The sequence below is a fragment of the Ziziphus jujuba genome, chromosome 2 (assembly GCF_031755915.1).
Source record: "Ziziphus jujuba cultivar Dongzao chromosome 2, ASM3175591v1".
Taxonomy (NCBI): Eukaryota; Viridiplantae; Streptophyta; class Magnoliopsida; order Rosales; family Rhamnaceae; genus Ziziphus; species Ziziphus jujuba.
This window is the reverse complement of record NC_083380.1, coordinates 6,726,399-6,798,487: the sequence shown is the minus strand read 5'-3', so window position 1 is coordinate 6,798,487 and position 72,089 is coordinate 6,726,399. Positions and strand designations below refer to the sequence as shown.

General features: G+C 35.0%; 2 protein-coding genes and 1 long non-coding RNA gene across 4 annotated transcripts; 2 read left to right on the top strand and 1 right to left on the bottom strand.

Annotated features, from left to right (window-relative positions):
• Window positions 1-3,560: 3,560 nt before the first annotated feature.
• LOC107405779 (uncharacterized) lies at window positions 3,561-6,748 on the bottom strand. 2 transcript variants are annotated; one of them, XR_009635762.1, is made up of 4 exons: window positions 6,552-6,743; window positions 5,471-5,536; window positions 5,116-5,261; window positions 3,561-4,233 (listed from the first exon to the last, which is right to left on the bottom strand). It is a non-coding gene; the product is annotated as an uncharacterized LOC107405779 (long non-coding RNA). The 2 variants fall into 2 exon arrangements; XR_009635763.1 differs by lacking the exon at window positions 3,561-4,233 and adding an exon at window positions 4,318-4,342 and having other exon boundaries at window positions 6,552-6,748.
• Window positions 6,749-33,864: 27,116 nt separating this feature from the next.
• Window positions 33,865-46,007, top strand: LOC107417478 (LRR receptor-like serine/threonine-protein kinase ERL1). The gene is made up of 8 exons (XM_060814909.1): window positions 33,865-34,157; window positions 34,326-34,433; window positions 34,540-35,416; window positions 35,525-35,639; window positions 35,749-35,820; window positions 36,120-36,569; window positions 45,584-45,707; window positions 45,791-46,007. Exons 1-8 carry the CDS (start codon window positions 33,865-33,867, stop codon window positions 46,005-46,007), a joined length of 2,256 nt encoding a protein of 751 aa, XP_060670892.1.
• LOC112491658 (putative receptor like protein 25) lies at window positions 46,004-49,619 on the top strand. The gene is made up of 2 exons (XM_025073757.3): window positions 46,004-46,176; window positions 48,683-49,619. The coding sequence occupies exons 1-2, from the start codon at window positions 46,004-46,006 to the stop codon at window positions 49,617-49,619; spliced, it is 1,110 nt and encodes a 369-aa protein (XP_024929525.3).
• Window positions 49,620-72,089: the final 22,470 nt, after the last annotated feature.

Here is a 72,089-nt window from a genome sequence, read left to right as displayed (position 1 = left end):
TAATAATTAAATACCCCAAATATAACTAAAATGTAATAAAATATAATAAATAATTTTTTGAACACTTTAAGGTTTGAAATTTCTATCTGAAAATTTATACTTGACGCACCACACCATATACCAGTAATGCCCTCCGATACCCAGCGTCCCAAGCACCGACTGGCGGGGAGGTTAAAGAGAGAAACTTGCATATGATAATTCGGCGTCCCGACAGCACCGCTGCTGAAACCGTCATCCCGGCCACGGAGGGGGGCGACCATGGCCAATATCAAACTTGCCTGCCCTCGGTCCAATGGCAACTCACGGGAGACATAATAACTTGTGCGCTAATCCACATATACAGCCAGAACACCAATAATGTATGAGTGCGTCTAAAACCAATTATTAAATTTTTTATTACCATACCGATTTTCCAAAAATCACCGTAGAAATTATACCAGTTTTCAAATTCACCATCCCATATTTTCCTTTAACATTTCCGGTACGAAAACATCGATAACAATACACCAATAATTTTTCTTGTAGCACAAAGTCCATGAAATAATATTCCACGGGCGTAATTATCAAATTTAAAACCACCAATTTAAACAAATATTTTCCTTAAAATATTTAAACCGATTACGCCCAAAAAATAATATAAAAATCCAGATACAATTAATTAATGAAAATACTTTGCTCATGTGTAATAAATACAATTAAATCACAATAATAAAAATCGGAGATTTCTTAATAACCCAAAATTTCATTTAGCACCAATAAACATATACGTACTTATAAAATAATATTTTTCCACAATTATAATTAAATTTCCACCACATGACCATAATTCCAGATATCAAATTAACATAACATAAATATAATTAATCACCCCAAAATAGTTTTAAAGATGGGTCACTCGCCTGGGGCACGTAATTAAACCACGATCCACCATAGGATCGATTCCACATTGCACACATGCTCCTAGACCAACAATATTACACAGTCAAATAAATTAATATTTTATTCGGGTAAATAATACCCGGTACTCGGGGGGTTAAATACAAACGTTAACTAAAATTGATGAGTAATATGTCTATGGAAAGCTTGTGAGAAAGATCACATTACCGACCTCCATTGAGCTCAATTCAACCGGCAGTGGCCGGAATTTGGCCTGAAAGCTTCGATCGAGTTTAAACTTGAGGGATTTCTCAAACGGTGGGGATTTTGGGCAATCTAACCCCGGAAATGGACTCATAGGGGTCGAAAATGGCGGGATACAAGTATGGATCGAGCTGGGTTGGCCGAAAACGGCGAGAATTGTCGGAAAAACTTAACCCTCTGCCGTCGACTTCACTGGCCCGATCTGGGCGCGTCCGGCGGCATCTGGCCGGGAAACTTGGAGGTCAGGGTCGCCGAGAACTGGGCTTCACCAATGGCTGGCGCGTGTGGCCGTCCGATGGCCGGAAATGAAGAAACGACGAGGGCCCGAGAGGAAGAAGGAAAGGAAAGGAAAAAGAAGGAGGAAGAAGAAGAAGGCTTCGGGTGGAGGGCCTGGGTGTTTTCCCACGTGGGGGAAAAGAAAAAAAGAAAAAAGAAAAGAAAAGGAAAGAAAAAGAAATAAAAAGAAAATAAATTAAAAATAATTAAATAATATTAAAAATAATATTATTATATAAAATAACAATAATAAAATAATATGGTATTAAGCATGGTTGACATGTGGCATCTCAACATGGTGACACCTGGTCATATTTATTAAGTCACACGTGGTACATTGTTACACGTTTAAAAATAATATTAAAATAATACAGTATTTGAAAAACTCTACAGGTCCATAACTTTCAAACCACATGTCCAAATCGGACGTACCGCTAGTCTATGAACTCGTATCGACGAGTACTTCACAACTATGCATGAGTCAAAGCTCAACTTTGCATGAATAAAAAGTCAACTCCGGCACCCCTTGGACAGTTTGGACCTTAGCTTGTTTTGCTCATAACTTTCAAACCGTAGCTCCGTTTTCAAAGTGCTACTAGTCTACGAACTCGTGCCAATGTGTACTTCGTAACGGTACCTCAGTCAACCTAGAATTCCATCCGAGTCAAAAAGTCAACTTTTGATCCCTTCGATCAACGATCAACGGTCAAAGTCAACGGTCAACCTCTGTCAAAGTTGTAAAATTTCCGTTGTACTTTGGGACGGGATGTTACAAGTGCTATCAAATTTAAGCTCATTACAAGTCTTGGACCTGGCAGAGAATCAGTTGAATTGTAGTATTCTTGCTAGCTTTGGAGATTTCAAAGCTATGTCACAAGTCCAAAACATTAACCACATTATCTATTTTACGGGGCATTTGACCATTATCTCTTGTATGGAAGGGCTGCTTCAAAGAAAACTTTACTGTGAATTTGAAAGGATAGCTTCGAACGTACACCAAGACCCTTTCCTTTCTAACCAGCCTAGACCTCTCAAGAAATAATTTGAGTGGAGATCTTCCTATTGAGATAACAAAATTGTTGGGCTTGGTGGTCTTGAACTTGTCCAGAAACCATATAAGTGGACACATTCCTGAGAGCATTTCAAAGTTGAAGCAATTGTTGTCGCCTGATCTCTCAAGCAACGAGTTTTCAGGTACTATTTTGTAAAGTTTGGGATTGCTCTCATTTTCGGGGTATATGAATTTGTCAGACAATAACTTATATGGAAGGATTCCTTATTTAGATCATCTGTCAACTTTTGATTCACCCTCTTTTACTAGAAACCTTGACTTTTGTGAGAGTCCACTTGCTGTAAAATGTCCAGGAGATGATGAAGAAGATTCAGATAAGGGTTGGACTACTCCCAAGGATGGTGACAGTTTGTTGATAAGTGGTTTTATTGGAGCATTGGATTGGGATTTGCAGTAGGAATTCTGGTTCCTTCTCTGATATTGGCTATGAGGAAATCCTGGAGCTATTTTGGTGCTGTGGATGAAATTCTAAAAAGAATACTATATTTATGGTTGAAACATAGAACCATGCAGAAGAGGAATAAAGGGCATCAACAGTGAAGATAGTTTTTTTCTTTTCTTTTTTTTTTTTCTTTTTTTTGTCGTTTTACTTGTCAAGATTGTGTTTCTTTTGATTGATCTTTTAGCTATATTTACTACTTGTTGAAATTGCATTGTAAAGGGATCTAAAAATGAATGAATAAGATGGAAATGCATGGATGCCTTTAATCCGTATGAACGAGTTTTTTACTTTTCTGCATCTTGTTTTTTCTTTGTCTTGTTCTTTTGACTTAATATTTTTGTATGAAATTGTAAAAAAATCTAGAGGAAAGAACAAAAAGGAAGTTCAAATATTAGTTACAATTTTAGTAACTTCAAACAGTGATGGCAAGCAATTAGAAAAGTTTTTATAGGTTTTCCTTTTCTCGGCCAAGAGATCATCATCTAGTTGGGCCAGCACAGAGTCTCCTACACTAAAGCAATCAAAACATGAAGAAAGGCCAGCACAGAATGTCCTAGACTAAAGCAATTAAAGCTGTGAAAAATTGCCACTTGTTTTCCATTAAACACAAGGCAAGGAAAGAATTGAAGAAAACAAGTTAAGCAAGGTTCTATTACAATTACTGAATGCAACCCGGGTAGTTCCATTATGTCCAGCATTTCAAATGGAAACCATAATAATTGTATTATGCCTAAGAAGCTTTTCATTAGGATTTTTTAAATAGTGTAAAACTTTGGACAAATCACCTTCTAAACTCACAAAGCTTAAGTTAAGTCTCTATTTAGACCATCTTTTTAGTTGCTCAAAAGCTTTATTAACGGTCAAAACTCACTTGAAACCGGTTATGAGCTAGCATACTGCTACATTTTAGAAGGTACATAATTTTAGATATCATATGTACACAGCAAACTTGTTATGTTATCTTTTCTGAAGTTCTATGTCTTCTTTTCTATCAATTTTATGCGTAACACATCTCACATGCTGTAAAACCCAATTTCTTTAGTACAATGGATAATATTACTATGCAAAGACTAATATGACTATCATAGCTCATGTGGTTCAACAAAAATAAAAAATTCAGATAGTTAATGTTATAGTACATAGATTTTCAGCAACTACATAATCATGACTTTCTCTGTAGCTTCCTTCACTGACTTACAAAAAGGAGTCACTTGCTTACCTCAAAAGCCACATTTTCTTATTTAAACATCCATGAAATGTCTTCTGGTGTGTAGAAAGGGAAGCCAAAGACCAACTGTAATAACTGCAGAAATAAAATAAAATAAAATAAAACAAGAATGACCACCTTTAATAACTGCAAAAAAAAAAAAAAAAAAAAAAAAAAAAGGGATGCCAAAGACCAACTGTAATAACTGCAGAAATAATAAAAAAAGATTATCATGCAAAAACATGTACATGTGCAGGTAATAAGCAAGCCTATCATGCAAATATATAAGTTCTAAGAAAAAAATCCAAACATAAGAAGCAAAAATATAAAATTGAAGAACGATGAGGATAACTTGTAGAGTCATGGCAGTATGACCTTATGATTGAACCCCACAATCTCCTATTGCATTCAATTTTTATGCACATATGAGAAGGCTATTGGAATTCACATAATGTCAATTTATATGAAGTCTTGTGAAGAATGTCAATTTATATGCAGTTTCTCTGTCCTTGCTCACAAATTTTGCTCCACCTCGTCTAATACATGATGTACATAGATGGGACAGGTTATATTTGAACACGGACTATATCTTCAAATAGAACTACTTTTGAATAAATAAAATATACATATATAAATAGTCCAAAATGATAACTAATATGATTCGGGAAAGAGAATGATACTGATAACAATGTAAATGGCATGCAGATAAGCATTATATACTATCAATATTGAAACAGATTTAACACTGGAAAACGATATGTAACTAGTTAACTGTGCTACATGCTATAGGGAAGTAACAAAGTAATTCATGCTGTATTCTTCTAGCCCATTTGCAAAATCAATGCAAATGTTACATAGGCTACAACCAACAGTTTTTGAAGCTGAATGTACCACTAACAAATAAAAGAATCTTATTTTTCGAGAGGACAAAGATATTGATCAATTGAGAATAAAGTACAAAACCACAAGCAAAATTACCTATTCCTTTGCAAAGTGAGCACACATTAGGCATGCATGAAGGTAACTTGCTCTCCTTGCCAACCAAAATTCAGACACTTTCTCTGGAGTTCAACAATCCGAAGTCTTTTCAGATGCCTTTCTGATCTTCACATTAGTTTCCCCATCTATATTTAAAGGCAACAACTAAGAATTAAAGAAGACTAGGTGGATTGAACCATGGTGTACATTACATTAACAAGACTAGTTTCCCCCATCTATATTTAAAGGCAACAACTAAGAATTAAAGAAGAATAGGTGGATTGAACCATGATATACTTTACATTAACAAGAAATAGCTCTTCAAAATATAAAAAGAGAAAAAGGATGGAGAAACCTAAATGAGCAGACACCATCTGGGGGGTTTAGCTAGTAATAAGAGAAAGCAAATCAGCAGGGACACCTGCAACCAGTGGCAAGTATAATATTCTTGTATGAGAATATGAATAACAACAGCAGCAGCACAATTCTAAGAGTTAAAATTCCAAAAGAAAAAAAGAAGAAAAAAAAAGGTTTCTAGCTTAAGCAGAAAAGGAAAAGCAAAATCAAGAAGGATATAGTCAAAAGTCACCATAAAATAAATATTCTTGACATCTAAGCAATTGCATCCTATATTCGTGCACATCTTCCAGGTAATAATATATCTAACATTGTGCATAATAGCTATTCTGCAGCGGCATCGTAAAACCTCCATAAATTGTTTTCCACAAGCTGGTATCACATAGAAGAAAAGAACTCACTTGACAACCAATTTAAACTAACAAGAGGTATGAACTAACAACATTGCAGGCACAACAAACATAGTTTGCAAGGCAGAAATCTTAAGTGCACAATTTGTGCTTGAAACTCTCCTTCTTTCGTTTCTTTTTGTCCTAACTTCAATTGAGTTTCATTTGTTGTTATGATGTTTATAAAATGTTTTTTATACTTGGCTATGCGGGTATTTTAGAAGCATCACTCAAAGAGGAAACAACCAGATATACAAGGAGACTTGGGTATGCTTCTAATGGAGATGGATATCACTCATTATTACAGATTTGGGTACAACCAAATCTAATCACGTTCACTTCTCTAAGTTACATGCAAAAAAAAGTTATCTAAAGAATTAACTCGGCCAAAATCACCATATAATTACAGATCACATAACATATTCCAGTAACAAAAGCACCAAAAAAAAAAAAAAAAAGATTTCAAAATTCACAGGTCAAAACTAATAGCAATATTACTCAGCTGTTTGTGTTATATAGCAAGGATGATTGATATTTTTCTAACAAAAAGTCAATTAAGCAAATTACGCACCTTTGCTCACCAAAGGCAAAGAAAAAAGTAAGATCCACCAAGAATAATAGTAAACCCTAAAAAAAGTGAGACGAACGCCCTATATAGCAATCAGAGAGTGAGAAGAGTCCCTGTCTTACCCAATTTCTTTTGGGATCGGTGATGGAGTTGCAGACACCGGCCAATCCCATCGTCTCGTCTTCTTCAACAATCTCTCTTCTTCCCACAGCTTTTCCTCTTTTTCTTTTTTTATTTTATTTTTATATTTTCGATCGAGAGAGAGAAAGACAATGATTTGAGGTTCGCAATGTACATGTAATAATTAATTATAATAATATTAACAGCTAAAAACCAAGAAAAACAAATATTACCGTTCCTGAATTTAAATTTTCTTACCGTTGGTTTTTCAAAACCCCGAATTTTCAATTTTTTTTAATTGACCGTTGGTTTTTCAAAATTCAAATTATGATTATCATTATTACGCATACTCTCTCTCTCCCCCCTCAACTTCTGGCTTTTTTGACTGGATTGAGCCTTCAGCTAAGTAGCCTATCAGGGTCAGCCAAATATTGGGCTTTAGATTTAAGCTTATATATGCCAGAATTTCAGCCCAACCTATTAAAAATTATACATTTCTAATAAATTTAAAGTAAAGAGGAAGATCCCTAAGCCTAAACTTTATAATCTGTATATTATGCTTTTTCACCCAAAAAAAAAAAAAAAAAAAAAATCTGCGTACCATGCTCAACACAAATCAATATAAATAAATAAATATATATGTATATATGTTATCAATTTCAATTTTAATCTTTTTAGGATATATTTTTCTCTGATCTTATGCCATTTTTTTTCCTTTTGCAGATAAATGTTGATGATAGCAATTTTAATTTTTTTTTTTCAAACATCTCAAAAGGATGTTCATAATTATTTTTTTATATAATAAAATTACATTTTTATACAAATAATTTTTATTTGTTTATTTTTTCTTAGCAAATATTTAATAAAAAAAAATAGCACAAATACCTTTTTCAACATAATAGCAATAGTACTGTATTTAATGATGACACACTTCATTCTTCATTCTTCACTACTAAGTTCCATTTTCTGTTATATAGACCAAGAGAAATTTTTAATTTTTAATTTTTTCTCAGTAAAATTATTTTTCTATTTTGATTTGGCTCATTTGGCTACTTAAAATTTTTAACACTTGTCAAATTTTGAATAGAGGGACTTTCTAGAGGAAGGTGGGCCTAGGGACCATCTGATTTTTCTCCCTTTTTACTAAATAAAAAAAAAGTAAAAAAATAAATAACATTAACTATCCGAAAATATTTATTTTTTACCAAAAATATATATATTTTTTGTTTTTAGCTATCAAAATATATTTAAACAAACACAAAATAATAATATCTTATTACAAACCAAACATTGGGAAATTAGAAACTTTTTTTTTTTTTTTTGAGGAAAAGGAAAATTAGAAAATAAAATTGTTTAAAACACTATAACTATAATTAATAAAATTAGGTCTATTTTTTATTTTTAATAAAATTACTAAAATGCCCTTTTTCACTAGCGAAATGGTTATTCGCGGGTTTCACCCGTTAAGACGTGGTAACACTATAGCTGTAAATGAATTGACCTATTATCAACACAATGCCATGTTAGTTAAACCCGAACATTGAATTATTCATACAGTTTCATGTTGTGTTAATGGATTGCATGAGATTTTGTTGGATCTATATTGATGGTGTTGGATTTGGAATCTCAGTGCAAGATCCTTATTCATGTTAGCAATGAGGAGATCTTTGAATGAAAGCAACTTTAGTTTTTAGTTGAATTGAAATACATGTGAGCCACACAAAATAACAATTAATTCTTAGATTTACATGCTTTGGCATTACTTATAAAATCACAATTTTAAAGGCTATCAAGTTTGTTTTTCCCCTTGAAAATGCATTCTTGGTTGGGTATCTAATTTATCTAATTTAACAAATATTCAATGATTTAAATAGTCCGTTTAGTTTTGTCTTTATTTCCACATTAATTAAAGAGATAGTATTTTACAGCTAATATTCAAGAAGACAAATAGCTTTTATGATCTTACTCTACCAAAATTTTGATCAGTTAAAAGTGTTGAAATTAAGTAGTAATTAATTAGCATGGATATATATATATATATATATATAGCTATTAGTCACTTATCTTTAAAAAATTGAAGAGATGTTGGATGGTAGCAGACTATAATTGAAAGGTGGTGAAAAAGAAGCATTTTTATATGTTAAGCTAGATGATTATTTTAAGGTCCAAGTCCTTAAGACACGCTTCAAATCTTATGCTATAAACTATATAATACTTTTTAAATCAAATGCTGTGCCTGTTTTCTCCCCCAAAATTCACTCTGTGGAACTTTCCTAATCTCTTCTATATGATATAGATCTGGTTACCAAAGCTAACAGAAATGAAATTTCTATGGTAGAAGATGTGGTGTTTGATTTCTTTATCCATACTTTTTCTTTATTTTCTAATTTGTACTGTAAAGATAACTACTGTGTCAAGTATTATTCGTGTTAAAAAATAAAAGAAAAAAGATGAAATAAGGTACAGAACACAAAATTTGCAGAAAATCAAAAGAGAGCAAACTTTAAAATTAATTTGTAGAGAGAGAGAAAAAAAAAAAAAAAAAAAGAGAGAAAGCTGGTTTGAATTGTAGAGTCAAAAGGTAAGGATGCAACGAATTCAAACTATTATTTCAAATGTCACTATTAAAGTAAGCCTTTTGTGGAATAAATTTCAACAAACTTGGAAAAAATGACCACCATTATCTATTAAACAAGTAACATGACTTGCTTTATAGCTATTTTTGTTATAGTTTATTCTTGTCTGCCACAAAAAGAGCTAAGAAAAAATAAATTTGCATATCAAAATCAGGCAGAGAAAATGCTTTATCACCGACATGGTAAAGTGATATACCTGCATTGAGATTCAATCTCTATTTGATCATATGTTTAATATAATATATACGCTTTTCATCAAATACTAAACAATGAATACTTTTTATATAATTTTACAATACTAGATATCCATAGACTTTTTATCATGCACGGTTGAAATATAGAAGAGAAATACCAGAGAACTTGCAGAGATTACCATTACCAGTGAAGAATTTTCAGCTTCGTTGCCTAGCTGTAGATTGTATCATGAAGAAATCTATTATGTGAACATATAATGTAGAAAGGCATGCATAACTTATACTTCATACCTAAATATTTTTTTCCCATATTTTTGAACAATTTTTAACTATATTTTACTATGAGACTATGGAAAATCTGAAAAGGAAAAACAACGAAAAAGGAAGCACTAACGAGAGTAACTATATTTTAATACCAATAAACAGTTATGGGAAGGACTAACTAGCTCTACATGATCATAACTTTCCTTGTGGCTTCTTCAAAAGTGAATCATCTGTTGGTTTGTTACTGAATTCAACTTTTCCATATTTTCATCTTTTTGTTGGTTGAAAGTCTGTTCTTATAAAACCCTATATTCCTTTTCACCAAAACACAGTTTACATTTCAATTTTATGGTTTCTGCCATAAAGTTTGTACCTCTGATGGAAACAATTACAGGGCTTCCGTTAGTGTTATTAAATCTTTGCTTCATAATTATCGGAGAATTTCTTGCCAACACTGATGCTGAGGTGATAAATTACTTCAAGTCAGACCGAGAAGCTCTTTATGACTTTAAGATGAAACTTTAGCAAAAGTTATTACTTTAAAGTGCTTTATATAATAAAAAAATAATTTTTTCATAAAGTTTGTTCGCTGGAATTAATGTAGATATGAATACATTTTGTAGTTTCAGCTAAAAATAAAAAGAATTGTAAAGACTATGAGTCTTGTAGGATGCAAACCAAGATGGGGCAAAATCAATGAACAATCCCACATAACTCCGGAAGGAAATTGTGAAGTGCCATATATGTGTTGAAGTTTCTCTACTAGTACAAGGCTTTTTGGGCAAGCTAGTGGCACTTCCAAAAACAAAACACCAGTGGATTTGGGTCGAGAATCGATCCCCTTAACCAGTTTTCGATTTTATAATATGTTTCAAAAATTTGATAGTAAATGGGAGAGCATTGCTCAAATCCGCTTAATAATTGCAGATGGATGAAACTTGTTAAAACCATTAGAAAGTATCTCTACTTTGTCAAATTTCTATTCTGCAATGGGAGACTCTTATTTTGTTTGCTTTGTGGGATTGAAAAAAACAATTAGATAACAATGGAAAAGAATGTAAATGAGAAATATACAAGTAAAGTTTGATAGGAAAGACCCCTCAATTGAATGCAAAAGAATTTGAGATTAACTAAAAAAAGGTGCTTAAGTTAGTGTATTTTTTTATCTGTGGGTTTCAGACACCTTACAAGGTGAAATTTCTTTATAAGATGGACCACAAAACTATGTGGGGATATCCCTAATCTCTTCTATTTGATATGGATTGTCTACTAGTGTAACAGAAGTGGTATTTCTATGGTAGAAGATCTGTTGTTTAATTTTTTATCAATTATGAAGTATGAAGTATGATTGACGTTAAACCAAGTTTGCAGAAAATTAAACTTGGAAAAAAGAAAAAGAACAAGAAAAGGGAGGGGCGGAGAGAGAGAAAGAGAGAGAGAGAGAGAATGAGTAGAACAAACGTTTGCAGAAAATCAAAAGAGAGCACAATTTAAAATTTGCAGAGCAAGAAAAGAGAGAAAGCAGGTTTGAAGAGTCAAAAGGTAAGGATGCAACAAATTCAAACTATATTTCAAATATCAATATTAAAGAAAGCTTTTTGTGGAATAAATTTCTACAATTTTGGGAAAAAAAAAATCAAGTTGATGATCACTATTATATATATTAAACAAGTGATATGCACTTGCTTCATAGCCATTTTAGTTAAAGTTTAATATCGTCTGCCATAAAGAAAGCTAAGAAGAAGGAAATTTGTATATCAATATTAGGTAGAGAAAATTGCTTTATCTCTAACTTGGTATAGAGACTTACTTGCCTTGAGGGTCACTCTCTATTTGACTATATATGTACTATAATAAATGCACTTTCTAACAAATAATGGAGAATGATCACTTTTCATCAAGTTTGCAGTACGAGATTCCCATTGACTTTCATCATGCATGATTGAAATATCAAAGGGAAACATGTCTCCTTTTTATATTGAAGCTGTAGAGAAAATATCATGACCAGTTGGTTGAACCATAGAGTATCAATCTCACAGAGAACTTGCAGAGATCGTTATTTACAAGTGAAGTATATAGACTTAAAAAAAAAAAAAAAAACTTTTTCTCCTACTTGTAGAAATAATATGATGAAGAAATCTGTTATATGAATAGATAAAGTGGAAAGCCATGATAATTTCCATACTTTTAAACAGTTTCTAACTATATTTTATTTTGAGACTGAAAAATTCGAGAGGAAACACTACGCGAAAATAGCGATTTATCGACAGTAATATGGCGACCTAATACAAAGATATGCGATAACACGTCGCTGAATAATAATAATAGCGATGAACCTCACTCGTAGTCGCTACATACAACACAATTGAGATGTAGCGACACCCATATTGCGACGTAATAAAGAATGCGAGATAACGTGTCGCTCAATAATAATAGCGACATACCTCACATAACGTTGCTATATTCCAAAAAATTGCAATCTAGCGACAAACAACTAGCGACAGTACGAAACAAAAACTCAATTAGTGTCGCTACAAACAATACTAAGCGACGTTGCTTTTCAGTGTCGTTCAATATGACTCAAAACTTATTAGGTAGTTTAGTTGATATTAGTTATTTGAGTGTGTTTCAATATTTGTTTAGTTGATATTACAATTCAAAATCCAAATAAATTACTCGTTTCTCTTCATTTTGCATTTTTGTTTATAAAAAAAGGAAAAATGTATCCGGCGACCCACGTTAATTACATAAGTTGCCCACTAAGATAGGGAAAAGGGCAAAAAATATGATGATTTTTATATGAAATTTGCATTTCAATCAACCTCCAAATTAATATAGTGTTTGCAATATCATTGGACATTTAGGGGAAAAAAAATTATCATGTACATAAAAAAAAAACAAAAAATTTGATATGGGGCGATGTGGATTTAGTCGTCTGCGTCGCCCCATATGAAGTTTTTTATATCAAATTCACATTTCAATTAACTTGCAAATTTATTTACTGTTTGCAATATCATTGGACATGTAGGGAAAAAACATGATCATGTATCTAAACAAAAAAAAAAAATTGATATGGGGCGACGTGGGTTTGGTCCTCTGCATCGCCCCATATGAAGTTTTTTTTTATGAAAATCACATGTCAATTAACTTGCAAAGTTATTTGTGTTTTCAATATTAATTGACATTTAGGGAAAAAAATGATCATGAATATAAAAAAAAAAATAAATAAATAATTTGACATGGAGCGACATGTAACACCCTGACCCAAACCACATCGGAATTCGTGCACGTTGACCGAGGTTGACCGTTGATCGAGTGGGTCAAAAGTTGACTTTTTGTTCCAGTTGAAATTTTTAGTTGACCATGGTACCGTGGCGAAGTGCATGATGCCCCGAGTTTGTAGACTAGTAGCACGTCGAAAACGGAGCTACGGTTTGAAAGTTATGGGCAAAACAAGTCGAGGTGGAAACTGTCCAAAAGGTACCGGGAGTTGACTTTTTATTGCTGTGTAATTTTGTTTTGACTTTTGTATGGTTGTAAAGTACTTGTTGATACGAGTTCATAGACTAGCGACACGCTTAAATTGGACGTCTGGTCAAAAAGTTATGGATGTATGAAGTTCGCCGGATACCGTAATATTTTATTATATCTGGCTTAAGTGCACAGTAACGCCATGTGTCGTCACCTGATTGGTCCACGTGGGTGAACAATGTCACCCACGGTGGCTTTTATTTGGCAAAAACGTCAGGGAGGACAGATAGAGAGACAGAGAGAGAGAGAAACGACCGGCCGCCGGACTTGACAAATTTTTCGGACGATCCTTGCTACACGCGCCGGCCAGACGGGAGTGCCTTCCCATTTCTGGCCGAACCCCGAAATTTCACGACCACCGGTGGCCGGACGCGCCCAGACCGAGCCGGCGAAGCTCGGCGGTGAATTTTCCCCTCCACCGCCTGCTACCGCTGTTGACCCGTTTCTGGCTACTTTCAAGCCACACACGCCTGACCGGTCTCTCACCTGTGGCAATTCTGGCCTACCCACCAAATTTCACGGCCACCGGACCTCCGACACGCCTGGATCGGAGCCAAAAACCTTCAAACCCCGATCTCTTCACCGTCCGGCCTCCGTTTGCCTCACCATCGGTCGCGTTGGAATCCTCTCCCCTCGATCTACAAAACCCTCAAAACTCTCAGCCATCAGCCACCGCACGCGCCGCCGCTGGCGACAGTTGCCGATGGTCACTGTTCCGGCAAGTACCCAGTTGCACCGCCGATCCCTGTCCGCTAATTCCGACCTCCTGAATCCAAATCCGGCATCCTTTTCCTCTAATTCGCGATGGTTTGGGAGAATTGAGGAGTTAAATCCCAAAAGCTTTCTGGCAAGATTCCAGCCACCTCAGGTCCGATCTCCGGGAAGTAAGACCGAATCCTTGATCCTCATCACTCAAGCTTCGATTCGGTATATTACTCGTAATTTTTAGTTGTCGTTTGTGTTCACTCCCCGGGTACCCATTTGGGAGTTACCCGATTAAAATATTAATATATTTGGTTGGTGTAATGTGGATGTTTTATGTGCGTGTGTGAGTAGTGGAGTTGATCCTGCGGAGGATCTTAGCTAATATACGCGCTTAAGGTGAGTGACCCACCTTTAAACCTATTTTGGGGTAATTAATTATATTTAATTGGTGTTTAATTGATATTTGAAATTATGCTCATGTGGTGCAATTTAATTTTATTTATTATGCATGAGCAAGGTATTTTTAGTAATAAATCGTATGTGGTTTTAATATTATTTTTGGGCATAATTGGTTTAAATATTTTGTGAAAATATTTGTTTAAATTGGTGATTTAATCTTTATAATTATGCCCGTGGTATATTATTTGTTGAACCTTGTGTTACGAAAAAAAGTATTGTTTTATTGTTATCGATGTTTTCGTACCGGGTTTGTTAAAGGAAAATATGTAGGATGGTAAATGTGAAAATTGGTATATTTCCCACGGTGATTTTGGAAAAACGGTACGGTTATAATTAATTTAATAATTATTTTAGACGCACTCATACAGTATTGGTGTTCCGGTGTATATGTGGTTAGCACGCAAGTATTATGTCTCCCGTGAGTTGCCATTGGACCGTGGGCAGGCAAGTTTGATATTGGCTACAGCCGCCCCCCTCCTTGGCCGGGATGATGGTTTCAACAGCGGTACTGTCGGGACGCCGAAGTGCCGTTTGCAAGTTTCTCTCTTTAAGCCCCTGCCAGTCGGTGCTCGGGACGCTGGGTATCGGAGGGCATCACCGGTATATGGTGTGGTGCGTCAAGTATAAGTTTTCAGATAAAATTTCAAACCCCAAAGTGTTCAAAAATTATTTATTATATTTATTTACATTTTAATTACATTTGAGGTATTTATTTATTTATTGTTTATTAAGTTGTTTGATCCCTTGGTTTTCGGAAAATACGAATATCGGGTTTTGTGAAAATGTTTTAAAAAGGGAACATTTCCAACGGAGTGAATAGTGGAGTTTTGAGAGAAACTATTATTTTCAACTGTTATTATTTATTTACCTATTTAATTGCTGGTATTAATTAAATTCCCTTATTCGTTATAGTATTATTATTAAAAGTGTTCAGTAGCTAGGGTCGCTCACTGAGATGATTAGCATCTCACTTTTTTAAGTTCTGTTCCCTTAGGTGCAAGGGGTGATAGGCATTCTTCCGGAACGAACCAAATCTCTGCTGCTATCGTAGTTCGAGAAGTACCTTTGTACTTGTTCAATTCAGTTGTAATATTTCTTTCATCTTTGTTGTATTTTCTATTAAGTAGCACTTCATGAAGCTCTGTATACTATTCTGGACACTTATGTTTTATTTATGCACTTTATTACTATTATTCCTGTGAAGTGCTGTAAAATTGTGGAATCAATTTGTAGTATTGTGGGAGGAATAAAGGGATGAATATAGAAGTGTATTTTCAGTGCAAGTAATTTGTGGTAAGTCAAATCCTTAGGGGAGGTTCTGCCGGATTTTCCATTGGAGGGTCCGGTAGGGTTTCCCTGGGATTAGGGCTTGTCTAGGGTTCCGGTGAGGAATTTTGGACGGGTCTTGGCACGACATGGATTTAGTCCTCTGCGTCACCCCATATGAAGATTTTTATATGAAATTCACATTTCAATTAACTTGCAAATTTATTAATGTTTGCAATATCATTGGACATTTAGGAGAAAAAAAAGTATCATGTACATAAAAAGAAAAAAAAAATTTTGATATGGGGCAACATGGCTTTAGTGTTCTGCGTCGTCCCATATGAAGGTTTTTGTATCAAATTCACATTTCAATTAACTTGCAAATTTATTTAGTGTTTGCAATATCATTGGACATTTATAAAAGAAAACATGATCATGTATCTATATCTAAAAAAAAAAAAAAAAAAAAAGTTGATATGGGGCGACGTGGGTTTGGTCCTCTGCGTCGCCCTATATGAAGGTTTTTTTTATGAAATTCACATTTCAATTAACGTACAAATTTATTTGTGTTTTCAATATTAACTGACATTTAGGGAAAAAAAATTGATCATGAATATAAAAAAAATAATAATAAATAAATAAATTGTGTCATTAATAATTATTTTTAAGAAATTTTTTCTCAATATTGTCATTAAAGGTTTGAAAAATTATTTAAAAATCTTTTTTATGTTTAAAAGGTAATGAAAAATTATTTTAAAAACTTTTTTATATTTAAAAAAGCATTTAGCGACGCATTTTTAAAAACAGTCGCCTATTATCACATTTAGCGACGAATCTGGAAACTACTCTCACAGAAATGCGTCGCTGTTTAGTGAATTTAGCGACGCATTTTTAAAAACAGTCTCATATTATTACTTTTAGCGACGCATCTGGAAATAGTCTCACAGAAATGCGTCGCCTATTCCAGCTTTAGTGACGTTTTCTTTTTTTTTTTCCCTCCAATTTGAAAGTTGCTTTTTGGTTTTATCAAATTAAGATTATTTGATAGATAAATTCATACAATACAATTGATAGAAAATAAATTTCAAATAAATATAGGCATAGGAAACTAATATTTCAAATAAATAAAATATTAACTTATATAATAATTTTATTATTTTAAAATTAATAATTTAATAAATAGTTAATACATATTTAATAGATAGGAAATAAAAATATTGTGAAAAATTTAATTATTTTGAAAATTTTAATAAAGAGTTAATAAAAATATCAATAAAATATTAATTAAATATGTTAATTATTTATTTAGTTTTTTGTTTTTTAAGTACAAATTATTTTCTTATTAAATTTCAATTATTTGAAATAGTATTTTTGTTATTTAAAAGGGAATAGGCAATGCAATGTTTTAATAGTGCATCGCCTATTACATTTTTTTTTTATTCGTTCCCTTTTTTTAAAAAAAACAAAAATATAGTTTACATACTTGCAAATTGAAATAGAAAATAATTTTTTCTTAAGAAACAAAATAAAAGGAGAACAACAATAAATATAAATATTATAGGAAACAGACGATGCAATTAGCAGTAATGGCGTTGCCTGTTCAATTTTTTTTTTTAATTTGTTCAATTTTTTTGTAAAAAAAAAAACAATTTACATACTTGGAAGTTTAAATACAAAATAAAATGTGTTTGAGAAATAAAATAATTACAGAACGATAATAAAAATAACCACTGAATTCAACAGGCGATGCAATCGGGCGACATTGCGTCGCCTTTTCCTTTTCTTTATTTTTTTCTATTTTTTTAAAAAGCCAAAATACAATTTAAAGACTTGCATATTTGTAGGAATGTATCTTGTAAAATCAGATAAACTATCATTGAAGCATAAACACATAACTGAAAGTATAGCTCATTTAATATACTTATTTAGATAAATTGATCAATAAGTCCTTGTTGTATTAGTACTCTATATTTGGTATACCCTATCTTAGATCTTTAGATATTTGTGTTTCGTATATACACATATATGTGAATAATGAAATAACAAAATAACAGATATTTGCTTCATACTTTTTAGAATTATTTTTAGTATTTATTTGCTGATGAAAAAAGAAAAAAAAGGAAATAACAAAATAAAAGGAAAAAATGGAACAGGCGACGCAGTCGTAGCAAATTGCTTCGCCTATTATTTTTTGTTTTATTTTGTTCCATTTTTTGAAAAAACAAATCTACAATTTAAAATTTTACAATTTTAAACAGAAAATAAACTATGTTTAAGAAACAAAATAATTAGAGAACAACAATAACAAGCGACGTAATCAGAGGGTTATTAAGTCTCTTGTTCCCTCATTTAAAAAATAATAATAATTTAAAAGACTTGCAAATTTGTACGCGGGCTTTTGAATCTTGGCGCATTTTGAAATTTACGCCTTTTTTGCCATTTTTTTGAAAATTTTGGCGCGTTTTGAAATTTGTACGCGGGCTTTTGAATCTCTTTTATTTTCAAAACTACATCAAGTACTCTATCTAATAAATATTAGATTTGGAAACAACCTAAGAGGGACTTGAAGAGTGAGATATTTCAGATTTCATTTGTCATTTGCCTACATTGCCGTCAGAAAGCCGAGTTTCTCTGTGTCACCCTCGTTGTGAGTTGGGTTTTTTCTTTTTTTGTCTTCATCATGTAGATGAGTTTCTTTTTTCTTTGTTGTTGGCAGTTGCATGTGGTGGGTTGAGTTTTTTATTTTTTTTATTTTTTTTCATATTAACCATAGATTAGTTTTGTTAAATTTTCTTAATCTTGCTTTTGTAGATATTTTGTTTGTGATATTGCTTAACATTGTTTTGATTTGAGATGGTCTGTTGTTTTAACTCCACACAATATCATACTTTTGTTGAAGAAGAATTGGTTGAAGAAGATGTTCTTGGCGATACTACGACGGCTCACAATCCATCTCAATGAGTATGCAATTCATGGAGATCTCCATGGTAAGTAAAACTACCTTCTAAATAAATTGGTAAGTAAATTTATTAACTTATGGTCAAAGTAATATTTATGACATTTAATTAATTTTTTTATTTGCTTTCCTAAGAAACAACGGTAATATTCTCTATATTATCTACTAAATTACTTTTTAATAATTAATATTTTTTATTTTGCATAAGTGTTTATAATTTTATTAATTTTCTCATGCAGTACTATGAGGGTGTAATATATTCAACAAGAGGATGTCAACTTCCATCTCAACGAGTATGCATTCATGGAGATTTAATTAATATTGCTTTTGCTTTCGCATATACAATAGTTCAATAGTTACCAATTCAAAAACTAGTTCATGAAATAATATTTAATTTATTTGATAATTATTTTGTTATGAAAATATTTTTTATGCAATTTTTGTATTCCAATTACTTTCGATCAAGATAATTTTAGTTATTTTGGTATTTTTATTATTTTAATTTTTTGGTATTGATAATTTCTAATCAATTTTCACACAATTATAAAAAATAAATATAATAAAATAAAATAAACTAAACCCTAACAAATTAAAAAATAAAAAAATAGAAAAAATATAAAAAAAGCAAAAAGGGCAACGCATGAAACATTTAGTGACGCATAACATAAATGTCGCCAATTCAACTTTTAGCGACGATAATATTTAGTGACACGAAATAAAGGTCACTAAAGGTTAAACATCAATATATATAGGGACATATTAATTTCCTCAACAGCGACGTACAATTAAACTTGTCGCTAAAAGTCTAACATTTAGCGACGCGTATATTTGCCAAGACAGAGACATAGTATTTTAAATGTCGCTAAAAATCCTAACATTTAGTGACGTATATATAGTGTCACTGTTTCATCTATATTTAGCGACATAGGTTTTACGGCGTCGCTGTTTCTCCATTTTTAGCGACCTTTTCTCATACGTCGCTGTTTATCTAATATTTTTAGCGACAGAGCATTAAGCGATGTGGTATAATGCGTCTCTGTATATTTCGTTTTACTTTTTTTTTTTTTTGCGTCGCTAAATCGCTATTTTCGCGTAGTGAAAAATGACTGAATAGCTTTACATTATCATGGCTTTAACTGTGACTTTCCGAATCTCTTCAATTTGATATGGATCCTGTTACCAAAAGTAAGAGAAATGGTATCTCCATTGATAGAAGATTTGGTGTTTGATTTCTTTATTTATTTTTTCTTTATTTTCTGATTTGTACTACAAAGAAAACTACATAAATATGATTGACGTTTAAAGCAAGCGAAAGAGGTTGGAAAAAAACAATTTAAAATTAAAAAAGGGAGAGAGAGAGAGAGCGTAAAGAACACACAAAGTTTGCAGAAAATCAAAAGAGAGCAAATTTTAAAATTAGCAGAGAAATCAGGTTTGAATAATCAAAAGCTAAAGATGCAACATAGTCAAAACTATTATTCCACATGTCATTGTAAAACAAAGCCCTTTGTGGAATATATTTCAACACATCTAGAAAAAATGAACCTGATGATCACTCTATCTATGATAAACAACTAACATGACTTGCTTTGTAGCCATTTTTGTTATTATGTTATAGTATTGTTCTTCTTTATCACAAAGGAAGCTGAGAGGAAAGAAATTTGCTTTTTTTTTTTTTAATAAATAAGGAAGAAATTTGTTTATCAATATCATGAAGAGAAAACTGCCTTCTAACCGACTTAATAAAGAGACGTACTTGCCTTTAGGGTCATTCCCTATTTGTTACAAAAAAATATAAATGAAATGAAAATCCATCTTCCATCAGCTTAAACTTTTGGGATCAGTGGTATTTCAACTTGGTATCAGAGCTAGAGATCCATGAGGTTCTGAGTTCAAAATTCAACAACTCCATCCAAAATTTAAAAAAAAAAAAAAAAAAGCAAATGTAAAGACCCAGAGAAGTCCAAATGAGGTAGGCTTACATTTGAGGGGGAGTGTTAGAAAAAAAATATAAATGAAATGAAAGCCCATCTTCCATCAGCTTAAGCTTTTGGGATCAGTGGTATTTCAACTCTATTAAAATACACTTTAATACTAGAAAGTGATTACTTTTTATATAATTTTATAATACTAGATTCCCATAGACTTTTGAACATGCATGCATGGTAAATATAGAAGAGAAATATGCCTCTTTTTGATACTCAAGCTGCAGAGAGACATGACTGGTTGAAACATAGAAATTCCAATAAAAAGGACAACTTTCCTAGATTACCATGTCAGGACCCGTCCAAAATTTCTCACCAGAACCCTAGACAAGCCCTGATCCCAGGGAAACCCTACTGGATCCTCCAATGGAAAATTCGGCAGAACCTCCCCTAAGGGTTGGACTTACCACAAATTTCCTGCACTGAAAACACACTTCTATATTCATCTCCTTATTCCTCCCACAATACTACAAGTTGATTCCACAAATTTACAGCACTCCAAATGAATAACAGTAATCCAGTGCATAATTAATACATAAATGTCTGAGACAGTATACAGAGCTTCATGAAGTACTATTAAGCATAGAATACAACAAGGATGAAAGAAATATTACAGTTGCAATAAATGAAGACAAAGGTACTTCTCGAACTAAGACAGCGATGAAGATCAAGTCCGCTCTGAATGAATACCGACAAAACCTGGTACCTAGAGGAATGGAATTTAAAAATATGAGATGCTAATCATCTCAGTGAGTGACCCTATCTACTGTACAATTATAATACCATGATATTTAAGTAGATGAATAATAATTAATTGGAAATAAATTTTCTCTCAAAACCCTTATGATTCTCTCGGTTGGAAAAGTTCCCCTTTTAAAACCTTTTCACAAAACCCGTTATTCATATTTCCCGAAAACCAAGGAGTCAATTATTCAACTAAATATCAAATAAAATGTAATAATTCAAGCATTCAGAATTTATAATGAAATAAATCAATTCTTGAAGAATTAAGTAAAGGGAAAAATTAAGTCAATTTAAAACCTCCATTGAAATAAACAATAAAACCAACATTAAATATGTTCTTAATTTGAATACAATTTCAAAGTATTTATTTTTGAAATCCAAGTTCTGAAAATCACTTGATGCACCCACTATATACCAGTGGCGCCAACAGTACCCAGCGTCCCGAGATACCGCCAGACAGGAGGTTATAGAGAGAAACCGGCATACGGTCGCGTGGCGTCCCACCGCGCCACTGCAAACAGGTGTCCCGGCCATAGAGGGGTGGTCTACCCTCATCCGATGGCAAACACAGGACAACCCCATAAATCACTTGCGCGCTACTCACACCCACCTGCATGCTAATCACATCCATGTGCGCACTAATCACATCCATATATACAGAACACCAGTACGTGTATGGTGCATCTAAAAATCATAAATCAACACATCTCAAAATTTCAAATTTTCCATAAATATGCCGGGTTTATTCCATCAAATTAAACCCATAAATTTTCCACAATTCCTTTATAATCATCATCATAAATTCATCGCATAATTACCATAATTTTCAAATCCACCAGCTCTCAATTCCACCAATTTAAATATTCAAATTTTCCAATGGCATAAATATTTCTGAAATATAATAAATTAAATCGCATAATGTTTCATGGGCATAATTATAAAAATTGAAACCACCAACTTAAACAAATATTTTCCTTGAAATATTTAAAAATCAAATCATGCCCAAAAATAATATTAAAACCACAAGAATTTCATATATAATTGAATTCCACAATCCTCAATACCATAAATTAATTTCCACATTGCATAAATTTATATAATGCATATTTTCTTTAATCAAAATAAATCCACCAATAATTTCCACAATAAATCAATTAATATCAAAATCACAATGCCTTTATATATCAAATTTCCATAAAATCCAAATTTCCATAATTTGTCAAAAATGAAAATATGATTTAATTTATTCAAATATGGGCATCAAAATTTCCACATATAAATCCACTAAATATTTGACACATAGAATATAAATTTCAAATATTCAATTCACACAAAATATTCATAAATTTAATTCCCGAAATTTATTTGAAGGTGGGTCACTCACCTGTAGCACGCAAATGAACCAAGATCCTCCATGGTATCAATTCCACGATGTATCCGTGCTTCTAAAACAACAATATTAGACAACTTAAATAAATTAATATATTATTCGGGTAAATAATACCCAGTACCCGGGGGGTTAAACACAAACGTTAACCAAACTTGACGAATAATATACCAAATCAAAGCTTGAGTGACGAGGATCACGAATCCGGTCTTACTTCCCGGAGATTGGACCCGAGGTGGCCGGAATCTCGCCGGAATGCTTTCGGCCTTTAGAGCCCCAACTCTCCCAAATAATCGTGAATTGGAGGAAAAGGACAGCGGATTTGGATTCAGGGGGTCGAAATTAGTGGAGAAGGACCGGCGGTGCAATTGGGTACTCGCTGGAACAGTGATTTCTGGCGAGTCGTAGCGGTCACCGGCAACCTTTGCCGCCGGCGGCGCGTCCGGTGGCCGATGGCTGAGATTTTTAAGAGTTTTGTAGATTAAGGGGAGAGGGTTCCAATGGGACCGGCGGTGAGGCAAACGGATGCCAGACGGCGAAGAGATCTGGGTTTGAAGATTTTCGGCCCCTAGCCGGAAAATACTCCGATCCAGGCGCGTCGGAGGTCCGGTGGCCGTGAAATTTGGTGGACTCGCCGGAAGTGAGGAGGTGATGAGGGGTGGCTGATGCGTGTGGCTTGAAAATGGCCAGAAATGGGTCAAACGGTGGTGGCCGGTGGTGGAGGGGAAAAATCACCATCGCCGGAAAACGCTTCGATCCGGGCGCATCGCCGGTCGGTTGGCCTTGAGATTTGGGTGGCCGGTCGGAAATGGAGAGGTGCTCCAGCCTGGCAGGTGCGTGTGGCCCTCCGGTGGCTAGACGGTGGCCAACCGGTGGTGGCCAGTTGTTTCTCTCTCTAGCTCTCTCTCTCCTCTCTCTCCTTCTCTCTCCTTTCCCGACCGTTTTGCCAAAATAAAAGCCACAGTGGGTGATACTATTCACCCACGTGGACATCTCAGACGTCGACACGTGGCGTTTCACTGTTTACCGATTCAAAAATATTAAAATATTACGGTAGTCGGAAAACTTCACACGTCCATAACTTTTTAAGCAGATGTCCAATTTAAGCATGTCGCTAGTCTATGAACTCGATTTGTTTTGCCTATAAATTTCAAACCGTAGCTCCGTTTTCGACGTGCTACTAGTTTACAAACTCGTGCCAACATGCACTTCGTAACGGTACCTCAGTCAACCTAGAATTCCATCCGAGTAAAAAAGTCAACTTTTAACCCCTTCGGTCAACGGTCAACGGTCAACGATCAACGGACAACGGTCAATGGACAACCTCAGCCAAAGTTGGAAAATTTCTGTTGTACTTTGGGATGGGGTGTTACAACCATTTACAAGTGAAGATGGTATATAGTATTATAAAAGAATATTTTCAGCTTCATTTCCGACCTATAGAAATTATATCATGAAGAAATATATTATGTGAAGAAATTATAAGGTGCAAAAGAATGCATAGCCTTATTTTATGCCTATAAATAATTTTTCCATACTTTTTAACAATATTAACTATATTTTTACCAAGAGACTACTGAAAATCAGAAAGGAAAAAGGACTAATTAGCTTTACATGATCATGGATTTTTCCGTGGCTTCCTCAAAAGTTGTTCATAATTTGGTTTCTCATTCAATTCAAGTTATCAATATTTTCATATTATTGTTGGTTAATTGGAAGTTTGTTCTTATATAGGATACTTCTTCCTTCTTCAGCAAGATACAATTTTTTTTTTTTTTGTCAATTTCATTTCTGGTTTCTGGCATAAAGCTAGTGTGTAACTTTGATGGTGGCAATTACAGGGCTTCCATTAAAGTGCATTGTAATATTTTATATCGGCTAATATACATAAAGATAAACAACTTTTATTATCTTATTTTATGAAATTTTTGACAAGTGGAAAGTAGAAATTCAATAATTATTACCCATGTCTATAGCAGTGAATAGCTTAGTTTAAAAAATTGCAGATGTGCTGATTGTGGTCGATTATAAATGAAGGGGGTGGGTCATGAAAATGAAAATTCTTTTTATGTCAAGCTTCATTCATTGATCTTTCAAATAACCGCTTAACAGGAAGTATTCCATCATGCATTGGGAATAGTTCTAAGCTCAAGGCATTAGATCTCAGTAAGAACAATTTATCTAGGAATATTCCTGGATCCTTAGGTCAACTAAGTATGCTTCAAACATTGCACCTAAATGACAACAGTTCTCAGGAGAGATCCCAACATCTTTCCAAAACTTATCAAGTTTGGTAACTCTGGATCTTGGAAACAACAGATTAATGGGTAGAATTCCACCCTAGATTGGGGAAGGTTTACTTTGGAGATGATCATTCAAACAAAAAACACTTGGTTTTGGGTGACAACTCTGCAATTTTGCTTTTGCAATTTAAAATTTTGCATCAACATCATGGAAAACAAAATCAATATCTCATAAAAGCAGAGGAGGACAAAATTGTATGATTAGTATATCTATATATTGGTTGTCCCAAAAATAAATTGGAGTATATGTACACAAGCCTGACTAGAATTTTGTAGTCCAACGAATTTTCTATCTCTGTTAGGACTTTAGAGATAACTGGCCTTAGAAACACTATATTAGATGGGCCACGAAGTGAGTCCAAGTAAATAAATATAATTTGCCAGTTTAAGCATTCAATAGTATGTTATGATCATTCCCTTAACAATAATAGTATATATTAGGCGTTTACATACTTTGCGTTACTTATAAAACCACAAGTTTAAGGATAACTAGTTTCTTTTCCTTAATAATGTATTCTTACTTGGATTTACTATGTACTTTCATAGGCTCTATTAATTGATCAACCATTCTCAATGCTAATTTTATTCAATTATTTAAATTATAATCTGCTTAGCTCTAATTTTTATTTCCAAAATAAATTTATACGGATGATGTCATTATACCAAGTGAAAGTAGAAGTATATACGTGTTGAAGCGGTTGATGTGCAGATTTCATACGTAATTGCACACGATTGGACAGTGATCCCCCATCAAAAAGGTTGTGGTAAATATATCTTAGCTTAAAAATAGAACTAAGAGTTAAAAATTGTAAAATCTTAGAAACATGTAAGGCCAAGACTAGGTGTTTAGACAAATGTAATAAATCTTGGCTTTTTGGTTTGCCCTCCAGGTAGAAGCCATGGGGTCTATACGTATGTAACACCCTGTCCCAAAGTACAACGGAAATTTTCCAACTTTGACCGAGGCTGACCGTTGACCGTTGACTATTGACCGAAGGGGTCAAAAGTTGACTTTTTGATTGGGATGGAATTCTAGGTTGACTGAGGTACCGTTAAGAAGTACACGTTGGCACGAGTTCGTAGACTAGTAGCACGTCGAAAACGAAGCTACGGTTTGAAAGTTATGAGCAAAACAAATTGAGGTTCAAACTGTCCAAGGGTGCCCGAGTTGACTTTTTATTTATGGGGAAATGAGCTTTGACTAGCGGCACGTCCGATTTGGACATGTGGTTTGAAAGTTATGACTCTGTAGAGTTTTTCAAATACCGTATTATTTTAATATTATTTTTTAAATGTGTAACAATGTGCCACGTGTGACTTAATAAATGTGACCATGTGTCACCATGTTGAGATGCCACATGTCAACCATGTTTAATGTCATATTATTTTATATAATAATATTATTTTTAATATTATTTAATTATTTCTTTTATTTTATTTTTATTTCTTTTCTTTTTTCTTTTTTTTCTTTTCCCCACATGGGAAAAAAAGGCACGAGCCCCTTCCTCTTCTTCTTCTTCTTCTTCTTCTTCTTCTTCTTCTTCTTCTTTCTTTCCTTCTTTCTTCCTTCCCACCGGCCATCACTCTCTCTCTCTCCCGTGTTCATCTTTCTCCGGCCACCACAAGCCACACGCACCGGCCACCATCAAAGACCACACGCCGGCGAGCTCACCAGCCAAATTTGGCGGCCGGCCGGCCGGTGACGCGCCTAGATCGGGCTGTTGAAGCCGATGGTGGTGCTCCTCCCTTTTTCGACAATTCCGCCGTATTCCGGCAAACCCAGTCCAAATTAAACCTCCTCTCCCCCTATTTTGGGTCTTCTGATCCCAAATATGGCCTCCAATTTCCAAAATTCGAAGCGGTTTGCGAGATACGAGGAGTTGAATTTCGGCCGGCGCTTCACGGGTAAATTCCGACCACCGCAGGTCAAAATGGGTCCGACAAAGGTTGGTTTCACGTTCCTCATCTCGTAAGCTTTCCATAGACATATAATTTGCTTATTTTGGATAACGTTTGTGTTAGGCCCCCGGGTACCGGCCATTATTTACCCGAATAAAATATTAATTTATTTGAGATGTGTAATGTTGTTGTTCTAGGAGCACGGGTGAGTCGCGCAATTGATCCCATGGAGGATCTTGGATTAATTGTGTGCTCCAGATGAGTGACCCACCTTTAAAAATATTTTGGGGGAATTAATTATATTTATTTGGTGTTTAATTGATATTTGAAATTATGCTCTTGTGGTGCAATTTAATTATAATTGTGGAAAATTATTATTTTATAAGTACGTATATGTTGTTGGTGCTAAACGGAATTTTGGATTATTACGAAATTCCCAACTATTATTATTATTGTGATTTAATTGTATTTATTACACATGAGCAAGTTATTTTCATAAATTAATTTGTGTCTGGATTTTTATATTATTTTGTGGGCATAATTGGTTTATATATTTTAAGAAAAATATTTGTTTAAATTGATGGTTTAAATTTTATAATTATGCCCCTAGAATATTATTTGTTGAACCTCGTGTTACGAGAAAAATTATTTTTATATTGTTATCGATGGTTTCGTACCAGGTATGTTAAAGGAAAATGTGGGATGGTAAATTTGAAAACTGATATATTTTCCACGGTAATTTTTGGAAAATCGGTACGGTAATAATTAATTTAGTAATTATTTTAGACGCACTCATACAGTATTGGTGTTCCGGTTTATATGTGGTTAACGTGCAAGTATTATGTCTCCCGTGAGTTGCCATTGGTCCGAGGGCAGGCAAGTCTTATATATTGCGCCTCAGCCGCCCCCCTCCTTGGCCGGGATGATGGTTTCAGCAGCGGTATTGTCGGGACGCCAAAGTACCGTATGCAAGTTTCTCTCTTAATCTCCCGCCAGTTGGTGCTCGGAATGCTGGGTATCAGAGGGCATCACTGGTATATAGTGTGGTGAGTCAAGTATAAATTTTCGGATAAAGAAATTTCAAACCCCAAAGTATTCAAAATTTATTTATTATATCTTATTACATTTTATTTGTATTTGGGGTATTTATTTATTGTTTATTAAATTGATTGATCCCTTGGTTTTCGGGAAATACAAATTTCGGGTTTTGTTAAAATGTTTTAAAAGCGGAACATTTCCAACAGAGTGAATAGTGAGGGTTTTGAGAGAAAATATTACTTCAATTATTATTATTTATTTAATTATTCGGTATTGATTAATTAAATCCCTTTATTTGTTATATTATTAAAATTAAAAGTGTTCAGTAGATAGGGTCACTCACTGAGATGATTAGCATCTAACATCTTTAAATTCCCGTCTTAAAGCGTTCTTTCCCTTTGTCTCGAAGCAAATTCGTTGCCCGAGTTGAAATAACTCTAATCTTCGAGGGTGTCAATTAGAATCATCTATCTTAACAGGGAATTCCTATGGCCTAGTCGATGCTCGAGGATTGCCTTTTCTTTTTGAAGGTCAAGTAATGGGGCAGATCCAATTCTGTGAATCTTTTTGGGATTCGAAGTGGTCCTAGATATGGATTGAGTAGTTCTTATGTTTATGGACTGCTAGCATAAAGGAGTAAAGTTAAAGTGATTCAGCTTACCCGAAGTGGTGCTTCGTGGAGGAGTTAGGAGGCCTTTGCTGTGGTTAATTTATGTCCTTGTCTCCAAGGAGCTATCAGAGAATGGTTGTTAAGGGTCTATGGCCCAGGTGGTTGATGCCAAAGAAGATGGTGAGCGTTGGAACCGCTAATAGTGGGAAGCAATTCGAAAGCATTTTCCCAGCAAGTTACTTGGATTACGACCGCAAAAAGGATATCGAATCATTATTGAATTGGCTTTGGACATCGATCTATTTCAGTACCGCGATGCCATGCAACTCCATTAAAGTTAAAGGACTTAAAGGCTTAACTGCAAGATTTGGTGAATAAAGGTTTCACTAGATCAGGTTTATCATCGTGAATGACATCTGTTCCGTTCATGGAAAAGAAGGATGATTGCCTAAGGGTGTGTATCGGCTATCAACGATTTAGCAAAGTCACCACCCATAATTGATACTTGTTGTCGAGTATGGATGTGTGTCGATCAACCTCAAGGTGTCAAAATATTTTTTTTTTCCGATCGATTATTAAAAATTAAATACTTTTCAAAGTGATATTTGAAATTAAAGGTATTTTATTCAAGTATTTTTTTTGTTTATGTTCGTACATGTAATTGTACGTTATATTGTTTGATATTATATTGCTTATACTGCACCATATGGAGGCGGCTAACCAATGTGATCCATGTAGAGCTAGCCCCATAATCATGTTGCCTACTAGTCCAGGGGATCGGACGGCCAATATAGGCAACCACCCTGGTTTGTATTGGTAGCAGAGTACCATCAACAGCTAGAATCATGGATCACGTAGCATGTTAGAAGGTATCGTACGTACCTCCATTACGAGCGTGCATATTTCATTTTATGCTGTGGATTTTAAGATATGATTTTATGCATTTATTCATGTTTTTATTATTGTTCCAATGTGGAGTTTTAACAATTGTCTATGCAAGTTAAGGTGTTTTAAACTAATTAAAATAATTTTCTTATTATTTATTATTTCATTAATTTAATTAGTAAATTTAATAAAGTATATTTTAATTTTTGAAGAAGTTTGGAAATTTAATTTGGGTTGATAAATTGTGTATATTTTATGTTGGTGATATATTTGAAAAATATATTTTATTATTTGTTTTATGTTATGGTTTTTCCAAGAGTGATTGAAGGATGCATGCTTCAGAAGCACTTTATGGTTAGCGTTCGACTGTGACCAAGATTTGTAGATCGTGTTCTCGTGGTCTAGTTTGAATATCCTTAATTAGTGGGCATGAAGAGGAAAGTTAAAGTCACTATTAGGCGTGATGGTAGTGTAGTGATAGTGGATGAGGTCTCTATTATACTTGCTAAGTTAAGCTGCTCAGGTTCGGAAGAAGAGCTATACAGTTGTGTGTATACAGATACACTTGGAGTGAAACTTAACGACTGCATCGCCTTTCACCATAGGCCAATGGACAAGCAAAGTGCAGAATTCACACTTGGAAGTTATGTTGAGACCGCGCATTATGCAATGTCGAAAGAAGCTGGATAGAGCAATTGGCATCGATAGAATTCGTTACGATATTATCTACCAAGCGAGCATCGAGGTGTCTTCGTATGAGATTCTATATGGAAGACAGTGTCAAACCCCACTATATTGGAGTGAAGTAGGTAAGGAGAAGCACCGCACGATGACCAACGTGAATTGGATGCAAACACCTACGGATGACTATGAATAAGGTGAAGGTCATCTAAGAGAGTTTGAAGACCGCTCAGAAATCGACAAATGAGTTAAGCTGACGTGCGTGGAAACGATATTGAATTCGAAGTCCGAGATTAAGTTTTACAAATTATCTCCTTAGAAGAAAGTCGTACGCTTTGGCTAACAAGAAAGCCAAGTTCTTATTACATTGGTTCTGCAGCGTTATTGGAAGAATTGGTTTTGTGGTATGCAAGTTAGTATTTTTGGGAAAGCAGACATGGGTATGCAGCGTAATTCACGTATTGTTGCTATGAAAAGACGTCGAAGACCTATCATGTAAGGAGCGACTAGTGCAGATTTTAAATCATGAAGAATGCTTGTGGATCAGTAAGACTATTTTCTCAAGTCAAGGTCTCGTGGTGAATTAATCTAGTTGAGAAAGTGACGTGGAAGCTCGAGGCACAAATCCGCAATCAATATTTTTATATGTTTCAGCGACGTAAGAAATTTTGAGGACGAAATTTTTGTAAGGGGGGAAGATTGTAACACCCCATCCCAAACTACAACGAAAATTTTCCAACTTTGATCAAGGCTGACCTTTGACCGTTGACCATTGACCGAAGGGGTCAAAAGTTGACTTTTTGATTGGGATGGAATTCTAGGTTGACTGAGGTACCGTTATGAATTATACATTGGCACGAGTTCGTAGACTAGTAGCACGTCTAAAACGGAGCTACGGTTTTGAAGTTATGAGCAAAACAAATTGAGGTCCAAACTGTCCAAGGGTGCCGGAGTTGACTTTTTATTTATGGGAAAATGAGCTTTGACTCATACATGGTTGTAAAGTGCTCGTCGATACGAGTCCGTAGACTAGTGGCACGTCCGATTTGGACATGTGGTTTGAAAGTTATGGACCTGTAGAGTTTTTCAAGTACTGTATTATTTTAATATTATTTTTTAAACGTGTAACAATGTGCCACGTGTGACTTAATAAATGTGACCATGTGTCACCATGTTGAGATGCCACATGTCAACCATGTTTAATATCATATTATTTTATTATTATTTTATATAATAATATTATTTTTAATATTATTTAATTATTTATTTTATTTTATTTTATTTTATTTTTATTTCTTTTCTTTTTTCTTTTTTTTCTTTTCCCCACGTGGGAAAAAAAGGCATGGGCCCCTTCCCCTTCTTCTTCTTCTTCTTCTTCTTCTTCTTTCTTTCCTTCTTTCTTCCTTCCCACCAGCCATCTCTCTCTCTCTCCCATGTTCATCTTTCTCCGGCCACCACAAGCCACACGCACCGGCCACCATCCAAGACCACATGCTGGCGAGCTCACCAGCCAAATTGGTGGTGCTCCTCCCTTTTCTGGTGATTCCGCCGTATTCCGGCCAATCCAGTCCAAATTAAACCTCCTCTCCCCCTATTTTGGGTCTTCTGATCCAAATATGGCCTCCAATTTCCAAAATTCGAAGCGGTTTGCGAGATACGAGGAGTTAAATTTCGGCCGGCGCTTCACGGGTAAATTCTGACCACCGCGGGTCAAAATGGGTCCGACGAAGGTTGGTTTCACGTTCCTTATCTCGTAAGCTTTCCATAGACATATAATTTGCGTATTTTGGATAACGTTTGTGTTAGGCCCCCGGGTACCGGGTATTATTTATCCGAATAAAATATTAATTTATTTGAGATGTGTAATGTTGTTGTTCTAGGAGCACGGGTGAGTCGCGGAATAGATCCCATGGAGGATCTTGGATTAATTGCGTGCTCCAGGTGAGTGACCCACCTTTAAAAGTATTTTGGGGTAATTAACTATATTTATTTGGTGTTTAATTGATATTTGAAATTATGCTCATGTGGTGCAATTTAATTATAATTGTGGAAAATTATTATTTTATAAGTACGTATATGTTGTTGGTGCTAAACAGAATTTTGGGTTATTAAGAAATTCCCGACTATTATTATTATTGTGATTTAATTGTATTTATTACACATGAGCAAGGTATTTTCATAAATTAATTTGTGTCTGGATTTTTATATTATTTTGTGGGCATAATTGGTTTAAATATTTTAAGGAAAATATTTGTTTAAATTGGTGGTTTAAATTTTATAATTATGCCCCTAGAATATTATTTGTTGAACCTCGTGTTACGAGAAAAATTATTTTTATATTGTTATCGATGGTTTCGTACCGGGTATGTTAAAGAAAAATGTGGGATGGTAAATTTGAAAACTGGTATATTTCCCACGGTAATGTTTGGAAAATCGGTACGGTAATAATTAATTTAGTAATTATTTTAGATGCACTTATACAGTATTGGTGTTCCGGTGTATATGTGGTTAGCGCGCAAGTATTATGTCTCCCGTGAGTTGCCATTAGACCGAGGGCAGGCAAGTCTTATATATTGCACATCAGCCGCCCCCCTCCTTGGCTGGGATGACGGTTTCAGCAGCGGTACTGTCGGGACGTCGAAGTGCCGTATGCAAGTTTCTCTCTTAGTCTCCTGCCATTCGGTGCTCGGGATGCTGGGTATCGGAGGGCATCACTGGTATATGGTGTGGTGTGTCAAGTATAAATTTTCGGATAAAGAAATTTCAAACCCCAAAGTATTCAAAATTTATTTATTATATCTTATTACATTTTATTTGTATTTGGGGTATTTATTTATTGTTTATTAAATTGATTGATCCCTTGGTTTTCGAGAAATACAAATTTCGGGTTTTGTTAAAACGTTGATTGTCCGGGGCGAGCCCGACGTCTCAGTTCATTGCCGAAAGTCCAAGAAGCATTCCTTCCCTTTTTCCTCTCCATCTTGTATTACTTCTTTATCTGTCATTGATTAATTTCATATTTATTTGTTTAATGCTCTGTATACTGTATTGGACATTTAGTTGTTAATTATGCACTGGTTTACTGTTATTTATTTTGGAGTGCTGCAAATTTGTGGAAACAAATTGTAGTAATGTGGGAGGAATAAGGGGATGAATATAGAAGTGTATTTTCAGTGCAGGAAATTTTTGGTTAGTCCTACCCTTAGGGGAGGTGCTGCCGAATTTTCCATTGGAAGGTTCGGTGGTATTTCCCTGGGATCAGGGCTTGTCTAGGGTTCCGGGGAGGAATCGTGGACTGGTCGTGACAACGTAACCATCAGAATGTGAAATAGAGGAAAATAGAAGAAAAGCTTTTCACCTCTGTTTTTCTTCGTTGCCACACATACAAAGGAAACGAAAAAAGAATTATATATACTTTTTAATTTCCAAAAAACCCTAAAATTTTTTTTTATTGTTTTTTTAATTTTTATTTATTTATTTATTTGTTTTGTATTAAGCTTATACGCGTCTAAGTCCTTTCACAATGATCCCTCACATCTTTCCAATGTTTGAAACATGGCTAGGTTAGAAAATGAAAGAATCGCCTCGATGACGTATATATAGATATATATATATACCTGCAAACATTGTTGTTGATTCACTACACACAGATCTTCTTCTTTATATTTCATTGATGTATCTTTTTCTTTGCTTTTGATTTCAACAACTATTCCTCTTGATCTTCCTCTTCACACCAAATCGCAATTTTCTGGCAAACAAGTTTGTAACTCTAATGGAAGCAATTACATGGCTTCCATTAATGTTTCTGATTCTATGCTCTGTGAGAGGAGAACTTCTCCCCAACATTGGTGCTCACCTGATGAATTGCATGGAGTCGGACCGAGAAGCTCTCATTGACTTCAAGAATGGCCTTCATGATCCTGCAAACAGGCTTTCTTCATGGAAGGGAAGCAACTGTTGTCATTGGCGGGGAATAAGTTGTGAAAACACTACTGGAGCTGTTATTGCAGTTGATCTCCGGAATCCACATCCAACTTATAATTACAATGATGAATCTCTCGACAGGTATGGATTCTAGAACCTCAGTGGGGAAATTAAACCTTCATTGATGAAACTCAAGTCCTTGAGGCATTTGGACTTGAGTTTTAACACGTTCAACGACAACCCAATTCCTAATTCTTTTGGATCTTTTAAAAACTTGCAATATCTGAACCTCTCTCATGCTGGGTTTAGTGGTGCGATTCCGTTAAATTTAGCAAACCTTTCAAGCTTGCAGTATCTTGATGTTTCTTGTGATGATATTTGGGAAGAGTCTAGTTTATTTGTTGATAATCTTAAAGGGTTAACAAGTCTTATTTCTCTAAAGCATCTTGTGATGAATGAAGTTAATCTTTAAATGGTAGGATCAGACTAGATTAGGCAACTGAATAAACTCCCATTCTTGTAGCTCATCTGGTTCCATTCCACCTCCTACCTTTTTAAATTTAACTTCACTTGTTGTCCTAGATCTTAGTGATAACCAATTCCTTCCAAAAGTCCTCGATTTTCTTGTCAATGTTAGCAGCCTTGTTACTTTGGATATGAGCAATAATTCGTTGGATGGAAGAATTCCACTTGATTTTAGTGAACTACCAAATTTGCAGTTTTTATATCTGGGAGCCAATGGTCTTTCAGAAAGTTGTCATCAAATGTTGGGGGGACGATGGGAGAAGATACAAGACCTTGACTTCGGCAGGAATGATCTCCATAGGAAACTTCCTTCTTCCATTGGAAACCTGACATTTCTCAGTCACTTAGATCTTTCTGGCAATAGTGTTGACGGTGGGATTCCAAGCTCAATCAGAAAACTTTGCAATTTGATTTTGTTAGATGTGTCTGATAATTACATCAATGAAACTTTACCAAAATTCCTTGAAGGAATAGAAATTTGCCTTTCTAGGAAGCCATTTCCTATTCTACAATCTTTCGACTTGTCATATAATTACCTGGTTGGTAATTTACCAGAATGGTTGGGTCACATTGAGAATCTTGTTGAGCTTGATTTGTCCTTGAACTATCTAAATGGTCAAATCCCAGCTTTTTTCGGATCACTCCAAAATCTTTCTAGGGGGCCACTGCCTAGTCTACAATATTTGGACTTGTCAGATAATTACTTGGTTGGCAATTTACCAGAATGGTTGTGTCAACTTGAGAATCTTGTAAACCTTAATTTATGGTGTAACTCTCTAAATGGCTCTATCGCAGCTTCTTTCGGATCACTCCAAAATCTTTCCAGGAGGCCACTACCAAATCTGCAATCCTTGGACCTGTCAGACAATCATTTGGTTGGTAAATTACCAAAGTGGCTGGCTCAGCTCGAGAATCTTATTGAGCTTGATTTGTCCAATAACTCTCTATATGGTCCCATCCCAACTTCTTTTGGAATATTATAGCAAAATCTTACTATTATGCTTCTAGGAGGGAATGAGCTAAATGGGACCCTCCTAGAAAGTTTGGGACAGCTTTCTGGGTTGCGTAAATTTAATGTTTCATCCAATCAATTGACAGGTATAATTACTGAAGGCATTTTTGGAAGCTAAAAAAGCTATCGGATTTAGATTTGTCTTCAAACTCTTTCACCTTCGATGTCAAATCCAATTGGGTTCCTCCATTCCAGGTCTCTTCTCTTGCAATGAGTTCCTGCCATTTGGGTCCTTCGTTTCCGACTTGGCTCAAGTCACAAAAGCAGGTTGACTTTATCACATTTGAATCTTTCTTTTAATCAACTAGCAGGTCAACTACCACATCCATTACAGTTTGGTTCAAAACCCCAGCTATCGGTATACCTATCAGGTGTAGTTGTGGATTTCAGCTGAAATAACTTCAATGGTTCTGTTCCTATTCCAAGTGGCAGCTTTTACTTACTCGATCTATCCAAAAATAAATTTTTTGGTAATATTCCAAATAAATGGAATATTACCGGTGGTTCCTTTGTTTTCCTTTCTATTGCTAACAATCAGTTAAATGGAGAAATTCCTGCTTGGATAGGCAACATTGTTCCTGGACTTGAAGTCTTTGATCTTTCCAATAACAACTTAAGAGGAAGTATTCCATCAAGCATTGGAAATTGTTCTGATCTCTCTGCACTAGACATCAGTAATAACCATTTGTCTGGAACCATTCGTACCTTCTTGGGTCAATTAAGAGGGCTTAAAACATTGCACCTAAATGACAACAGGGTCTATGGACAGCTCCCATCATCTTTCCAAAACTTATCGAGTTTGGCGACCCTAAATCTTGGAAACAACAGATTAAACGGCAGAATTCCACCATGGATTGGGAAAGTATTTGAAAGTCTAAGAATTCTTGGCTTGAGGGCTAATTCCTTTTCAAGAGAACTTCCGGCTCTGTTATCAAATTTAAGTTCACTACATATCCTGGACGTAGCAGAAAATCAGTTCACAGGCAATATTCCAGCTAGCTTTGGACATTTTAAAGGTATGTTACATGCCCAAATCATTAACCGTCATCTATTGTATGGGGCTGCCCCTATTTACCAAAATGCTGTAACTATGAAACATCCTGATAGCTACGTAGGCTGTCAGGACCCGTCCAGAATTCCCCCCTGGAACCCTAGACAAGCCCTGATCCCAGGGAAATACCACCGAACCTTCCAACGGAAAATCCAGCAGCACCTCCCCTAAGGGTAGGACTAACCAGAAATTACCTGCACTGAAAACACACTTCTAAAAACATCCCCTTATTCCTCCCACGTTACTACAATTTGTTTCCACAAATTTACAGCACTTCAGAGAAATAACAGCAACTCAGCGCATAAATAATAACTACACATCCAATACAGTATACAGAGCATTATACAGATAAATGTGGAATTTATAAAATGACAGATAAGAAGCAATACAAGATAGAGAGGAAAAAGGAAAGAAATACTTCTTAAACTTTCGGCAACGAACTGAGACGTTGGGCTCGCCCCGGACAATCAACGTCTCCCAACCTGGACCTAGGGGAACGAAATTTAAAAACGTGAGATGCTAATTATCTCAGTGAGTGACCCTATCTACTGAACACCTTTAATATTTATAATATACCAAATAAAAGGGATTTAATTAATCAATACCGAACAATTAAATAAATAAATAAATAAACAATTGAAGTAATAATTTCTCTCAAAACCCTCACTATTCACTCCGTTGGAAATGTTCCCCTTTTAAAACATTTTCACAAAACCCGATACTCGTACTTCCCGAAAACTAAGGGATCAAATAATTTAATAAACAATAAATAAATAATTAAATACCCCAAATATAAATAAAGTGTAATAAATTATAATAAATAATTTTTGTACTCTTTGGGGTTTGAAAATTCTATCCAAAAAATTACACTTGATGTACCACACCATATACCAGTGATGCCCTCCGATACCCAGCGTCCCGAGCACCGACTGGCGGGGAGATTAAAGAGAGAAATTTGCAAACGGCACTTCGGCGTCCCGACAGTACCGCTGTTGAAACCGTCATCCCGGCCAAGGGAGGGGCGGCTGTGGCCAATATCAAACTTGCCTGCCCACGGTCCAATGGCAACCACGGGAGACATAATACTTGCTTGCTAAACCACATAATACTTGCGCGCTAAACCACGTGTACATACACCAGAACACCAATACTGTATGAGTGCATCTAAAATAATTGTTAAACCAACCATACCGTTTTCCAAAATTTACCGTGGGAAATATATTAAATTTTCACACTTACCATCTCACATATTTTTATTTAACAAACCGGTACGAAAACATCGATAACAAATAAACCATAATTTTCTCATAATACGAGGTTCAACAGATAAAATACCGTGGGCATAATTATAAAATTTAACCACCAATTTAACAAATATTTTCATAAAATATTTAAACCAATTATGCCCAAAATAATACTTAAAACCACGTACGACTATTACCGAAATATACTTTGCTCATGCATAATAAATAAATTAAATCACAATAAAACCATAATTAAATTGTACCACATGAGCATAATTTAAATACCAATTAAACATAATTAATTGCCCAAAATATTTTTAAAGGTGGGTCACTCACCTGGAGCACGCAATTAAACCATGATCCACCATGGGATCAATTCCACGAATCACCGGTGCTCCTAGAACACAATTCGCACACAGTCAAATAAATTAATATTTTATTCCAGTAAATAATACCCGGTACCCGTGTGGTTAAACACAAACGTTAACCAAAATGGTCGAATAATATACCGAATCGAATTTGGCCGGAAAGCTTCGGTCGGTTTTCAATTCCTCGTATCTCGCAAACCGCTTCGAATTTTTGAGATTGGAGGCCATATTTGAACTCAGAGGACCCAAAATAAGGGGAGAGGGGTGGCAATTTGGACTAGGCTGGCCGGAATACATAAGAAAAGAGGAGAGAGAAAATTTTCCAGCCGTGAAAATTGGCGGTTGAGCTTGCCTCCTCCCTCCGCTCATCGTTGGCCGGCGCGTGTAGCTTATGGGTGGCCGGAATTTGAAAAATACGGTGAGGCCGAGAGGGAGAAAGGAAGGGAAAGGAAGAAGAAAAGAGGAAGAAGAAGAGAAGGAAGAAGAACAAGCCCCCGTGGCCTTTTTTCCCACGTGGGGAGAAGAAAAGAAAAAGAAATAAAAAGAAATAATTTAAAATTAATTAAATAATATTAAAAATAATATTATTACATAAAACAACAATAATAAAATAATTTGATATTAAACATGGTTGACATGTGGCTTCTCAACATGGTGACATATGGTCACCTTCATTAAGTCACACGTGGCACATCGTTACACGTTTAAAAAGTAATATTAAAATAATACTGTATTTGAAAAACTCTACAGGTCCATAACTTCCAAACCACATGTCCAAATCGGACGTGCCGCTAGTCTACGGACTCCTATCAACTAGTACTTCACAACCATGCATGAGTCAAAGCTCAACTTTGCATGAATAAAAAGTCAACTCCGGCACCCCTTAGACAGTTTGGACCTCAACTTGTTTTGCTCATAACTTTCAAACCGTAGCTCCGTTTTCAACGTGATACTAGTCTACGAACTCATGCCAACGTGTACTTCGTAACGGTACCTTAGTCAACCTAGAATTCCAACTGCAACAAAAAGTCAACTTTTGACCCCTTCGATCAATGGTCAAAGTCAACGATCAACAGTCAACCTCGGTCAACGTGCAAAAATTCCGACATGGTTCGGGACAGGGTGTTACAACCTTCCCCTCTTACAAAAATTTCATCCTCGAAATTTCTTACATCGCTGAAACGTATAAGAATATTGATTGCTGATTTGTGCCTCGAGCTTCCATGTCGTTTTCTCGACTAGATTAATTTACCACAAGACTTTTGATCTGAGAAAATAGTCCTATTGACCCATATGCATTCTTCATGACTTAAAAATCTGTACTGGTCGCTCCTTACATGACAGGTCTCTGATGTCCTTTCGTAGCAACAACACGTGAGTTACGCTGCATACCCATGTCTGCTTCCCCGAAAATGCTAACTTGCATGCCACAGAACCAATTCTTCCAATAACCCTGTAGAACCAATGTAACAAGAACTTGACCTTCTCTATCAACCAAAGCATACGACCCTCTTCTATGGAGATAATTTCAAAACTTAATCTCGGACTTTGAGCTTAACATCTTTTCCAGGCACATCGGCTGAACTCATTTGTCAATTCCTGAGCGGTCTCCAGAACTCTCTCGGATGACCTTCGCCTTATTCGTAGTCATTCGTAGGTGTTCGCATCCAATTCATGTTGGTCGTCGTATGGTGCTTCTCCTTACCTACTTCACTCCAGTATAGTAGGGTTTGAAACTGCCTTCCATGTAAAATCTCATACGAAGACATCTCGATGCTCACTTGGTGGCTAATATCGTAACGAACCCTATTGATGGAAATTGCTCAATCCAGCTTCTTTCGACATTGCATAATATACGGTCTCAACATAACTCCCAAGTGTGAATCCTGCACTTTACTTGTCCAATGACCTGTGGTGGAAGGCGATGCAGTCGTTAAGTCTCGCTCCAAGTGTATCTATTAACCTTTATCATAGTCTTCAAGTAAAGCTCGAATCTCAATAGTCATGATGGCGATTGATACTCTGTGTAGTCTCATGATACACTTTACAAACAGCTTGGCCAACTTGTCTCCGTGAACACCATTCTCATGCCAGTAAAAAGTGCGCTAACATTTCCACTTCCCGCTTCCACTTGTTGGCAGCTTAACTTAGCAAGTATAATAGAGACCTCTTCCACCATCACTACACTACCATCATGCCTAATCGTGACTTTAACTTTCCTCTTGTGTAACTTTCCTCCTCATGCCCACTAATTAAGGATATCCAAACTAGGCCACGAGAACACAATCTATAAGTCTTGGTCATAGTCGAACGCCAACCATAAAGTGCTTCTAAAGCATGCATCCTTAAACCAACAACCAACTCTCGTAACTCGATCAGCAATTCAAAGGTAAGATTAGAACTTAAGTCTAATTTCCTCAATTACTGGTATCACCAAGTTAAGGTTGAGATTAATTCACTTGTCTTCGATTACCCTCCTAGTACTTACAATTATAAAACCCTGGCTCCTCAGTGATTAACCAATAGTCTTAACCTCGACAAACATCAATCTTTCTTTTAACTAAATTCATCAAGGTCATGAATAAAATTTCTCAACATCCAAATACCATTCTTGAAAACCCTAAGTTTCCCCAATTTCGAATAAATTTCATGAATCCACACCTCAAGCAATAAGGAATTTAAATCTTAATTCTAACATCACCACCAATACTATGAACAAATCACTAGATCTTTAACCTATAAAAGTATCCCACACTTCTTAAATTCTAACTACGTCCCAATAATCGTACTCCTTATCCTTGTAAATTATCACCAACAATATCAACCACCTTAAATCGATAAAACACCATCAATACGAACCTTAAATCTCCAAGGAAATAAGATATCAAGATCTTAGCTTCTAGAATGAAAATAACCATGCTTAAACATCTAACCATGCCTAAGGAATCATCCTCATCTCATTAACCTCATCAACAACCAAGTAGAACTTTAATCGCTATCCGGATCTTGTTTGATTCTCTAAACGTTGTCGTACCTTCTCTTTGTGAACGATAGTTTAAGCACAAAATCCACGTTTACATCTCCCCACCCGGCAAGGAAATGGGCAAGGATTGAAACTACTTCAAACGTTTCTATTCCCCACTTTTACTTGTCGGTGACTTAAATACCTTTATGCGAATCCTGCAACTTCCTTTATCGTGCCAAACCATAATGTCATCTAGTGAGCATTCCATACATCTTTGTACCCTTGGGGTGTATCGCATACATTGAATCACGTGCTTCCTTTAGGATCTCCTTTTTGAACTCAACGATACCCTACTTTGGATTCTCAACTGGCGATACTTAACCCTTAAGTCGCTCTTGGAAAAACCATAACATAAAACAAATAATATAAAAAAAAATATATTTTTCAAATATACTTAACTTGCATAGGCAATTGTTAAAACTCCACATTGGAACAATAGTAAAAACATGAACAAATGAAAAAAATCATATCTTAAAATCCATAGTATAAAATAAAATATGCACGCTCGTAGTGGAGGTACGTACGACACCTTCTACATGCTACGTAATCCATGATTTCAACTGTCGCCGACACTCTGCTACCAATACAAACCAGGGTGGTTGCCAATATTGGCCGTCCGATCCCCTGGACTCGTAGGCAACATGATCATGGGGCTAGCTCTACATGGACCACATTGGTTCGCCGCCTCCATATGGTGCAGTATGATATCAAACAATATAACATACAAAGACATGTACGAACATAAACAAAAAATACTTGAATAAAATACACTTAAATTTCAAATATCACTTTGAAAAGGATTTAAGTTTTAATAATCGATAGGAAAAAATATTTTGACACCTTGAGATTGATCGACACACATCCATACTCGACAATAAGTATCGATTATGGGTGGTGACCTTGCTAAATCGTTGATAGCCGATACACACCCCTAGGCAATCATCCTTCTTTTCCATGAACGGAACAGATGTCATTCACGATGATATGATTGATCTAGTGAAACCTTTATTCACCAAATCTTGCAGCTAAGCCTTTAAGTCCTTTAACTTTAATAGAGTCGCACGGTATGGCGATACTGAAATAGATCGATATCCAAAGCCAAGTCAATAATAATTTGATATCCTTTTTACGGTCATAATCCAGATAACTTGCTGGAAAAATGCTTTCGAATTGCTTCCCACTATTAGCGGTCCCAACGCTCACCATCTACTCGGGCATCAACCACCTGGGCCATAAACTTAAGAACCACTCACTCCATATCTAGGACCACTTCAGATCCCAAAAGATTCACAGAATTGGATCTGCCCCCATTACTTGACCTTTGAAAAGAAAAGGCAATCCTCGACCATCGACTAGGCCATAGGAATTCCCCGTTAGGATAGGTGATTCTAATTAACACCTTCGAAGATTAAAGTTATTCAAACTCAAGCAACGAATTTGCTTCGAGATAAAGGGAAAGAATGCTTTAAGACGGGAAAAATGAGAGATTAGACACGGATGGGATGCACAACAATGCACAGTCCCTTAGGGATACTAGAACCTAGAGCTCTGATACCAACTGTCAGGCCCCGTCCAGAATTCCTCCCCAGAACCCTAGACAAGCCCTAATCCCAGGAAAATACCGCCGAACCTTCCAATGGAAAATCCGGCAGCACCTCCCCTAAGGGTAGGACTAACCAAAAATTACCTGCACTGAAAACACACTTCTAAAAACATCCCTTTATTCCTCCCACGTTACTACAATTTGTTTCCACAAATTTACAGCACTTCAGAGAAATAACAGCACTCAGTGCATAAATAATAACTACACGTCCAATACAGTATAAAGAGCATTATACAGATAAATGTGGAATTTATAAAATGACAGATAAGAAGCAATACAAGATAGAGAGGAAAAAGGGAAGAAATACTTCTTGAACTTTCGGCAACGAACTGAGACGTTGGGCTCGCCCCGGACAATCAACGTCTCCTAACCTGGACCTAGGGGAACGGAATTTAAAAACGTGAGATGCTAATCATCTCAGTGAGTGACCCTATCTACTGAACACCTTTAATATTTATAATATACCAAATAAAAAGGATTTAATTAATCAATACCGAACAATTAAATAAATAAATAAATAAACAATTGAAGTAATAATTTCGCTCAAAACCCTCACTATTCACTCCGTTGGAAATGTTCCCCTTTTAAAAAATTTTCACAAAACCCGATACTCGTACTTCCCGAAAACCAAGGGATCAAATAATTTAATAAACAACAAATAAATAATTAAATACACCAAATATAAATAAAGTGTAATAAATTATAATAAATAATTTTTGTACTCTTTGGGGTTTGAAATTTCTATCCGAAAAATTACACTTGACCCACCACACCATATACCAGTGATGCCCTCCGATACCCAGCATCCCGAGCACCGACTGGCGGGGAGATTAAAGAGAGAAACTTGCAAACGGCATTTCGGTGTCCCGACAGTACCGCTGTTGAAACCGTCATCCCGGCCAAGGGAGGGGCGGTTGTGGCCAATATCAAACTTGCCTGCCCACGGTCCAATGGCAACCACGGGAGACATAATACTTGCGCGCTAAACCACGTGTACATACACCAGAACACCAATACTGTATGAGTGCGTCTAAAATAATTATTAAACCAACCGTACCATTTTCCAAAATTTACCATGGGAAATATATTAAATTTTCACACTTACCATCCCACATATTTTTATTTAACAAACCGGTACGAAAACATCGATAACAAATAAACCATAATTTTCTCGTAATACGAGGTTCAACAGATAAAATACCGTGGGCATAATTATAAAATTTAACCACCAATTTAACAAATATTTTTATAAAATATTTAAACCAATTATGCCCAAAATAATACTTAAAACCACGTACGACTATTACTGAAATATACTTTGCTCATGAATACTAAATAAATTAAATCACAATAAAACCATAACTAAATTGTACCACATGAGCATAATTTAAATACCAATTAAACATAATTAATTGCCCAAAATATTTTTAAAGGTGGGTCACTCACCTAGAGCACACAATTAAACCATGATCCACCATGGGATCATTTCCACGACTCACCGGTGCTCCTAGAACACAATTCACACACAGTCAAATAAATTAATATTTTATTCCGGTAAATAATACCTGGTACCCGGGGGGTTAAATACAAATGTTAACCAAAATGGTCGAATAATATACCAAATCGAAGCTCGTGGAACGCGGATCGCATTACCAGTCTCCATCGACCCCAATTCCATCGGAATTTGGCCGGAAAGCTTTGGCCGGTTTTCAATTCCTCGTATCTCGCAAACCGCTTCGATTTTTTGAGATTGGAGGCCATATTTGAACTCAGAGGACCCAAAATAGGGGGAGAGGGGTGGCAATTTGGACTGGGATGGCCGGAATACACAAGAAAAGAGGAGAGAGAAATTTTTCCGGCCGGCAGCTTCTCCGACCCGATCGGCGCGTCCAACGGCCGGTGACCGTGAAAACTGGTGGCCGAGCTCGCCTCCTCCCTCCACTCATCGCTGGCCGGCGCGTGTAGCTTATGGGTGGCCAGAATTTGAAAAATACGGTGAGGCCGAGAGGGAGAAAGGAAGGGAAAGGAAGAAGAAAAGAAGAAGAAGAAGAGGAGGAAGAAGAACAGGCCCTCGTGGCCTTTTTTCCCACGTGGGGAGAAGAAAAGAAAAAGAAAAAAAAGAAATAAAAAGTAATAATTTAAAATTAATTAAATAATATTAAAAATAATATTATTACATAAAACAACAATAATAAAATAATTTGATATTAAACATGGTTGACATGTGGCTTCTCAACATGGTGACACATGGTCACCTTCATTAAGTCACACATGGCACATCGTCACATGTTTAAAAAGTAATATTAAAATAATACTGTATTTGAAAAACTCTACAGGTCCATAACTGCCAAACCACATGTCCAAATACGGACTCGTATCAACTAGTACTTCACAACCATGCATGAGTCAAAGCTCAACTTTGCATGAATAAAAAGTCAACTCCGGCACCCCTTGGATAGTTTGGACCTCAACGTGTTTTGCTCATAACTTTCAAACCATAGCTCCGTTTTCAACGTGCTACTAGTCTACGAACTCGTGCCAACATGTACTTCGTAACGGTACCTTAGTCAACCTAGAATTCCAACTGGAACAAAAAGTCAACTTTTGACCCCTTCAATCAACGGTCAATAGTCAACCTCGGTCAACGTGCAAAAATTCCGACATGGTTCGGAACAGGGTGTTACATAAGTACTATGGAGTTTGGCCACTACTATGAAAGACTTGTTGTAAATATGAAAGGCCAACTTCTAAGATACACCAAGACCCTCTCCCTTGTAACCATGCTAGACCTCTCAGGGAATAACTTGAGTGGAGGTCTTCCTATAGAGATGACAAATTTATTGGGTTTGGTCGTTCTCAACTTGTTAGAAACCATTTCACTGGTCACATTCCGAAAAGCATTTCGAAGCTGAAGCAATTGTCTTCTCTTGATCTCTCGAGTAATAGGTTCTCCGGTGCTATTCCTCAAAGCTTGGGATCACTCTCATTCCTGGGGTATCTGAATCTGTCAAACAATGAATTGTCTGGTCCTATTCCTGATAATGATCATATGCTCACTTTTAGTGCATCCTCTTTTGTTGGAAATGTTGGCCTTTGTGGTGGTCCACTTTCGGTAAAATGTCCAGGTGATGACGAAAATGAGAAACCAGATAAGGATGGATGACTCCCGTGGATACTGGTAATGGTGACAGCTTCATTGATAAGTGGTTTTACTTGAGCATTGGATTGGGATATGCAACTGGAATTCTTGTCCCGTACTTGATAATGGCGATGATAAAATCTTGGAGCGTAGCCTACTTTGATGTTGTTGATAAAGTTGTGGATAGAATACTGTACCTGTGGTTGAAATATAGAACCTTAAAGCAGAGGACTAAAAGGCATCAGCGAAGAAGATAAAGAGTATCTTTACTTCGGTTTGTTACTATATCTGCTTTCCTTTCTTTGTTCATGTTAGGTTACTTGTCAAACTGACTTTTTGATAAAGAGTACTTCTAAACTTTCATTCCTAAATAATAATATGTTTCTTTGACAATGTGTTTCTCATCTACTAACTATACTAAACTTAGAAAATGTCATTTCTGTTTGTGATTACTTGCAGTTAGGGAAGGTAAGAAGCTTCACCTAATATTCAAGGAGAACGCAAAGAGGTTTTCAATGTCAACTTTATTTCTTTGGAAATGAATTTTAAGGACACTGTTGAAAGCATGAAGGAGGAGGGTTTCCTCATAGATTACATTTTACAAATAGTACATTTCTTTTTTCTGTTTCACTATCCCAACCTTCTAATTTGTGATGGTTTTAAAAGCTGTGTTCAAATCAACGTTGTAGTAAATGTCAATTTTCTACTAGTTTTCAGCCTTATGAAAATTGTGAAGTTTCTAGTTATGTACTGCAAAGCATATTAACTTGCTTATTGACATGCATATTCTCAGCTTCTCCATTGTGTCAATTTCACATATTTGAGGTTGTTGCACCTATTTTACAGGGAGGTGGGAGCTATGACTTCCTTGCTTTCTTGACATTCCTACTTTAAAAAACCTAAAAAAAAAAAAAATGAAGAAGAGAGAATATGGAAAAATCAATTGCCAACATGCCTCTGTTTAGCCTTGTAACTGCAAAATAGCTTTCTGGTTCTAAAATCAACATTAATTAGTTATGCATGTAATAAAAAATGTAGTTAGAAACAACACTAAGCAAAACCTTTTGTCAACTCAAGTAATAAGCAAAGCATTTTGTCATTTCTGGTTTTCCATTATTTCCTTGCATAGAAGCTCACTGCTTCACAAGTTATCCTTTGGATTAGATGCCATGTTATTCTTACCTCCGATAAGAAACTTTAAAAGAAAAAAAACAATTACTTTTGCCCGCATTTTATATCTATAGCTCTTGGAAAGAATATATATATATATATATATATTTTCTCCAGACTTTAATGGGAATTAATTAGACATGAGTGTTTTTCTTTATCAAGACTCGAGAGTTAATCTCCATATTACAAAAGTTGAATTGCCTTTGTATTATTTTTCATAACTTTGTTTTATAATAAATGAGAGAACTTCTGCTAAAATCCGACTTCTAAACAGGGCATTAATGCTTGCAGATTGATGAAAAATGTTAAAACCAATAGCCTTTAATGCTCTATTTTGTCAAGTCTCATTCGAACCTAACAAACTTTGCTATTTATAAATGTTTCAAGAAATACTTGTCAATAAATGGGCTGTTAAATATAGTCTTTGCTCCTTCGAATCACGAACAGCTACTTATTAATATTGCCTACAGTCTACAGAGTGAGTACTTTACATGCATAAAAATGATTTGATAAACAAAAAATTGGTTTTCTTGATCCATCTTTAGTTAGTTTCTCATTTTTTTCAATTTCTGCTTGATTTAAGCATCTATCAGCATAATGTGATCATTCCCCTAATAATACTGAATCAGACGACATGCTTTGTATTGCTTATTAAACCACAGTTCCAAAGACTATCTTTTCTTTTCTTTTCTTTTCTTTTATTAAACCTTAATAATGCATTCTTAGTTGGGTTGGCTATCTAATTTTTCAGACATTTACGTGCTTCTTTTAGTCAATTATTTAAATAATCTGTTTAGCTTTGTTTTTATTTACAACTTAAAGTGATAGTATTTTACAGTTAATATACAAGAAGGCACACAACTTCTACGATCTTATGCTACCAGAATTTTGACTAGACAAAAGTAGAAACTAATTAGTAATTACCATGGATAGATATGTTTGTGAATCACTCATCATTGCAAAATTGCAGAGATGCTGGATTGATTTGTGGGGCCTTCCTAATCTCTTCTATTTGTTGTGGATCTTGTTACCGAAAGTAACAGAAGTGATATTTCTATGCTAGAAGATTTGGTGTTCGATTTCTTTATATTCTTTTTCTTCATTTTCTAATTTGTACTATAAAGAAAAAAATTGATGTGTAAAAAAAGGGCAATTGGCCCGTTTCCTGTTGAGCTGAATATGTTTTGGCACTTCAATCCTTCAACTTTTTGTTTTTTTTTTTCTGTTTTTTTTTTGGTACTTTGCTCTTAGAACTTGAATTATATCTATAGGTAAAATTACTGGTATTTATGCTATTGATCTTTCGAGTAACAACTTAATGGGAAATATTCCATCAAGCATTGGGAATTGTACTTCTCTAGAGGTATTAGATCTGAGTAAGAACAAGTTGTTTGGCAACATACCTGTCTCCTTGGGTTAGCTAAGCAAGCTTAAATCGCTGCACCTAAGCGACAACAAGTTCTCTGGAGAGCTGCCTACATCCTTGCAGAACTTATCTTTGTTGGAGACATTAGATCTTGGAAAAACAGATTAACGGGTAGAATTCCACAATGGATTGGAGAAGGTTTTCAAAATCCAAGTATTCTTAGCTTGAGTTCGAATGCATTTTTTGGAGAACTTCCATTGGCGCTGTCAAATTTAAGCTCAATTCAGCTCATAGACTTTGCAGGAAATCAGTTAAGTGGCAGCATACCTGCTAGTTTGGGAAATCTCAAAGCTATGACCCAAGTTCACAACCATAACCATTATCGCTTATATGGGGGTTCGAATGGTTATTATGAGGAAAATTTTGTTGTAACCACAAAAAACCAGCATCTGGAATTCACCAAGAGCCTCTCCCTTGTAGTCAGCTTAGATCTCTCGGGAAATAATTTGAATGGAGATCTTCCTGGAGAGATAACAAATTTGTTGGGCGTAGTGTTTCTGAACTTGTCCAGAAACCATATCAGTGGACACATTCCCGAAAGCATTTCGAGGTTGACACAATTGTCATCACTTGATCTCTCACACAATAAGTTTTCAGGTGCTATTCCTCAGAGTTTGGGATCACTCTCATTTTTGGGGTATCTGAACCTGTCGGACAATGACTTCACTGGTAAGATTCCCCACAAAGATCAAATGATCACTTTCAGTGCATCCTCTTATGTTGGAAATCATGGCCTTTGTGGTAGTCCACTTGATGTAAAATGTCCAGGTGATGAAGACGATGATGATACAAATAAGGGATCGACTATTCACAAGGATAATAGTAATGGTGACAGCTTCGTAGATAATTGGTTTTACCTGAGTGTTGGATTGGGATTTGCAGCAGGAATTATTGTTCCTTTTCTGGTAATGTCAATTAGAAAGTCTTGGAGTGTTGCCTACTTTGATGCTGTGGAAGAAGTTTCTGAAAGAATACTATATTTGTGGTTAAAATATAGAACCATGCAGCAGAGGAACAGAGGACATCAGCATAGAAGATAAGTGTATGTTTTCTTTCTTAAATTTATTACCTTTATCATTGATTTACTTTTAGGATTAAATTCCAGTACTTCCATTATGGTGAAATCAAAGACATGTGAATGAATAATGGTGGAAATGCATGCATGTAGTTATTACCTTTTTTTTTTTTAATCCCTTTTTGTTATAGCCATTTTATTCAAAAAAAAAAGTAAAAGTTTGTGAAGAGCAATCAAAGACCATGATACTAGCTTTTGCTTCAATTTTTGTATTGGAATCAACAGAGTAAGTTGGGTTTCATACATGTATATAGTTGCTAATTCATGTATATAAATACCTGCTAACTGTACAATGATATCTTTTATTTTCAAGTGAGTGATATTTTGATAATGAATTTGGGAAGATGATTCTCTACCCTTATGTGTGCATTTTGTACCCACTATAACATTTTTTGTTTGAACGGATATTTGGACCATAAACTGAATTAATTGTTGTTGTTTGCAGGCTCAGTACTCTTGATCACAAGACTACGGAGAGAATGGCAATTTCTGTGTTCGGATTTTCTTTCTTAATAGACAATCTTTATTTGGCGGAAGTTTGATGTGCTATGTATTTAACTTGTGCTTGTTTAATCAAATAAATAAGCCTTGTATATTCAGATTATCTTTCTTAACAGATAATCTTTGTTTAGTGGAAGTTTGATATGCTATGTATTCAACTTTTGCTTGTTTAATCAAATAAATAAGCATTTTATTCAGATTGTATAAGATAATTAGAACCAAAAAACTTGGCTTTTGTTGACAACTATGTAGTTTTGTTTTTGGAATTTTAAATTTTGCATCTACTTGATAGAAAACAAAATCGATATCTCTTAAAGTTAGAGGCTGGAAGACAAAATTGTGTATTAGATTATCTATCTATTTTTGGTTTTGTTCACGCAATAATTAAATGGGCTATATTTACAACCCTGACAAGAATTCTGGAGTCCAACAAATTTCCTCTGTTTTAATTGGCCTTACAATCAGCAAGTATTTATAACCGGGGCAAGTGCAAGAGTAGCAGATAATAAAAATTTAAACATATTCAATAAGCAAAAATTTGGCAATTACTTGAATTCAGCATGAATGTACATAGACTCTAACAATCTGCTAATCATTCACATAAACTCACATAAGTTGGCATTATTGTTTAACTCCATATTAAAGAGATTGTATTTTACAACTAATATACAAGAAGGAAAACAACTTTTATGAACTATTTTACCAAATTTGATGTAGGTCAAAATAGAATGGTAGTAATTAACATGGATATATATATAGCTGTGGATTACTTATTTTTTTATTTTAAAAAAAAATATAGAGGAAACTTGCAGAGTTGAATCATGGTCAAAGCCTCAGTCATGAAAGGCAAAAGCTAAATGATTTTGACCCAACTCCTGAAACACGCTTCAAACATGTAGAATGGTGAGCCTGTTTTCAGTTTCTATTTTTTTCTTGTTTCTTTCTTTCTCTCGTGGATTCTCTGTTTTGAAGACAGAGTTGGGGAAAAAAAGAAATAAACATCAAACCATTATAAGGTGGTGTCTAGTATTTCATGATTTAGTAATTATGATGTCTCATGACCCGTCTCTGTCTGTACACAAGTAGTACAACAAGACTACTTGTGTTAAATTCTTTGTAAGCAATATACATGTCTTTTATTTAATTTTTTTGTTACTTTTTTCGTTTCTTTGGTTATTGTTTCGTTTCGGTTTCTTTTTCTTTTCATTCATTTATTTCTTCTGTTGTAATTATCTTCAAATCAAGACTCTTATATTTAAAAAAGTTCCGCATCATTTTTATGTTTTGACCAACAAAATATATATATATATATATATATATATTTTGAAGTAATGAACATGTGTGTGCAAAGTTTTAAACGGTAAAGTTTGAGAAACATAGAAGGACGAAGACCTTTTGAGGTTTGAAATAGGGAATGTAGAATATTGGATGAAAACGGGAAAAAATAAATAAAGGGGCTTAATGACTATAAAATATCATTTACATTTTAAGTGCCAACTTTCTTGAAAAAATTATTGCCTTTTTTTATTATTTTTTCAAATAGTAACAGTAATATTTGTCACGCAATTAGCTAAAGTCATTGACAGATAGTTTATGATAGAGTTTATTTGCTGGCGATATGATAAATGCTTAAACAAATGTTGGGATTTAGAATAAAATTTGAAGGTAATTTTGAATTTCAACATATATATTGTTCAAAAACAACACTGAAATTCCATCTATACTCCAAGTGTAAACATATATTTACGTTATCATGAAACTCTACCTCAAAAGTCATGAAATGAGACTATACATGGCTTACTCGTTAGATTCAACTTTTCTTCTTTTTTTTCCTTCTTTTTTTTTTTTAATTTTAATTTTAATTTTTTTTAATCTTTTTGTTGTTTGGAAGTTGTTCTGATCTTTCCCTTTGTTGTTATTTCCAATAGCTACTTAATTTCTTGTGTATGAAATTAAACCCTTCTTATTCGCTAGAATGCATTATACATTGAAATTCAATGGATGGTTTGTGACTTACAGATTTTAGTGGTCTTCCCTTCGAAGCCATTCTCATAGGCTTATCCGTCCCTCAAACTAGGCTTCTTGACAATGCATTTCTAATTGGTAAATTTAGTGGGTGTTTATGATCCAACTTGGTCAATTTGTTTCCAAGTATATGATAGCCATTAGATCAAGGTCTTCTATGTATATAGATTTTGAAAATACTATAAAATTATCTTTGTTTTCTAATATAGAGAAGGAAATGTACTCTAATAACTGGAAGATAAAAATGAAATGTACTTATTGAAATTGAATTTATTACGAATGAATTAAACCAAGTACATATACTTGAAAAAAAAAATTGGGATTTAGAATGAAAATTTAAAAGTAATTTTGAATATCAAAATAAACATGCTTTAAAACAACAATCAAATTCCGTTTATACTAATATAAATATATTACGGTATCATGAAATTCTGACTCATAAGTCGTTAAATGAGTCCGTGCTTAGTTGCTCATTAAATTCCACTTTTCTATTTTTATCTTGTTGTTGGTTGGAAGTGTTTCTGATATTTTCCTTTGCTCTTATTTCCAATAACAATTAAACTCCTTTTGTGTACGAAAGTAAAAATTTCTTCTCCACCAGAATGCATTGTATATTGAAATTTAATGGACGGTTTGTGGCTTACAGATTTGGTGGTCTTCCCCAAGATGCGCATAGACCTTTCCCCTCAGACTAGGCGTTTTGACAATGCATTTCTTAAAGGTAAATTTAGGGGCTGTTTATGATCCAACTTAGTCTATATAACCATTAGATCGACGTCTTCTATATAAAATTTGAAAATTAAGTGGTAGTTTGATTATGTTATTTCTAAACAAACTATGAAAAGCCAACCCAACATCGAGTCAAATTGTTAGAAATGTATTCCATTAGTTGCTTTCTCCATTTGGCTATTGCAACAAAGTAAATCATTTATTCTACAAAATATCAATGCCTTCTTGTAAATCCTATTTTGTGTCCTTAATTATATGAATTAATTATAAGTATTTCATTCATTACCACTATGCATTCTTTTGGATAATTTTTTTAAAGTAAATTTGCTTTTCTCATATATTTCTATCCATGTTGATAATTACTACATGTGTATGTAAGTCTTTTATCAAGTTACTGTTTTTTAAGGTGAACTCTAGTTTCCTACTTATATAGTAATTATAATGGTAATAACACTGCGTATTCTCCTCGATAAATTTTTTTAAGTAGATTTTCTTTTCTAATACATTATTATTAATTAACTATGTTGATAATTATTATGTGCAAGTCTTTTATCCAATAACTATTTTGAAGGTAAATCTTAGTTTCTATTTACTATTAAGTTTATGCGTGAATATATCTAATAGTTTTTTTTTTAAAAAAAAAATTAGTACTAGAAAAACTTAAAAAAAAAAAACTTAAATATTAAATTATCTAATAGTTTTAATTTTTTTATTACTATTTTCTTAATAATTATTACAAGTAATGAAAGAATTTACCTGAAGTTTTTTTTTTTTTTTTTTTAAGGTTTTGTAAACAATACTTTTGTTTTTTTGATAGAATTTTAATCTATACTTAGATGCCGAATATATTAAACTATGGTCTTTATGAATCTTTTGTTTTTTATTTTTACTGAGAGAATAACAATATATATTAAAATTTAACAATATAAAATTAAAAACAATATCAAAATTTTGTTAATTTCTTATTTATCTAAGTTTACTAATTTCTTTACGTTTCTTAAACTGTGTTTCTGATTTCTTATTAAGTTTTTTGTTTTATTTTATTTTTATGCCTATTTTAGGTTGTTTTACTAATTTATTTATTTATTTTTATCATTGCTAATTTACTTAAATGTTCTTTTTGCACATCTAATCGTTTACTAATTTCTTGTTTGTTTAATGGTTGGTTTCTTCAATGAGTTTTATTTTTGTTATTTTTTTCGTATATATTATAGCATTACTATAGTTATAATAAAAGTATAGCTCCTTTTTTTCTTTCTTTCCTTTTTTTTTTTTTTCTTTCACACATAATTTTTTTAAGAACATATCAAAACTAAGCGTTGATAGCATGTGGAATAAATAATTTACCCTATGGCTATAACTTCAGGTTGAAAGTAAACTAGAGATAAAAAGCACAAAGAATTAGTAAAAGAAAATAGAAAAGAAAGTTGAGAGAAAAAAAGGCAATAAGAGAAAGTTTAAAAGAAACAAAGAAGAAAACTAGGAAGAAAGTAGTAGGTGTTGAGAAAGAAAATAGAGAAAAAAATGGAGAAAAGTATAAAGAAAAAGCAGTGAGAAAAAGTAAAGAGATAACATAAAAAAGAGAAAGTAAAGAAAAAACAAAATAGAGAAAGCAAGTCAAGAGAGAGAGCATTAAGAAAGAAGAGAGGAAAAGGAGAAAAAGAAATGCAGAAATAGAAACAGAGAGAAATTCAAGTGAGAAAAATTGAAAGGGAAAGGAAGCAAATGAGAGACAAGAAGAGAGACACACACAGCACACCAACCCACACAAGAGGGAAGAGAACCTCGAACAATTCCCGCATAATTCTCTTCACCCAAACGCCAAAAATTTCATATTTTTTTTATTAACAAAGAGTTATCACATCGGGACTCAACCTTGCTTTACAACAAATATACATGCCTAACATTTTCTTATTTATACATCCATGAAAAGTCTTCTATTCTGTAGAGAGGGAAGCCAAAGACCAGCTGTAAATGCTACAGGAATAAAATAAAAAAAAATTATCAGCAAGACTATCATGCATGTACATGTTTACCCAAAAAAAAAAAAAAAAAAAACATGTACATGTGCAGGTAAGCAAGTCTCTCATGCAAAGATACAAGTTATAAGAGGGAAAAAAAAAATGAAGAAAAAAACAAACAAACATAATGAGAAAAATATATAAAATTGATAAACTATTGAGGATAAACTGTAATGTCATGGCGGTAGGACTTTAAGCAAATGTCACATAGATCACCACTTAAAGTTTTTGAACATGACTAATAAATATGAGAATCTTAAGACTTGTTTGGCCTCCTGTTTTTAAAACAGTTTTCTGTTCTGTAAAATAGAAAATTGTTTTTAAAACAAAAGATTACCTGTTTAACCATCAATGTTCAAAAACAGTTTTAGACGACAAATGAAAAAAGAAAAACAAAATTTGGAAAACAATAAAATGACGTTTTCACTTGTTTTGAAAATAATAAAATACATATTATTTTAATTTGTTTTCTTCATCATTTTTCTTTAGTCTATGTTTCTCTATCGTATAGAAAGAAAGTTGTAGAAAGAAAATATTATTTTAATTCTTTGGAATATCTTAGAGAGAGAAAAATAGAATATTATGCTTTTATAAATGTATCTAATTAAAATTTTTTATTCTCTTATTTTATTTTTTTCTTTTTTTTAAAAAAAATTTAATAGAATAACTTAAAAAAATAGTTATTCTTCTTTTTTTTTTTTTTTAATCCTTTATAAGTTACATCAATTATTTTTTTATTATTATTTTTTGTTTTCCTTTCCTTCACTATATACCTACTAGATTTTTTTTTTTTAATCTTACTTCTTTTATCAGTTTTTTTTTTTTTGGCAAATATTTCTTATATCAATTATTTAATTTTCTATTTTGTTCTTTTTCCTTATTTTCCATTTTTTCCTTATCAAATATTCTCTCTCTCTCTCTCTCTTCTATTTAGTTCTTTTTCCTAATTTTTCATTTTTCCTTTATTCCATTATTTTTTTCTTATTTTCCATTTCTATTAGGTTTTTTTTTTAATTTTTCAATTTTAACCTTTTCTTTTTCATTGTTTTTCTGTTTTTCTATAAGTTTTTTTTTTTCCTTATCTTCATTTTTTATTTCCCCTTATCTCCCATTGTATTTTTTTTTTCATTTTTATTGTTTATTTTTATTTTTACCTTTCCAAACATGTTTTATGTTTTTTAGTTTTGAAACTTATTTTCAAGTACTAATGGTCAAATGCTCACTGTTCTCATTAAACAGCAGAAAACTATTTTCTATTCTCTATTTTGAAAATAATGTTTCGAAAGCAAAAAATAAAAAACATAGCCAAATAGGCCCTTATTTTTTGAGAGGTCAAAGATCCATAGATCAATTGAGAATAAGGCACAAAACGACCAGCAATATTATTTATACCTTTGCAAAGTAAGTATGCATTACACATGCTTGAATGTAACGTTCTCTCCTTGCCAACAAACATTTAGACACTTCCTCTGGAGTTAAACAATCCATAGTCCATTCAGATGCCGTTCGGATCTTCACATTAGTTTCCCCATCCAAATTTGAATTCAGAAACTAAGAATTAGGAAGACTAGGTGGATTGAATCATGGTATAAATCAATATAAATAATAATCTTACTCTTAAAGATATTGAAAGAGAAAAAAAAAAAAAAGAAAAAAAAAAGACAGAGGAAACTCCATGAAGCAGACACCATCTGAGGGATTTGGACTAGTAGCAAGAGAAAACAAACCGGCAGGAAAGCCTGCAACCATTGGCAAGTACTATATTCTTGTTTGGAATATTATTATTTTCTTTTCTTTCTAGAGAAAGACAAGGATTCTCAGCCTGAGAAGTTCGTAATGTAGAAATATAATAATGGCTAGAAACGAATAAATGAAAATATTGCCGTTTCTAAATTTGAATTTTTCTCACCGTTGGTTTTTCAAAATTCAAATTATTATTAATAATAAAAAATTATTATTATTATTATTATTATTTTTCTCTCTCGCTCTCCTTACCCAAGTGGCATTGGGCTACATTCTGGGTCGGCTGAAAATTGGGCTTGAACTTTCAGCCTATATAGGGGAATTTGGCCCAATACCCTCATAGGGACGAGGTTAATGATTTTTGCCCCCTCATTTGATATCTTTTTTTTTCTACCCCTCAATATCTATTGTAACCTTAAAACAAAAAAAAATTACTTACATATCCTGTTATATTTTAAGCAAAACAAAAATCTACTTTTTCTAAACAAAGTTGTCTTTACACGAATACACACAAATACAAAAAACCAAAGTTGCCGTGGAAAAGCCAAACAAAAGTGCATCTCATGTCAGCACTGTCCAAGGTAATTGGTTGAATATTTTTGTTTATTTGTTGCCGTGGGACCGGTGTGGGTCTGTTTTTGTGTGGATTTTTAGCCTTGCCGTGACCAGTGTGGATTTGTTTTTGTGTTTATTTGTTGCCTTATCGTGGACACGTGTGCGTTTTTATTTTTATTTTTATTTTTTGTGTTTATTTGTTGCCTTACCGTTAAATACTTACAAATTTAGTACAATGAGACATTGAAACTTGTGATTTGTGTTTAGTGTTTAGAATCTGTTAAAAATGTGGAATTTTTGAAGATTTAGGTTTTTGTATGGAAATGATTATAACCTAGGTTTTAGGATAGATTGATATTGGGTATTAGTAGGAAATGAAGAGAGGAAAAAAATGACACCGGTTTGGCCTTGAACGGTGGCTGGAGGTGGAAGAAATAACCGGGTCAAGAATCGGATCGGGATTAGTTTAGGCGGGTTCGGCTCGACCCGGTCAAAGGTTGAAGATGGATTGAAGGACATGTCGTTTAGGATGAACGACACCTAGACAACACATCGTTTTTAATATTTTAAAATTTTTATAAAAAAAAAATTTTTTTGGGTTCCATCGACATCCCTGAGCATGGAAAATAAATAAAGGATGAAGGCAGGGAAATCAATGAATTTGATGAAGAATAATGTTAGTTTGTAATAAAAAAACATAATATATGTATATATATGTATTTGTTACAACTTAGGGATATAAGGATTTTTACCCTGATCAAAGTTTAAATCCTTAAGCTAAAGGAGTTATCTCACTAGTGCATGATACTCAAACTCTGTCTAGAAAACTGCTTTTGTGGGTTGAAAAGAAGAATTTTTTTAAAAACGTACTTGACCCTTAGGAAACTAATTATATTTCTTTTTGGATTTGTATACAGATAAAATAAATATGAAGTGAATGATTTGTATAGCATATATAGGTGTCGATAGGTCTGAGCTTTTATAACCAAATCAGGTTAAACACAAGCAGTATGGGGAAGAGATGTAGCTACATTAGTTGACATACTCATATAGAAGTGGTGGACATGCTGCAGTCCAGTTAACCTATATGTTCAGATTATACATATATATGTATATATACAGTCTAAGGGCTGCTTTTGATTGGCTTATAACAATCTGTCTGTTGCGTCGCTTCTATCTAGTCTTCCACCTCTATACTTCACTTTCTTGTTTTTCTATTTTGGGTGAATTGACTACTTCCTCTCCAGTCATTTCAATATTTCACTTTATCTGCTTCTGCATGTAGCATCATAATTGGCCACAATTGTGGGTTGCTCTATTAAAACCCCACTTTAGACTATAACTGCATTAGAAATCTTAGTTGCTTTTCAGACCTTCTTTTTTCTTTTAAGTTTTTTCTTCTTTCTTTTTGCTAGGGTAATTTATTACTAAAAATCAGTACTTGGAGATAAAAGAAAAATACTTTATGATTAATTAGAATTGAAGTTGAGAATTCTAGAGTTAGTACTTTCTAAAGGTATAGATATATATATATATAGAGAGAGAGAGAGAGAGAGAAGATTGGTGCGTAAAATTTTAGGTACATGGTTACCTAGAAGCAAACACGCAAACACTTTATCCCCAAAAAGGAAAAAAAAATTAAAGAAGAAGAAGATAGAAAGATTTAGAAGTAAACATACTGCTATATAGTAAATGGTCAGTAAATGTTTTGTAGATGGCATACACAATATCCTTAGGAAGAAAGAGTATGAAATTGAGGATTGCAGATATTTATATATGTATGTATACATAGTTGACAATGTTGTTAAAGGTAGATAAAAGTTTATTAATGTTGTTAGTGTACATTTGTAGGTTGTACTTTATAATGGCACCAAAGAGGAACTTACGACATCAACCGAAGAAGGGAGTTAAGAAGGTGGAAAGTAAGAGACGCGGTGGTAGCACAGCAGCACCCGACTCTAAGCGTCGACGAACTACTAGGCAGAAATCCAAAGCTGAGATGGAAAGCGCCAAACTTCGAGGGCACGTTCCACTTTCCTCTCCCAAATCTGATATGGTAAGTTTTATATTCATTTATGTTGTTTTGTGCAGTAAATGATAAGACATCTGTCAGTATTTATTCATGAATGTGAAAACTCAAGAAAAACTTCACCCGATGGCCATCGGTAATTGCAGATAGGCCATCGGGATTTTTTTTAGTTCATTGTAGGTTGATTACCGATGGTTACATCGGTAATTACCACTTATGCAAAAATGTGAAGCCATATGTCTTAAGATTTAGTTGGAAATTATTATTATCAAGTTAGGGTGGAAAAATAGGGTATGATTAAATCATTGATGTCAGTTCCATTTATGTAACTCATTTTGCAGCTCATCGATGCTCCAAAGGAACGGATCTTGCAGGATGCCGATATATTTAAAGTTAGGGCACATTCATTCGGGAATCCAATAGAAGCGAACAAAGTAATTACAAGTGTCCTCACAAGTGAGCAGTTGGAAAAGTATATACAAACATGTTTTGGACACTTACTTGACATGAAAAACCTCCGGTTCTCTGGTCAGGTAGTGCATCACCTGCTTTGCAGACAAGTTGTGTCCAACAATCCAGAAGTACTGGAGTTTAACTTTGGTGGATCTGGAGTGCGGTTTACGAAGTGGGAATTCGCACTCATTAGTGGCTTAAAGTTTTGTAGGTACCCTTCGATGTATGATATGCAAATTTCCAAAGGAAATGAGCTGCACATGAGGTTGCTAGATGACAGGACTGACTTGAAACCGCCCGAACTGGAATGACTATTCAAGGATACACTTTTTGTGGATGATTGGGATGCTATAAGAATTGCGTTACTATATTTCTTAGTTCATGGTGTACTCGGAATGGATCTGAAGGTTCAAATAAATAGAAAATTCATTGATTTGGTTGCTGATATCGAGATATTTAATTCCTACCCTTGGGGCATTCTGAGCTACAAGGAGATTATCAACTCATTCCATAATGCATTCCAGCATAGCGTTTACTTAAAAATTATATTTAATAACCTATAATTTATATTTTGTAGTTGTGGGGGTTTGAAGCAATCCCTGATTTTGGTAACCAATTTGCCGACCGGTGGGAAACCCATTGTCCAAGGATCCTTGGATGGCATACTACAAGGCAACCGAACCATTGTGCTGTCCATAATTGGTTCACCTCAAATAGCAGTGTAAGGAAAATTTTTTTTAGACTACATGGTACGACTACATTCAAGTTACATTACCATAGTCAGTTTCCAAATTTACTTTTTTTTTCCTTTCTTCATTTCATGTAGTATGTTGTGCATTGGAGGTTAGATGCTACCGATGAGGAGAAGACTATGGATTACTAGCGAACAATAGCAGTTAACATACATGAAGTTCGCTACACATCACCTCCACTTGTAGCACCAATAGTTGGTGCTAAAGATGTCGGCACTAAAGATGTTGGTGCTAAAGATGTGTCCAAAGCTGAGGAGCATTCTAGTGGCCCTCCAGATGCTAATTTCAGGGTATGCAATTGTTACTTGCACGCAAATTTGTATTTCATATGTTGTACTAATATATGTTGACTTATGTTTTGAATATTGATATTGATTAGCTTGCTTGCTTGGAGGCAAAATTTAATGAATTAAATAAAGAGATGGCAGCATTAAGGAAAATGCTTAGTTCTGTTATTGACCAACAAAAGCATCAGGTATCATTTAGACAACTTAGTATACTTTACTTTAGTGCTTCAGCATTATTAAATTATATATTGTAATTCAGCAATTATTTATTGTTAGAGTTTGGGAACTGTAAAATAACCATTGTGTTTTACAGGCCGAATATCATATGCACAGCCATTCACCGTCATCTTCGGTTCGAACATCATCCCCTGTGGCACCGTCATTTGGAGAGCAAGCCGAAGAATTTGATGCACCCATAGACGGTTCCAATGGTAGGAAGGAGGATGATGATTGTACTACACCGTTTAAGCCTATCGTACCTGGAGGACCCTATGTGGAGGATTCCTGGGCTTTGGTGCAATATCTGTCAGGACCCGTCCAGAATTCCTCCCCAGAACCCTAGACAAGCCCTAATCCCAGGGAAATACCACCGAACCTTCCAACGGAAAATCCGGCAGCACCTCCCCTAAGGGTAGGACTTACCACAAATTACCTGCACTGAAAACACACTTCTATACTCATCCCCTTATTCCTCCCGTAAACTACAAATTGTTCCACAAATTTCAGCACTTCTCAACAACAACAACAGTCCAGTGCATAAATAAAAACATAAGTATCCCAATAGTATACAGAGCTTTAAGAAGTGCTAATCAACAGAAATACAACAAGGATGAAAGAATAATACACTGAAATAAAAGAGTACAGAAGTACTTCTCGAAACACAACAGCAGCGGAAAACTTGGTTCGCTCCGGAAGAACGTCTACCACCACTTGCACCTAAGGGAATGAAATTTAAGAGTGTCAGATGCTAATCATCTCAGTGAGTGACCCTAACTACCGAACACCTTTAATATTAATAATATAAAAATAAAGGAATTTAATCAATCCATACCGAACAATTACATAAATAAATAAATAAACAATTCAAATAATAATTTCTCTCAAAACCCTCACTATTCACTCAGTTGGAAATGTTCCCATTTTAAAACATTTTCACAAAACCCGATGTACGTACTCCCCGAAAACCAAGGGACCAAATAATTTAATAAACAACAAATAAATAAATAAATACCCCAAATATAAATAAACTGCAATAAATTATAATAAATAATTTTGTACTCTTTGGGGTTTGAAATTTTATTTGAAAATTACACTTGACAATTACACCTGACGCACCACACCATATACCGGTGATGCCCTCCGATACCCAGCGTCCCGAGCACCTACTGGCGGGGGGTTAAAGAGAGAAACCTGCAACTGCACTTCGGCGTACCGACAGTACCGCTGCTAAAACCATCAACCCGGCCAAGGAGGGGGGCGGCTGTGCACAACAACAAACTTGACTGCCCACGGTCCAATGGCAACTCACGGGTGAAGTAATAACCGCTCGCTAAACCACATAATTCCTGCGCGCTACCACGTGTCCATACACCATACACCAGAACACCAATACTGTATGAGTGCGTCTAAAAATAAACATTATTAACCAACCGTACCGTTTTCCAAAATTACCGTGGGAAATACATTAAATTCTCACACTTACCATCCCACATATTTTTATTTAATAAACCGGTACGAAACATTGATAACAACAAACCACAATTTGCTCGAAATACGAGATACAACCATAAAAATACCGCTGGCATAATTTATAAAATTTAAACAAATATTTTCGTAAAATATTTAACCCAATTATGCCCGAAAAATATTACTTAAAACCACGTACAATTAATACCGAAACATACTTTGCTTATGCATAATAAATAGATTAAACCACAATAACCCATAATTAAATCACACCACATGAGCATAATTTAAATATCAATTTAAATACCAATTAAATATAATTAATTGCCCAAAATAATTTTTGAAGGTGGGTCACTCACCTTGAGCGCGTAAATCAACTAAGATCCTCCTCGGGATCAACTCCACCACTCGTACGCGCACCTAAACAACCACAGTGCACCAACCAAAAATATTAATATTTTATTCGGATAATTCCCAAATGGATACCCGGGGAGCGAATACCAAACGATATCTAAAGGTTACGAGTTATATACCGAATCGAAGCTCGCGTGATGAGGATCACGGATTCGGTCTTACTTTTCGGTGATCGGACCCGACGGGGTCGGAATTTCGCTGGAAAGATTTTCGGGTTTCGGCTCAACAATTCTCCCAAACCATCGCGAATTGGCGGAAACGGATGCCGAATTCAGGTTCAGGAGGTCGAACACAGTGAACTGGAGCTGGCCGGGAAACTGGGTACTCACCGGAATAGTAACTTCCGGCGAGCCGCCGCGGTCACCGGCAACTGTCGCCGGCGGCGGCGCGTGCGGTGGCCGTTGGCCGTGATTTTTTGTAGATTTGTAGATCATGGGGAGAGCAATCCAACGGGACCGGCGGTGAGGTAAACGGAGGCCGGACGGCAGAGAAATCACGGTTTGAAGATTTCCTGCCCCTTACCGGAAAATGCTCCGATCCCGGTGCGTCGGTGGTCCGATGGCCGTGAAATTTGGTGGGTCGGTCGGACTTGAGAAGAGGATGAAGGCTAGCTGGCGCGTGTGGCTGGAAAATGGCCGAAAATGGGTCGATCGGTGGTGGCCAGCAGTGGAGGGAAAAAGTCACCGCCGATCTTCGAACGTCCGATCCGGGAGAGTCCGTTGGCCGATCGCCGTGAAAATTTGAGGTTTTACCGGAAATGGGGAGGGGAACCTTGCTGGCCAGCGCGTGTACACTAATTCGGCCGGAAAATTTGAAAAATTTCGGCACCAGTCAGACTCTCTCTCTCTCTTTCTCTCTCCTCCCTCTCTTTCTCTCTCTTCCCCAAGAATTTTATCAAATAAATGCCACTGTGTGATACTGTTCATGCCACGTGGACCAATCAGAAGTTGACATGTGGCGTTTCACTGTTCATCATCTCAAAAACATTAAAATATTACGGTATCCGGCAAACTTCACGCGTCCATAACTTTTTAACCGGATGTCCGTTTTAAGCGTGCCGCTAGTCTGTGAACTCGTATTGACAAGCACTTCACAACCATGCACGAGTCAAAGCTAATTTCCCCATAAATAAAAAGTCAACTCGGGCACCCCTTGGACAGTTTGCACTTCAACTTGTTTTGCCCATAACTTTCAAACCGTAACTCTGTTTTCGACGTGCTACCAGTCTACGGACTCGTGCCAACGTGTACTTCGTAACGGTACCCTGGTCAACTCGAAATTCCAACTAGAGTAAAAAGTCAACTTTTGACCCCTTCGGTCAACGGTCAACCTCGGTCAACATGCAAAAATTCCGACATGGTTCAGGACGGGAAGTTACAATATCGACCTTTGCATTTCGGGTGGGATATCGGTGCTTCAGCTGACAGTCCACATAATGACCAATCAGCTGAGATTGAGGTGGAAGATCGGATGCATAACGTTGGTGATACAAGCCGATTTGGTAGAGTTTACCACCACTCACATCATGTCATCTCTCCTTACACCGACCTGTGTAAAAAGAAGGTCAAATTTAATCTTAATTGACATATTGATGCATCGAAGGAGAGGGCGTTCGATGAGTGGTATAGGGTGGCACCGAAGGAAGCAACTGTGTGTACATCTTATATGACGGTGGGAAAGAAATTTTTTGCTGAGCTACTTACCTCTGAAGGATGGTTGAATTCCGATGAAAGCTATATGCTTTATGTTCATGTAAAATCATTGTGTTCCTACGTTTGGAATGATGTTTTATTTATCACCTCGCACTTGTTACTTATTTCCTTTAATGTGGTTTTGCAGCATATTGACACTATTTTGTATTTCATACGAAAAAGGCGGTTTGAGAATGAGAAGATGTTCACCAACACCTGTGCCATATTAGACGTGTTATTTTGGGTAAGATGACGGGATGTTACTACGTTGCTTCATGTTATATTGATGATATTTTATATTGTATATATTTCATTATTTGGCAGTCATCCATCAAAGGGCGTTATCCCATATGGAAGGCATCTCGTAGCACATATTCATGTGATGCGACCCTTTGTAGCTATGTGCGTGGGAAGTCACCCAATGGAGGCGCGCATTGGTTGGCAGCATGTGTGGACTTGAAGGCCCGACATATTGATTTATATGATCCAAATATGGGAAATAAATATGTCCAGAATAAAGAGTTGAAGAATGCGGAATGCCTTACGTATATGCTGCCTTACCTATTGAGGGATGGGGGATATTACGAGAAGAATCCGGATGTGCCTCCCACTTTAGATCCATTCACGATGACCATGATCAAAGATGCACCCCGCCAAGATAATGGGTATGAATGTGTTGTCATTTCAAACAACTTCTATTGCTGCTGTTTTATTGTGGTTACGTGTGAAAATACACGTGGTTGGTTTTATTGTGGTTATTGAATACAAGAGTAGTGAGGAGAATCCTTCATTTGGCCCGCAAGACATTATGTTTTTCAAAAGAAAATATGCTGTTGATTTGTACTTTAATAAACTTTCAATGTAGATCGTATGTTTACTGTTATGACACTCTATACTAATGTTATCTTAATATGCTGAACCTATCTTTAGTAATGACAACCATTGAAAAAAAAAAAAAAAGAGAGAAAAGAAGACCCTCGGTTGTGGTAAAAATTCAAGCAAAGATGATTACCGATGGTGCATCGATAATTCCCGATTCACCATCGGTAATTACAGAAACGCTTTTGGTAATATGAATTAACATTTTTTTTTCTCCAAATACTCAGCTAATGGGTGTTTTCGGCAATAACATGCAAATTATACATTCATCAATGCCACCAAATGTTCCGAAAATGTTCTCCAATTGGCAAAAATATTTAATTACCGTAGGTTTCGTAGCTAATTACCGAAACCCCTATGGTAATCACATTTTACCAATTTTTTGGGCCCCACAAGCCACCTTACGTGTGTTAAATGAAAAAACATGCAACATATGGATTCTAAAATTATCCTAAGGAGAGTAAACCCCAAAATCTCTGAAAATTTTCTCAAATTGGCAAAAAAAATACATTGACTGTAGACCTTCGGTAATTACCGATGAAAACGTCGGTAACCAACACATACCCTCTAGAAAAATTACCGAAGGTTTCGTCGGTAATTACCAAAACCCCAATGGTAATCACATTTTACCAATTTTTTGGGCCCCATAAGTCCCATAATATGTGTTGAATGCAAAAACATGAAAAAATATGGATTCTAAAATTATCCTAAGGAGAGAAAATCCCAAAATTGCTTAAAAATTTCTCAAATTGGCCAAAAAAATACGATGACTGTATACCTTCAGTAATTCCCGATGAAACCCTCGGTAACTAACATATACCCTCTGGAAAAATTACCGAAGGTTTCGTCGGTTATTACCGAAACCCCTCTGGAAATCACATTTTACCAATTTTTTGGGCCCCACAAGCCCCCTTACGTGTGTTAAATGAAACAACATGCAACATATGGATTCTAAAATTATTCTAAGGAGAGTAAACCCCAAAATCTCTAAAAAATTTCTCAAGTTGGCAAAAAAAATACTATGACTGTAGACCTTCGGTAATTACCGATGAAAACGTCGGTAACCAACACATACCCTCTAGAAAAATTACCGAAGGTTTCATCAGTAATTACCGAAACCCCTATGGTAATTACATTTTACCAATATTTTGAGCCCCACAAGTCCCATAATGTGTGTTGAATGCAAAAACATGCAAAATATAGATTCTAAAATTATACTAAGGAGAGAAAATCCCAAAATTGCTTAAAAATTTCTCAAATTGGCCAAAAACATACGATGACTGTAGACCTTCGGTAATTCCCGATGAAACCCTCGGTAACAAACATATACCCCCTAGAAAAATTACCGAAGGTTTCGTCGGTAATTACCGAAACCCCAGTGCTAATCACATTTTGCCAATGTTATGGCCCCCACAAGTGCCATAATGTGTGTTAAATGCAAAAAACATGCAAAATATGGATTTTAAAATTATTCAAAGGAGAGAAAATCCCAAAATTGCTTAAACATTTCTCAAATTGGCCAAAAAAACTACGATGACTGTAGACCTTCGGTAGTTCCCTATGAAACCCTCGGTAACCAACATATATCCTCTAGAAAAATTACCGAAGTTCCACAGTCATCATAATTTTTTGGCCAATTTGAGAAATGTTTGAGCAATTTTGGGATTTTCTCTCCTTAGGATAATTTTAGAATCCATATTTTGCATGGTTTTGCATTCAACACACATTATGGGACTTGTGGGGGCCATAACAATGGTAAAATGTGGTTGCCATAAGGATTTCGGTAATTACCGACGAAACCTTCGGTAATTTTTCCAGAGGGTATATGTTGGTTACTAAGGATTTCATCGGGAATTACTGAAAGTCTACAGTCATCGTATTTTTTTGGCCAATTTGAGAAATTTTTAAGCAATTTTGGGATTTTCTTTCCTTAGGATAATTTTAGAATCCATATTTTACATGTTTTTGCATTTAATACACGTAAGGGGACTTGTGGGGCCCAAAAAATTGGTAAAATGTGATTACCACTGGGGTTTCGGTAATTACCGACAAAACCTTCTATAATTTTTCCAGAGGGTATATGTTGATTACCGAGGATTTCATCGGGAATTATCGAAAGTGTACAGTCATCGTATTTTTTTGGCCAATTTAAGAAACGTTTTAGCAATTTTGGGATTTTCTCTCCTTAGGATAATTTGAGAATCCATATGTTGCATGGTTTTTCATTTAACACACGTAAGGGGACTTGTGGGGTCCAAAAAATTGGTAAAATGTGATTACCACTGGGGTTTCGTTAATTACTGACGAAACCTTCGGTAATTTTTCCAGAGGATATATGTTGGTTACTGAGGATTTCATTGGGAATTACCGAAAGTGTACAGTCATCATATTTTTTTGGCCAATTTGAAAATTTTTTTAAGTAATTTTGGGATTTTCTCTCCTTAAGATCATTTTATAATCCATATGTTGCATGTTTTTTCATTTAACACATGTAATGGGACTTGTGGGGCCCAAAAAATTGGTAAAATGTGGTTGCCATGGGGGTTTCGGTAATTACCGACGAAACCTTCGGTAATTTTTGAAGCAAAAACAAATTGAACGTTGTCATTTTTTAATGCCTTTTGATCTCTTACTTTGTCAGAATTTATCATTAATAATGCTACATTTAGCATGTTATTGGTTGGAACACACATGATTGAAGTTGCCGGATGGAATTGTGGTGATTCTTTTATGACGGTGTACAAATGTCAATTACCGATGATGCATCAGTCATTACCATTGGGCAGTAATATCATCCATGCAATAGTAAGAAACATACAAACCACTAAACCAAAAACTGAACACGGAATGATATATTATCAAAACAATACGACAGATGAATTTGACAACAAAAGAACACATAAAGCCAACGTCTATTATGCCAAAACACATGTTACGTGGTTAAGCAACTAATTGCATTCCTGACTACATTGCATACACATGCATACCGCATAACATGGCCCCATTGTCTGAATATAGCATCGCGCGATTGATGGGCCTTCGTTTTAGTGGTGCTGTTGGTTGGTAGTGCTATCAAGAGGTATGGCGGCGAAGCATGATCGGCTGCTGTGACCAACCTGTTTGCACCTCCCGCATCTATATTGATGACGCTCCTCTCCTTGAGATTGAATCCTCTTCTTTCTCGGTCTTCCTGACTGTTTTCCAATTTGAGGTGGAAGTAGAACCTGGTTTATGATGTCATCTGGAGCATGCTACTGACATTTATCTCCAAGTGGATATATGGTTTCCGAATATGCATCATGGAGTGAGTCAACTGAGTAATGTGCCAAGCAAAGGAAATATGGAGAAATATGTCGATGCTTACATGCTGCAATTGCATGGATACAAGGAAATCCATCAATGTCAAATTCCTTACACGAGCACGTCTTATTTTCTAAGTTAACAACTCCAATGAACATGCCATGGCCAACAATTTGAAACTCATATAAGTTCATTGGCATAACACGTAAGCCTCTGCCATTATTTGAGCGCTCCTGCATGATTTTTTCCAACCAATTAATAATAGGAGTTTGCATTGCAGCTACGTTAGTTCGACGTTCATACCACCACCTTTGCAAGACATCACGAATGTGATCTAGTAATGGCAAAACAGGTTTATCCCTAGCATCAATAAGCACAGATTTCATGCTCTCTGCAATGTTAGTTGTCATTATGTTGTATCTATTGCCCGGAAAATGTGATCTAGCCCATTTTGAAGGACTTGCATCCTTGAGATATTGTACAGCTTCAATACTAACCTTTTCTAAAAGCTGCATGGCCTTATCAAAATCCTCAACAATATATGCTCTAGCTGTATCATTAAAAGTTGGTATAATCGCGTTGACATTACCTTTAAACTTTTTAGCACGTAAATTTGTACCAAGATGATATGTGCAGTGGCCATGGTGTTATTAAAGAAAACTGTACGTATTGCTTTTGCAATGCTCTTGTGTCTATTCGATATAAAAGCTATATTCGGATCATCCCTAAACGCTCCTTTAAAGCTCTAAAAAAACCATGTGTAAGCCGTATCCGTCTCCCCAGGGCCTATTCCATAAGCAAGTGGATTAATTTGATTGTTCCTATCCAAACATGATGCAATATATAACAAACCTCTATATCTATTCTTCAGTGTAGTTCCATCGATAGCTACGACTCTCCACATATGCTGAAACCCTCTAATGCTAGCTCCAAGTGCCATGAAAAAATATAAAAATCTGTTTTGATCATCAGTTTCAATTCGAGTAAACGTGCCCGGATTTTTGCTCTTCAAAACGTGACTCCATAAAGGAAGTTTGCATATGAATCTTCTGGCGTGCCCCACAAACCTGATAGTGCAACTTCCTTAGCGTCCCATGCTTTGTTGTAGCTTATGTTTACTTCGTAATTAGAGCGAATGTCATGCATGATATCTTGAGGTTTGTATTGCCTTGAAATCCCATCAAATGTTGGCTGGATGATGTCTCCAATAACTGAACTTGTTGCTTGACGATGATCCCTTTTCATGATATTTAAAGAGTAAATATGCTCATCCTTGAAGGCCCTAATCATGAAGGCCTCTGTATTATCACCATGTAGCTTGGTAGCACGCATTCGCCACATGCAATTGTCGTTTGCACATACAACCTCATATCAGACTCTATCTGACTTCTTGACCTTGAATTCAAAATTTATCCTTAATGCATAAAGACTAATCTTCTTCTGTAGCACATTCTTACTCGCAAAGATTTGGTTGATTCGAATGATTTCATGGGCATTGACGGATGAGAAGCGATGGTTAACCCTAAGTTCAGCCATGGTTGCGGTAGAATCCCGTCGAATATCCAAATGGTTTTCGGTACAAGGAGAGGCAAGCACATCATCATTCACATTATCAATTGGACTACTACCATAAGGAGACTCACCATGTCGACTATCACCAGCTGAAAGTCCCAAATGTTAGGTCCAACAAATGTCTCGTAACCCATCTTCACTACGATCAGTGTTGACCTCAACCTTAAATTGTTCATCTTGATCATAATCATGTCCATAATATTCATTCATATCATTAATGTCGAAGCGCTCATTATCATGATCATGTTACACAGATTGCACATTGTTTTCATAAATTTGATTTTCAAAGAATCCAGGTTCAGTTTCCGGCACATGTTCGGTCGCTGGGGACTGCATGTCGGCATCAGAGGTACAAGTAGCTGTCTCGGGAACCGCAGATAGTGGGGCAGTAGTCATAAATCCTGAACTTGTAGGTATCCTATTCACAACACATCCAGCAGTATTAATACTCTTTAGAACCCTGGATAACACATCAACAATAAGTGGAGATTTGTCTTGAGGTCTGTGTGAACTATACTTTTCTATAAAACTTTGTAGGTCTTCATCATTTTCCACAACATACGGCTCACATGACAAACACACATGGTATATGAACTTGAAGATTAATTGATGTTGTGTAGAATCTAAGTTGAGAGCTTTGTAGACAACATCTTCAAGTTTGGCCAACGTACAATTCCTTTTGATATGTATAATTTTCGTTATTTGACATTGGTATCTCCAGGTACCTTCAGAACATACACTCCATGTTCCATCGTAGAACAGTAAAACTGAAATTTCTGACATTGAGCACAAAAGGTTTACCAATTCAAAACATACTAAGTATCTACTTCTACAATCGTAGAATCTTTGCTGGAAGGTTTAACTATAATCCTGAAGCAAAAGTAATGAAAAAATACAAATACATTTTCAGTAAATGAGTACAGAAAATAAGCCAAACAATTATGTTATTAACGCCTAGTGGAATAGCATTTTAAATACAAATACAAATGCATTTTCAGTAAATGAGTAAAGATAAAATACAAATGCATTTTATGTAAATGAGTACAAATGCTGTTTAAATGTTGCATATTAACACCTAGTAGAATAGCTACTCTTGACAGACATAGTGGATCAAGTAGATTAAGATGTCAAATCTGTGGCACATGTGCTAAATCATAACATAACGTTAGCTTGAATGGATGCAATGTTGACAATGTGATGTTCTGTGGATTATTTTGTTAAACATCATAAATATAGTTACATTTAGCATGTCATTCGTTTACAATAACATTAGAGAAGTGGAAAAATTTGATTGTCCACTCGGTTTGCTTTTAGAAAATGGAAAAATTAACTATTCCGATGGAACCGCCGTTAAATTTTCCAACAAGCAAGTGTTTCATAATTACTGATGGACCGTATGTAACAAACAAAGGTTGTAATTTTCAAATGGAAATTTCCAAACCATTTATGGATTGTTTTACATAAAATAGCACCAACATAGAACTTGCACTTATATATCATGTCAAAACGTGACAAACAATGAATCCAATATAAAGGAAAAATGTATACATATCTGTACACATATTTATATTTATAACACACCCTGTGAAAGCTGATAAAAGGTACTAGCTGCTAGATAGAGAAGACAAACGAGTTTTCATATTTGGTCAATGTTTTCCCTTTCTGACCATGTAAAGGTTATTTTTTTAATACAATATTGACTAATTAAATTCTTATTCTTAGGCTAATATATATATATATATATATATTTATTAATTAAATCGATCCATTGAAAGGTCTAATGCTCTAAATTTGACCT

Excerpts from the sequence above, each read along its gene's own strand:
- LOC107417478 (XM_060814909.1), top strand. The coding sequence starts at position 33,865 with ATGGAAGCAATTACATGGCTTCCATTAATGTTTCTGATTCTATGCTCT. Across the intron at positions 34,158-34,325 it reads AATGATGAATCTCTCGACAG|TGGTGCGATTCCGTTAAATT; the intron begins GTATGGATTCTA and ends TGCTGGGTTTAG. Across the intron at positions 34,434-34,539 it reads TTTGTTGATAATCTTAAAGG|CTCATCTGGTTCCATTCCAC; the intron begins GTTAACAAGTCT and ends CCATTCTTGTAG.
- LOC112491658 (XM_025073757.3), top strand. The coding sequence starts at position 46,004 with ATGACTCCCGTGGATACTGGTAATGGTGACAGCTTCATTGATAAGTGG. Across the intron at positions 46,177-48,682 it reads AAAGTTGTGGATAGAATACT|ATTAACGGGTAGAATTCCAC; the intron begins GTACCTGTGGTT and ends TTGGAAAAACAG.